The 72,089-nt window shown below is 36.7% G+C and overlaps 1 protein-coding gene across 1 annotated transcript; it reads right to left on the bottom strand.

The window, feature by feature from the left end:
- Positions 1 to 27,791: 27,791 nt before the first annotated feature.
- LOC149239159 (DDT domain-containing protein PTM-like) lies at positions 27,792 to 63,150 on the bottom strand. Its single transcript, XM_089369774.1, is given in 4 exon segments — positions 27,792 to 27,913; positions 57,567 to 58,682; positions 58,893 to 60,152; positions 63,069 to 63,150. Coding segments are annotated over 4 exon segments (2,580 nt in total).
- Between the last annotated feature and the right edge of the window lie 8,939 nt (positions 63,151 to 72,089).

Genomic DNA, 72,089 nt, shown 5'->3' with positions numbered 1-72,089 from the left:
TAATTTGGGTAATTTTTCTAGTTGCAAACAGGAACATACTTGTGTATTGGCAGGGTGGTTACGAGGTCCCTAAAAGTGATGAATTTGAATTTTTCTTCGTTTTATATATAGTATTAGGTTTTTTCTCATGCTTTCTGTGAATGACACGGGTTAATTTTATCCTACACCCACTAGGTTATCGATATATAATTTCGGTAATTTTGATTTCAAAAGATATTTTAAAGAAATGCAATGATTTCATTTGTGTATTCAATAAACACAAGATTTTATAAATGAGTAAAATATTTGCCATGCCTGGTGATACATTCGCTAAAAAATTATATATACATATCATATTATTAATAAACTCGCCTTCCATTTTTCCTATATACCATGGAGATTCTCCCATTTATTATACATGTAAATTTAGGGGGGGTTCTTAAAATTTTCCCTACTCAGCGGTCACTTGCAATCAAACACTTTTCCTCTCGACCACACAACAAATGAAACCATCAGCGTGGCAGTCTGCACACAAATTTACAGATCTAGTCACTTACAAACTAAACGGAATGGACCTTACCGAACCAAATGGATCCGTTCGTTACCAATTCGAAGAATTGAATGGACAAATACACTCAGTATAACACTCATGAAAAAACTTATTAATTCCATTACTTCCACTGAAAGCATATAAATATGCACCAACTTGAAGAGTTGAATAGAAAAATACGCATTCATCAATAATTTGATTCATTCCTTCGCTTCCACTAATAATATATAAAAACATACAAATAAAATAATCCAGAGCAGATTCATCTGAGACTCCATCCAGCAATTTGTTTTTTGAATTTTTAGTGAACAAATTAACAGTTGGCATTGTTTGATTCCCACAATCTAGGATCCGAGGAACATAAAATCAACTATTAATTGTCAAAATATTCCAGAATCCTACGACATAAACTATGTCAATTATTTAACCTCGTCAATTATTTAAGCTCATCCATGTTCGTCATGTGGAGGTTTTACATTACACCAAAACCCGTAGGTGTTGGTAAACATTACAAACCAGTAACTAGGATCCCCAGTGTCACACCCCTACACCTAGGGTAATATTTCAACCACTTATAGTGAGGTGCGGCACTACCAATCATTTTCTTTTCACCAATACTTACGATTGTAGACTACGCCTAACATTCCACTTATCATACTTATTATGTGTTTCACAACCAAGTATTATTAATGTGTTCCTTTATACAAGTGAAAGCCCATAACATTCACATAAACAACACTATACAAGAGAAATACACAACAGTATAAAGGGAAGCGCAACTCCTTGTAATATGAGTCTACCCGATTCAATATATATAATATTCTTTCACAAGTACAAGTTAAATCTTGGGAAACCCCAAATTTTCACTTAGCCAATTTTCAACTTCGGCAAACTCGGTTGCCCAGCTTGTTGGCACCTCTGCATGGTCGCCGAACGAATCACCAACCCTTCGTTCACCTCGTCGCACGATCGTGTTGTTTGCCCAACTTGGGCGCGCTTCATCGTACCAAGTCACCACATATGGGTGCCTCCGCACGAGTCACACCTCCGTTCACAATCTCAACACTTCACCATTTCCACCATTTCATCGTGCATGGTGTGCCCTCACCCAGTCACCCATCCCCATGATTCTTCGTTTGGGCATGCATGGAACGCTCTTGCCCGGCCGCCCATCCGCACATCCACCCATTCACCAAACCTCGTTCACCCGAGTCGCCACACGACTTCACCCTGGTCGCCACATGACTTCACCTAGGTCACCCGAACGACCCCACCCAGGTCGCCACATGACTTCACCCAAGTCGCCCAAACAACCTCACCCGGGTCGCCACACGACCTCACCCGGGTTGCCCGAACGACCTCGCCCGAGCTCTTCCCGAACGATTTTTCTTAACAACTTTTCTGAACGACTTCTCAAATGACTTTCTCGAATGACCTTTCAAATGAATTCTCGAACGACTTCCTCGAACAACTTCTTGAACGACCTTCTCAAACGAATTCTCGAATGACTTTCTCGAACGACTTCTAGAACGAATTCTTGAACGACTTTCTTGAATGACATTTTGAATGAATTCTCAAACAACTTTCTCGAACGAATTCTTGAACGACTTCCTCGAACGACTTCTCGTACGAATTCTCGAACGACTTTCTTGAATGAGTTTTACACTTGAGTTCTGCCTGTCATGCGGGCTCATCCACACACTGTATAACTCCTTGTTCAAAATTGTGTGATCGAATGATGGTTGTTTGCCTCCAAATTCCCTCCAATATATACAAGCGGGTGGCAGGTTATGTCACCCGATCGACCCACACCAAATGCCCAAGCCGACTCGTTCAACATGTGTTGTCTCAGCCAAGAGGAGGGTCAACCTGCCCAACTCGTCCAACACCTTATAAGCTCATTTGTTGGCTCATTTCATTTCATATTTTGCACGTCCTTCGCACGGTGGAGTCGCCCTGCCCATCGCATAGACCGCAGGGCCTAACATCCTCCCCCACAGGAAGTCATTGTCGTCCTCAACGATATTTCATCCCGGCAACCATCTGTCACCAAGATCACCATACCAAGGTATACACCCCATCGATATGTCATACATCGGAAATCATCTCAATCCATGACCATCGACTACCCTGTCACAATCTCCACATGCTGCTCCCCACCGCGAAAGGTTGGTCCCTCCATCTCAAACTACATGCCCACTGTAACATCTCATGTCGACCCCATCATGTGTCGTCCTCATGTGAACTCCTACCATGATGCTCCAACAAATGCTAACACATTTATGTACATGCTGGCCCCCATGTTTTAACTAGTCAGGTGATCAGTCCAACTGTCATGCCCAAACCATGAGAATGCACATCCTCATGCGACCATCAATCGTTTCTCAGAACATCCTGTCACATCATCAACTCGATCAAGAATCCATCTCCATATAAGTGTAAGCCATGCTCAGGTCCATGAAGTAGTCTCCATCTCATCTGCAACATGTTGCCCATGATGTTTGGTGTCAATGTGCTGCATGAAATCAACCGCATCTATCCCATCATACATCCATCTACAAAGCATCCATCTCCTCATGTCTTCCATAGAAACAAGTATATATGTGTCTCATATATCCATGTGTTGCCCATGATCACAGATCAATCAGCTCCCATGTGTCAAAGGTGGTTAAGTCTCAGCTCAACCCATGCCCAAGTGTTGCCACCAAGGCATCATCATCACTCCAAAGTGTCTCATATCGATCCTCCACATCAAGTCACTATTTCAAGCCATTCCCATACATGTACTTGAAAGTATGCACCCCATATTGCATCAAAGTCTCTGATCTCAGCTCCTCAATTCATCAGATCCTCCAAGTCCACCATATATGAAGTCCCTAAAAGTCACAACCTCATGTCATCATGAGCTCCATGAGTCATCTCCAACCAACACTCTAGCAAGCATACAAGTCTCAGGCCAAAGGTCCTTGTAAGATGCCTCAGCTCTCCATGTAGTAGGAATGCTCCATAGTCTGCTCACAACTCCATCCAAGTCCATGGTCTTGTTGTACATAAGTGCACAACCTCTCCATCGACTCATAAGTAATAAGTCTCCATGTCACATTAGCAAATCCACCTGCACAACATCCCTGCCTTGGCACTCCTCATTGGATGCCCATAAGTGACACCTCTACAAGTGCTCCTACATCATGTCCCTACATAAGACTGCCATTCTCCATGTCTCCAACCTGATGTCCATGACTATGTTGCCCATGTAGTCAACCAAGTAGACCCATCACAACAGCCAGTCATCCTCATCCAAGTCTGCAACCTTTGGTCTAGTGAACTTGGTCACCCAACCATATCATCATCATCAGAAGTCCCTTCCATCATAGCTCCCCCACTAAAGGTTCAATCAAGACTATCTATTGGTCTCGGCCATGATAAGTCCAACCAAGCATCATCGTACCTCAAATGTGTGCCCTCCTCAATTTGTCCATGAGTCATGCCAGGCACTTAGCCAATTCTCCATGTGGCTAAAGCATGACCCAATCCTCTGCAATGATCATCATGTTCCTCCCTTGTCATGGGCCTTTGTACCTTCTACCATAGGGTCACAACCAACCCCAACAAGTCCTGCAACAATCAACAATCCTTGCTTCTCCATACAAGGTCTCATCATAGACATCCATGGTAAGATCCTCCCTAGCATCGGCAAACTGATTTTTCCCTTCCCTGCATATGGTCCATCCAACAAATGCTAAAATGAAACACAAGTATCAATACTTACTTCATCATCATCATGAGGCTCCTCCATAGGAGTGTCCTCATCCATCCATGTCTACAAACTGCATGATCCTGGCCCAACTTGATCAATCTCAAGTTCATCATCCATCGTTGTCACTTCTGCAACATCCTCAATCATCACGGCTTCCTCTTCCTTGTTAGCACAATCTGCAACTTCGTCTTGCTTTGTTTTCCAACCGAGTTGAAGAAGTTTGTCTTCAACGTTCTTTTCCAAGACATCAAGTTCGTTTCGAATCCGGGGGTTCTCTTCTTTCATTCGCTTCAACTTGTATAAGGTAAGTAAGAGCTTCCCTTCGCATTCTTCCAAACCTGTCATGCCTTTTCGTTCAGCTTGGTCCAAGCACAAAGCTTCTCCTCTGCCAAACCTATTTCACCATTCACCTGAATCACACTGATATTCCACCTGTCTCCTGTGAAACTTGAACTTCCTACTAAGTCTTCGGTCTTCGTCGAATCAGCTCCTTGATTCAGTTCACCAGCTCTGATACCACCTGTAACAAAGTGCAGGTGTGTATCAGCTTCAACTCTTCAACACCAGCACCAGCTCCATGGGCACTAGCTCTGATACCACCTGTCACGCCCCTACACCTGCAGTAATCTTTCAATCGCTTATAGCGACGTGTGGCACTACCAATCGTTTTCTTTTCACCAATACTTATGATTGTAGACTATGCCTAACATTCTACTTATCCTACTTAGATGTGTTTCGCAACCAAGTATTATTAATGTGTTCATTTATACAAGTGAAAGCCCATAACATTCACATAAACAACATTATACAAGAGAAATGCACAACAATATAAAGGGAGGGGCAACTCCCTGCAATATGAATCTGCTCAAATCAATATATATAATCTTCTTTCACAAGTACAAGTTAAATATTGGGAAACCCCAAATTTACACTTACCCAATTTTCAACTTCGGCAAACTCGGTTGCCCAGCTCGTCCGCACCTCCGCACGGTCGCCGCACAACTCACCAACCCTTCATTCGCCTCGTCGCAGGATCGTGTTGTTTGCCCAACTTGGGTGCACTTCATCGTGACCAAGTCGCCACACACGGGTGCCTCCGCACGAGTCACACCTCCGTTCACAATCTCAACACTTCACCATTTCCACCCTTTCGTTGTGCACGGCGCGCCCTCACCCTATCGCTCATCTGCATGATTTTGCGTTTGCGCTTGCACGGCGTGCTCTCGCCCGGCTGCCTGTCCGCACGTACACCCATTCACCCAACCTCATTCACCCGAGTCGCCACATGACCTCACTCGGGTCACCGCACGACTTCACCCGGTTCGCCCGAACGGCCTCACCCGGGTTGCCACACGACTTCACCCGGGTCACCCGAATGACCTCACCCGGGTCGCCACACGACCTCGCCCAGGTCATCACACGACCTCGCCCGGGTCGCCTAAACGACCTCGCCCGAGTTCTACTCGAACGATTTTTCTAAACGACTTTCTCGAATGACCTTTCGAACAAATTCTCGAATGACTTCCTCAAACGACTTCCTCGAACGACTTCTCAACGAAGTCTCGAACGAATTTCTCAAATGACCTTTCAAACGAATTCTCGAATGAATTCCTCGAATGACTTCTCGAACGACTTTCTTGAATGACTTTCTCGAACGAATTCTCGAACAACTTCCTCGAATGACTTCTCAAACAAATTCTCAAATGACTTTCTTAAATGAGTTTTACACCCGAGTTCTGCCTGTTGTGCGGGCTCATCCATGCACTGCAAAACTCCTTGTTCGAACTCGTGAGATCGAATGATGGTCGTTTGCCTCCAAAAACCCTCTAATATATACAGGCAGGTGGCGGGCTATGTCACTTGGCTGACGCACACCAAAAGCCTAAGCCGACTCGTTCAACATGTTTTGTCTTGCCCAAGAGGAGGGTCGCCTTGCCCATCTCGTCCAACACCTTATAAATTCGTTTCTTGGCTCGTTTCATTTCATATTTCGCACGCCCTTCACACGGTGGAGTTGCCCTGCCCATCGCACGGACTGTAGGTCCTAACACCTAGGGTGGAAATTACCTATTCCATAGAGGTACGGTGATTTTTCTGACACCCCCCCCCTCAAACGCAACTTGGGGAATCGAACCTGGGTCCAAGCTCTCATACCATGTGGCTGTTCCATGTAAATCTCCTCTGATAGGTCTCCATGAAGAAAGGCATTCTTCACATCCATCTGATGTACTTCCCACCCCTGGGCAGCCACATTGGCAAGTGTAAGGTGTATGGAATCCATCTTTGCTACTGGAGCAAAGGTCTCATCATAATCAATGCCATGCACTTGTTGGAAGCCTTTAGCTACTAGCCTTGCTTTCCATCTGGTGATTTGCCCATCTGCAGTGCTTTTTGTCCTGTATACCCATTTGCATCGGATAAGTTTCCTTACTGGAGGAAGGGGGACCAGATCCCAGGTCTGGTTCTCGAGGAAGGAGTTATACTCCTCCTCCATGGTGAACTCCCAAGATGGATGCCCAGTAGCCTCAGCATAAGAGTGTGGATCAGAAGACTTAACCAAATGATAATGCCAGGATGGCAATGGTTCAGTGGCATTGAGGACAAGAGGAGGCTCAATAAACTCTAAGCTAGTCCTCTGTAGATCAAAATTATCCCCCACAAGACCATTTCTAGCAGTTGGGTGGTCTTATGCATATATCTCACGTAAACTCCTTGTTCTCTGATTCATGACAGGGGAATTTGATTCACTGCTGGAAGCTTGATCTGGGCTTGGATGTGGGTCGTCATATGCATGCACTGGATTTGTATCTGAACACTTTGTCTCTGCATCTGCATCCTCTGTATCTGCATCTGCATGCTCTACTGCGGCATCTGCATGCTCTATATCTGCATCTGAGTGTACTGAGTCATCATCTCAAACATGAGGTAGATAAAAAATGTCTGCATGTGACAATTGAGGTGCATGCGAGAGACTTTCCTCAAATTTGACACTTCGCTCAATGATGAGCTTGTCTGTAGAGGAAATTAGGAGTCAGTATCCCTTCACACCATGAGGGTATCCAACAAAGATGCTGTCAATGCTCTGTGGATAAAGAGATTTCCTCTTTTTAGAGGGGATCCTGGCCCATGCTCGAGAACTAAAAACACAAAATTGGGTGACCTATCGTTTAGTGTTGCTCCAAGCCTCAAAGTGGGTCTGATCCTTGATAGACCTATGAGGAGATCTGTTCTGGATGTAGTTAGCACAATTAAGTACTTCAGCCCATAGCTTATGAGGCAACTACTTAGCATGAAACATGCAGGAAGCCATCTCTCTAAGAGATCAGTTCTTTCTCTCAGCAACTCCGTTCTGCTACGGAGTGTATGGAACTGTGTATTGCAACTGTATGCCAGACTCACGGCAAAGGTTCTGAAGTGTTGTGTTAACATATTCCCCCCCCCCCCCAATTGTATGTATAGAGGGCTTTGATCTTCTGGCTGTGTCTCATCTAGTGCTTTGAAATCTTCAAAGTGCGCAAAAACTTCAGATTTGTTCCTGAGAAGATACTGTTGAGATTTTCTGTTTTATTAAATTTGGCAAAATTCTCATGTAGGTGACAACAATAGGATTAGTTGCTATATTAGCTCCATTATTCTTGAGTAGGAGTTAATGCATCCTATATTTGTTGTGAGAGAATTTATGATTCAGTTTTATACTCCAGCTATAAAGGAAATGTAAGCCCGTAGAGGAGATATATGTAGAAAATAGGGTGAGCTCAGAGTAGGTGTGAAGAATTAAATTGTTGTAATCTCCTGTTGAAAAATAAGATTTCTGATGCCTCTGTTTGGTGGATGTAGCCCAGATTGGTTGGGTGAACCACGTTAAATCTTTGTGTTATTTTTTTTTTTTATGTGCTGTGTATGCCTGTTAAATTTCCGCTGTGCATTGTTTGCTCCAACAATTAGTATCAGAGAATGTTGTGGAGCTAGTACGTATGACAGAGACGCCAAGTCTGCTGTGAAAGGTGGAGCTTTTTTGTTGGCGCGGTTTTGGCACAAACAATTGCGCCAATTTTGAGCTAAAGAAGTATTGGCGGGGTTTATTGAGTAACAGTCGCACCCATTGGCGCTGAAGATTCAGGAACTACGTGCTGGCACACCAGAAAGGGCTATTGGCACGGAAACAAAAGGTTTAATCGCGCCAATTTCAGGTGCGGGTATTCTGCAGTCGAGGAGCACCAGGTATTTTTCCCTCTGGTAAAAGTGCAATTTTTTTGTTTTTTGAAGTTATAATGACATGGTACGGCAGAGGCATTTTAGTATAAGGTAAAGGCATTTGTTAAATCACAACTTCTTTTATTAAAAGTTGGAATTGGAGATTTTGTTTGTTACAACATAGGAAAAACTCAAAGTGCTCGTTTTGAGATCGAGAAGTTCAATGGAAAAGACAACTTCGAAATCTGGAAAGTGAAGATGCATAATCTACTTATGCAACAAGGCATGGCGAGGGTGTTGTTGGGAAAATCCAGACAGCCTTACACCATGACAAATGATGAATGGAGCGATTTGGATGGAAGACCACTCAGCGGTATTCGACTGTGTTTGGCAGATGATGTTTTGTTTAACATCGGGTCAGAGAAAACTGCTACTAGTTTGTGGAAAAAGCTAGAGAAGTTGTACATGACAAAATCCTTAACCAATAGGATTCTTCTGAAGTGACAGTTGTACAGTTTGCGCATGAAGGAAGTTACAGCTATTACTGATCAATTGAATGTCTTTAATACTCTCCTGGTGCAATTAGAAAGTATAGAAGTAACATTTGAATCAGAAGATAAAGATATAACTTTATTATGCTCGTTGCCCGAGTCATGGGATCATTTTGTTACTTCTATAAGTCTTAGTATATGAGAAACCCTTGAGTTTGATGATGTTGTTGGAGCTTTGTTTTCCCAAGAGACAAGGAAGAGGTCAAAATCAGAAACCTCTACATCGGAAGAAATGATGGTTAGAGGTCGTTCTAAAGAAAGATGTTTCAGTAAGCACAACGAGTTGCGTTCAAAATCGAAAGGGAAGAAGAGTAAGGTAAAGTGCTGGTTTTGTGGCAAATCGGGACATTTGAAGAAGGACTGTTGGAAGAGACAACAAACATCCAAAGAAGACTCTTCAACAGAGAAGAGAGAAGCAAACAGGACAGATACAGGTTCGGCATCCAACACAGGTATGAATGATGAAGTGTTATCATTTGATTTTTGTAATCATGATCAACATTGGTTGTTAGATTCTGGTGCATCAAATCACATGTGCATTCATAGAGAATGGTTTAAAACTTATAAATCAGTTAATGATGGATTAGTTTACATGGGAAATGATGTCACATGTAACATTGTGGGAATTGGAAGCATCCATCTTAAAATGTTTGATGGGACAAATAAAATTCTAACTGATGTAAGACATGTACCTGAACTAAGGTAAAATCTCATTCCACTAGGAGTACTAGACACTAATGGATATAAAACTTTTATTCAAGGTGGAGTAATGAAAGTTTATAAAGGAATTTTACTAGTAATGAAAGCAAAGAAAGTTGGAAATATTTTTCAGTTAGAAGGAAGAACAGAGTCAGATCATGTTTCTACAGTGTCTGAAAATGATACTAATTCTATTCGTTTATGACATCAAAGGTTGGGCCATATGAGCGAAAGAGGTTTAAATATTTTATCTCATCGTAAATTACTTCCTAATTTAAAGTCTGATAAGTTAGATTTCTGCAAACAGTGTTTGTTTGGGAAACAAAGCAAGCAGAAGTTTGAAACTGGAAAGCATACTAGTAAGGGAATCCTTGATTATATCCATTCAGATGTTTGGGGTCCGTCTCCTACAACCTCATATGGAGGTTCGTCATATTTTGTATCTTTTATTAATGATTTCTCTAGAAAAGTGTGGGTCTACATGTTAAAGAATAAGTCTGATGTGTTTACAGTTTTCAAACAGTATAGAGCATTAGTTGAAAACATCACTGGAAGAACCATTAAATGTTTAAGAACTGGAAATGAAGGTGAGTTTACTTCAAAGGAATTTGATAATTATTGCAAGGATGCTGGGATCGAAATACATAAAACCATTGTATATACTCCTCAACAAAATGGAGTTGTTGAACGCATGAACAAGACTCTTTTAGAGAGAGAAAGAAGTATGCTGAGTAACGCCAATTTGCAGAAGGAATTGTGGACAAAATCGGTTTCTACAGCTTGCTATTTGATAAATTGATCACCATCAACTACAATAGGATGCAAAATTCCTCAAGAGGTATGGAAAGGTCATCCTTGTGATTATTCTAAACTGAAAGTTTTTGGTTGTGATGCATATGCTCTAGTTCCGAAACATCAGCGTTCTAAATTAGATCCTAAATCAAAAAGGTATATCTTTGTTGGATATGGTGATGGGTCTAAGGGATACAGATTGTGGGATCCTACTACTCATAAGATCATCATTAACAGAGATGTTAAATTTAATGAATCCTCACTTTAAAATCCAGATGTAGATGATAAATTGAAACAGGATAATGTATCTAAGCTTCAACACATTCAGTTTGAAACTAGTTCAAATACTGATGATAATCAAGATGAACATGGTTCAGATGTAAGTCATGAATAGGTTTCAGATGCAAACCATGAACAAGTTTCAGATGTAGATCATGAACATGTTTCAGATGCAGATCATGAAGAAGTTCCTACAAATAATAATCAGCAAATTGTGGAAGTACCAGAAACATCTTTAAGGAGGTCCACAAGAATTAAACGTCCTCCTAAAAGGTATGATGATTATGTTACTCCAGTTGCTTTACCCGCTAACGATGATGAACCTTTGTGCTATCAGGAAGCTGTAGAAGGTTCTAAAACTGAAAAGTGGAATGAAGCTATGAAGGACGAGATGATGGCATTAGACAAGAATGGCACATGCGATCTGGTAAAACTTCCTAAAGACAGAAAAACTGTGGGATGTAAATGGATTTACAAATTGAAAAGGGGTGTTGATGATACAGAGGACATGTACAAAGCAAGGCTGGTCGCAAAAGGTTTTTCTCAGAAAGCAGGCATTGATTTTCATGAGATCTTTTCACTAGTTGTAAAAATTGTTTCAATTTGAATTGTATTAGCATTAGTTGCTTTACTTGATTTAGAATTACAACAACTAGATGTTAAAACTGCATTTTTACATGGAGATTTAGATGGGGAGATTTACATGGAACAACCAGAAGGGTTTGCTCAAAACTGCAACAAGAAATTTGTCTGCAGGCTCAAGAAATCATTGTATGGTCTGAAGCAGTCACCTCGACAATGGTACAAGAAATTTGATTCTTTCATGATGAGTCAAAATTATATAAAAAGTGAATATGATCATTGTGTTTACCTTAAGAAATTAAGTAATGGCATGTTCGTTATCTTAGTGTTGTATGTTGACGATATGATTTTAGCAAGAAAAAGAATAGTAGAGATCAATAGGTTAAAGGCTCAGATGGATAGGACATTTGATATGAAAGATCTAGGAGCAGCAAGAAAAATTTTGGGCATGGAGATTTTTAGAGAGAGGAGCAATGGTAAGTTGTGGCTATCACAACATAAGTATATTGAGAAGATACTCTTGAGGTTTGGTATTAACAATTTGAAACTTGTTTCAGTCCCTTTAGCTTCTGATTTTAAACTTTCTTCTAGTTTATGTCCTAATACAAATGAAGAAAATGAATGTATGTCTCGAATTCCATATGCCAATGTAGTAGGTTGTTTGATGTATGCGATGGTTTGTACTCGACCAGATATTTCACATGCAGTTGGGGTTGTTAACAGGTATATGGCAAATCCAGGAAAAGAACACTGGTCAGCAGTGAAATGGGTGCTTCGGTATTTGAGAGGCACAAGTGATTATTGTATCACTTATAACAGGAGTAGTGAATTTGTTTGCGGATATGTTGATTCCGATTTTTCAGGTGATTTGCATCAAAGAAGGTCAACTTCAGGATATGTCTTTACTCTTGCAGGTGGAGCTATTAGCTGGATGTCAAAGCTACAGAACATTGTTTCTTTATCCACTACTGAAGCAGAATACATAGCTGCTTCACATGCTTGCAAAGAAGCGGTTTGGTTGAAAGGTTTGTTTGGTGAGTTTGGTAGGTTGTAGGACAACATCAAGTTATTTTGTGGTAGTCAAAGTGCAATTCATTTAGCTAAGAATCCGGCCTATCATAGTAAATCAAATCATATACCTATCAAGTACCATTTTGTAAGACAGGTTATCACTAAAAGGGGAGTCTCTCTTAAAAAAGTGCATACGAAGGAAAACTGTGCAGACATGTTCAGGAAACCGGTTTTGTTAGAGAAGCTATGTTGGTGTTTGGCTTCTCTTGGCTTGCAGAAAAGATAAAATAATAAATAAACAGGGTATGAGGCTAATTGTTGTCAAGGTGATGATTGTTGAGATTTTATGTTTTATTAAATTTGGCAAAAATCTCATGTAGGTGAAAACAATAGGATTAGTTGCTATATTAGCTCCATTATTCTTGAGCAGGAGTTAATGCATCATATATTTGTTGTGGGGGAATTTATGATTCAGTTTTATACTCCAGCTATAAAGGAAATGTAAACCCGTAGAGGAGATGTATGTAGAAAATAGGGTGAGCTAAGAGTAACTGTGAAGAATTAAATCGTTGTAATCTCCTGTTGAATAATAAGATTGCCGATGCCTCTGTTTGGTAGATGTAGCCAAGATTGGTTGGGTGAACCACGTTAAATCTTTGTGTTATTTTTTTTTTCTGTTTTTTATGTGCTGTGTATCCCTGTTAAATTTCTGCTGCGCATTGTTTGGTCCAACAGATACACGCAAGTATACTGTGAGAAATCATCAATAAATGTAACCACATACCTTGCTTTGTTGATATAAGGATGAGGAAAAGGCCCCATGAGCTCACTATGGATTAGATCTAGAGGAGAGGATGCTTTGTGAGTCTTGCCAGTGTCAAACTTTTCTCTAGGATGTTTTCCAAGGACACACCCTTCACAAACTCCATTGGAGAAACTGATATTTGGCAAGCCTTCCACCATCTCATGCTTGCTTAGCTGCTGCATATACCTGCAATTTAAGTGACCAAACATCTCGTGCCAAAGCTTACTACTATCATGAATATGTGTAAGCAATAAGGAGGATTCAGATTCAATAAATTCAGAAAATGTATACAGTCTCACTCCATTGTTTACCTCATCGATTCCAATTTTAGAGATGCTATGTAGGTCATATATGTTCACTGCATATGGAGTGAATTCCACTCTCTTTCCAGTTCCAAAATGAGTGATCTGATAAACTGAAAGTAGGTTTATCGAAAGTTTTGGAACATGAAGCACATCTTCAAAGCTTCTGTGTAAAATTTCCACTCTACCTTTTCTGGTGACCTCAATAGGTGAGTCATCTCCGATGAGGATGGGAGGTCCTTTGCATGCATCCAAAGAGGAATAAACTTCCTTTGCAACAGCCATATGATGTGATGCACCAGAATCTATAATCCATGCATCAGAGGAAGAATTAATTGCAACTAAAGCATGAAAATTGTTACCTTTCCCGTGTGGCGGATCCTTATTTTTCTTCCTGGCGCCCTGAGGGATGTGGTCCCCAAGGTTGTGGTTCTGAAGGATTTCTGCCATTTGGTCAATTTGTTTCTTCATGAAAGAGGATTCTCGATGGAATCCTCTTTGACAGTGGGTCATCTATTTCCTTTCTTCCCTTTCTCATTTCTCGAGCTGGAGGAGTCAATGAAGGGCTTGGTGTACCCTTCCTTCCTTGGATGGGAATGCACTTTTCCCTTGTCTTTTTGCTTCTGATTTTTCTGATTTGAATCAGATATGTGATTTTTATTATGGTTGCCATCATGCACACCAAGTGCATGTGCTTTTGGAGGTTTGATTTTCCGCATGCCAATGAGTTTATCTTGCTCAAAAGTAAGGGACTCCATGAACTCTTTGAGAGAAGGCATAGGGTAGGATTTACCTATTGCGAGCCTTAATGAATGAAATGTAGACACAAAGACGGAGTATTCCAGTTTGAGCTTTGACATAATAGAGAGAATTTGGCGACTCTCCTCCTTGGATTTGTCAATTCCAACCCTTGAGTTGCAGTAATAGATCATTATATTTGGTGAAGAAGTCTTGAATTTTGTCATAGTTTTGTGGATCCAATGACAGAAGCTCCGCTTCAAGCAGATGTCCTTTCATCTCATCCTATTTCCCGTAGAGTTCTTCAATCTTTTTCCAAATCTCATTGGGAGTATTGTAGGCAGATAGATGAAATTGCAACTCTGGGGAGATGCACATGCATATGGATCCGTGGGCCTCGTCCATGCGGTTGAGGTACTTGGATTTCTCTATGGCTGAAGTGGGTTCCACTTCTGCAGCCATGGTAATCCTGTACAACCCTTTTTGATGAAGGTATCTAGCCATTTGTTCATTCCATTCGTGATAGTTGTACGGTGTTAGGATCGATGCTTTGGGAAACTTCATTTTTCTATCAATCTTAGATCTCCAAGCTGTAATACCTGGAAAATAAAGTACTGGTGCGCCTTTTATCTAGCAACATGTGGGCTCTGATACCATGTGGAGGTTTTCCATTACACCAAAACCCGCAGGTGTTGGTAAACATTACAAACGAGTGACTAGGATCTCTAGTGTGGAAATTACAGATTCCATAGAGGTGTTGTGATTTTTCCAACAAGTTAGAAATCCCAATAGATTTAAGCTTGGGATCAGCTACTAGTTCACGGATCAACTAGTAGCACTAGAGAGAATAATTACCATTTCCCACATATACTCGTTTTTTTTCATGTTATACTATACATCGCTCTCCTTTGGCTGACAAATTCCATCTTGGGTGAGATGGAACCACCGTTTTGTGACAGCCGAAAGCTAAATGTTGTCTCTAGTTTGTCCCTCTTTAATATTATTGAAGTTATAAATTGCAAAAACGTGAGATTCAACATGGAATCTGATATGTTTTGTGTCTAGCTATCATTAATGTGATAAAGTACAAAAACGTAATAAAATAGAAAAACAAGAGATTGTACCATGGAGTCTGATTCCATATGTTAGGGATCATCTGCACCTCATCGTTTGCCCATTTTGACATGATCTAATATAGTTGTTTTGTGTCTAGCTATCATTAATGTGATAAAGTACAAAAACGTAATAAAATAGAAAAACAAGAGATTGTACCATGGAGTCTGATTCCATATGTTAGGGATCATCTGCACCTCATCGTTTGCCCATTTTGACATGATCTAATATAGTTATTGCCGCAATTAATTCATCGCTACTCGTTCAACTGTTTATTTTTCATCGCAATCTAATAAGGCACCATGAGAAAAACTCTGAAACTCTTGAAGACTCATAAAGGAAGCACAATCCACGGCATAAAGTGGATAAAACTATAATCTTCAAAAACGACCAATACATATAGATATTACTGACTTCAGATGAAAAAAAAAAAGCATATAGATATTACTGACGAGCCAGGTCGCTCTAGAGCCATGGGTCAGGGGGATTATCTTGGCCTATCCCTGGCCTATGACCGGATGATGATGGACGAAACGCCATCACTGCAATGGCCGTCTTCTTTGCTGGCGCATTTTTAGGCCGTGAAAAAATTTGAGTTCCACCGGCCTTGCTGGCTAGCGTCTCAGCCTCCTTGCTTTTTTGGGCCTCGTTATGACCAGGAAAATATTGTACTGACACTTTGAACTGGTTAGCTGCCAGTATATTCTCCGAGCTCCTTCTCACGCATGCGTCTTGAAAGAAGCTCTGTTCCTCCTTGTTGTGATGAAGGTCAGCTCGAGGTTTGTAGGTCATATGCCTAGCTTCCCCAGTGAAGGAGGACGGTAGAGCACATGATAGCATGAGAGCGGCCCATATTGACAAGAAACCAAACCTCATTGTGTCTTTTCCAAAATCCAAAATTGTAATAACGAGCAAAGGAGAAGCTCAGCTTAATAATAGACTTCCAAGGGTGTTAAGAAAAAACCCTATTATGGGATAAAGTGCAAAGAAGGTTAGCTTAATAATAGAGCTCCAAGGGTGTTAAGAAAAATCCGTAATCGATCACAAAGAGAGAGAAAGAAAACAACGAACGAATGTTTCAGCACATTGCAGTTTATTTCAACGTACATTCTTGAAATTCTTTGAGAGTGTAGAGGAATACTCTGTCACTATCAATTACGTTACCACAACTGTTTACTCAAAACCTCCACGCACACTCCCAGAGTCCTCAATTTTAGGCTGTGACACTACTATGACCCTTGAAATGTATATGAAAGCACAAATGGTTAATCAACACAAATCCTTCTCCTTTGGAGTTCACAGGATGTGAAATTCACAACAAAGCGTTGGTGTGACACGCGATTTAACAATCTGGAACGAAATAAAACCAGCCTCTGTGGTAGGAACCAGAAGAAACAGGAACACAAGTGTGAAGGTATCTGTGAGAATGGGTAGTATTTCAGCTGTAAGATTCCTCCAGCCCATGCATGGCAGTCTCTAAGGCCTCACTCCAGCTAACCATCAATTTAATATTCAATCCACGTCCGACAATGACTCCCGTCCCATCACATAGCAGATACAGTTTACATTTTTGTGTCGCCGACAAATTCACCTGCTTTTTTTCACTTAAACAAATTCACCTGCTTGCTTATCGTTCCACAGCAAGGGAGGGTGTCTGCATTAATTAATCGGAATACAGTGTCTTCAAGTACTTTCTCTAACTGGGCGCAAGAATATACCATGAATCTAAGGTATTGTCGTTTCCATTCTTTTTTGTTGACAAACAGAGTAACTTTTGCTTTATTCTTTGTTTAATTGAAAATTTCGAAGTGCTTTCCTTACGCCCTCTAGTGAGTCAATGTGAGACCAGAGATTAAATAATTACGGAGGTGGCGGACATAAGTAGAAACTCATTTGGATGTCTCACATTCTGCGAATCTAAATTTAATCTTCAAAGGGAAGTGGTAGTTGCAAGAATGATCGGCTGTCATTGGTTGTAGAAATTTCTTATGAGCAATATATCTTGTTCGTTCCTTTAAATTTCCATTTTTCTGCTCTCTTTTCTGCTAACATGACAACGAGGAAAAAATGTACGATAGAATCTCTTTCCCTGTACTTACCAACTGGATCTCTCATTGTTAATGTTTATTTTTACATATTACAATTTACGGGTCTCCATAGTCACAAGCATTTATAGCGTTCTCACAATGGCTCACTTTCTCATCCTGAACTCTCCAATGAATCTCCAATTGTTTACAGTTATTTATACATTTATGGTTTACGTGGTTGTTGTTAAGAATCTCATTCCAGAGCGTTAATCATGATGTCTCGCTTTGTAAGAGTGGACCACATGGAAGGCACTAGAAACTTTATATACTTGTCAAGGAAGAACTTTATATACATGTCAAATTCTATAAATTTCATTGTTTTGTAAAAATAACTGAATATGAATATTAATTGTTATTTTTATTAATTAAAATATTAAATAAAATTATGAAACATGAATTTTAAAACATATAAATAAAATACAATTTAAAAATTATTTATATTTTATGAATTTAAATTTTAAAAATTATTTAAATTTTTTTAAATGTAACAAAGTTTTTTCAGCAAAGGGATTTAGTAACTTAATGTAATTGATGATATATTTGAGTTTATAAATTATTAAAGTCTGATTATTTCAATTAATATTAAATAAATTTAAATTACTAGGATAAAAAAGATAATTCTGTTTCATAAATTATTATGCAAATTTTAAACCATTCATACTAGGTGCACTTTATTAAATTTTAGAAATGTGAAAAAAGCTTATTATAATTAGATTTTTTTTGCAAAAAAAATATGGAAGTCAAAAAAACTTAACTTGTAAGTATTCTCGTTACATAGTAAAAAAAACTTAACTGGTAAGTATTCTCATTACATAGTTTACAAGTATTCTCATAACATAATTTATTAATGATTATGTGAATTCAAACTATAATAAATTAAAAATATATATTTTTTATTATTAGAATTAAAATATTTGAATTTATATTTATGTTGTAAAATATTTATTTTAATAAAACATTGAAGGATTATTAGGAGATTATCATAAAATATTTTTTTCTCTTAAAAATATGTAATAATACATAATATAATTTTGTCTTATTAGCTATGTCATTCCCATGTGGCAAGGGAAAAGGTTTTTATGGCTGATTATTATTATTTATGAGGGTTGCCTCCATGTTTTATTTGGGAGACTTAAAGGCATCTTTTGATTAGGAGAAGCATTAGTGTTGGACGAAAGTGACAATGAATTTTCTTATCTTTGGTTTGGAATTTGTCATCTTATGCCCCTAGTCAATTCCTCAATTCCTTAATTTTGGCCGTAAAGTATTCTCATATCTACCGTATTTAATGTAACTCCATATAGTCCATGCTACTATGAGGGAGTAGGTCCCTCATATGATTGGAAGCTAGAGTGGAATTCTAATTTTGCTTTTTTATTTTACTAGAATGGAGTGTGTGAAGATAGTATGGTATTCTTATATGCCAAAAATTTTCACATCCGAGGGAGATAGCGATTCGAAAAACCCAAATCACTAGTGGAATACTTTGTTCAATTATTCATGTTACAAAAAATAAGTGAGCACTCCCTAGTTCATCAGGACATGGTCTAATCGCCTCTCATGGATCTATAAATATGGTGATGCATTCATTGACTTATGCATATAACTATTGGTCTAATGGTAATCATGATCCACTTAAAGTGGTGTCAAAGCATAGGTCACAAAATCAATACACACCAAGCTTATGTCAGGGGTAGATTATTACAGAAGACAAGTCAGGACTCCCTAGTATATCACAACATGCTTTAACTGCAACTTATGGGTCCTTAAATATGATGATGTGTTTGTTGACTACTCATTGTAGGTTTTTATCTACTGAAATTTTTGCTCGATGTAAAGAAGTTGTCACTATGTTCATTGATTTCAATTGCAACATCATTGATGTCAAATGAATCCTCGACCAGGTCTACAATGTTATTAATTTTGAGGAAAATGCACTAGGAAGCTCAATTGGGGCCAAACCATGATCAAGAAGAAGAGAATAACAATAGAGGGTATAGTAGGCAGATGGAATAGATTTGTGGCATGAATTAAGATTTTCCCTCTCCATCACATGCTCGCATAAATGAAATTTGGTGTTTTCTACATGCATGAAAGATGAGGTCTAGTATAAACCCCGAGGAAGTGGTCTAATATGAGCTAAAGGTGTCATGCTGATGTAATTGTCCACATGGTGTGGAAAATATAAAAGCTTGGTGAAACACTTTTAACACAAATCAACCATTTTTATGGGAAATTGTTGAGCCTTAATCAAGGCCACTAATCCATCAATGGTGACAATAATTAAACCATGTTGAAGTAGCTACCAAACATAATTAGTATTCCTTAAATATATGAGGGTATACAATCACTAAGCACTCAATGTAACATATAAAATCATTAGGTAGCATGGTGTGGCAGTAGTATGACATGCCACTTCTAATAGATGATAAGTGGCATCTCCACTTATGTGGAAAAAATAACGAGTGAAACATGGCAAGAAGAAATGGTGTTTTGGTCACGAATTTGACTATTGGCAGGTGAGACATGGAAGGTAAATGCCAACACTGAAAAATATGGTAGGCTTTGGTTCGTCAAAGCATCTAACATGGAAAATTACTTTGTAGGTGATGTAGCAGTGGTGGGTCTTATAGTAGGGTATCGAGGTTCCATTCATGAAAGTGCAACATTTTTGTAAAAAATCAATACCATTGTTGGATATGACGTGGTAGGTATGATCAGGTAGAGATGACATGGAAAAGGTACCATGTGGCACTCTATGATTAGCCCACCATGAGTTGACTAGGTAGACCTACAGTTCTTGGGAATTATCACTGACCATGTTTGGTGATATTTTCTTTTATATTTTATTTTAGCTAAAATGTTGAAAAAACAAGTGTGCTAAAACTAGCACATCTAAAGGTTCTTCCCTTTTGGTGCCCATATTGGTGTACGGCTAGAATGGATACATGTTAGAGTAGTCTGTTATGGCGTAGGTAAGTGTGGCTAGAAACTACCAACATTTGTAGCCAAGGGAGAAAAGGTCCATCACTTATGGATTTTTCTACTAGCTTCAGGGATCATACTAGAGAAATATGTTAGGAGGAGGTCATAACCAATGGTCTTGGGAGATAATTGGGCTAGAACTTGGAGCTGATGTTTCTATAGGGTCTTCAGTATCTCGTATGTAAGCACTAATTCAAAGCACTAGGCCACAATGTGCTAAAATCAAGCACCCAATGGTTGTGAGTGTAGATAAACATATGGTATAGTGGAATCTATTATGTAAAGGAAATTGTTCCAACTCACCAAGGATCTACCAAAGGAATTTGGCCATGCAAGTTATGGTAGTTTAGCATTAAAAGGTTAAAGTTCTTGTGGTGTAACTAGTTGGATGAAAGGGATCTAAAAAGTAAATAAACACTATAGAGGTAATAAAAAACATGCAACTCTAAATGGTGCTATGGAAGAAGAAACGTGGATTAAAGGAAGGCACCCTAGTTAGAACATGATATGCACCGCTAAATTTGACCTAGGTGAAATTGATGTTAAGAGGAAATGAACCATGCCTAAATTTTAATAGGATCCACAGTACCATGTTTCAATAGCATGGATCGACACCCATGGTAAAGAAAGCCCCTAAAATATAAAAACAATTAAAATAAATTGAAACAAAGGTTGAGTCTATGCATATGTGAAGTGAAAATTACTCAAGGAAAATATCAAAAACCTATAAAAGACCAAGTGAAGAAGGGTAAGTGAAATTAAGTGTAGGAATGTTGAGTAGATTGTATTGTAGAATGAAGCATGATGATAATGCTGAGTTTGTTTAAACAAAGAAAGAAATATATTAGAATGTAGATCTATGGTGCATTTGAATATCAAGTTAAGCTAAGAGATGAAGAGAGCAAGAGCGGGGCATGAGAAGTAAAAGATCTAAGCTAGCAAAAAGAATAATCGAGATTAATGAATCTGAATTTATAAAATTGAATGTGATTCCTTTGGATGTCATTTAAAAATGTGAGGAAAAAATGATTTCATAGGAAAATCAAATTGGTGTCTATAAATAAGAAGATATAGGTGTCTACTTCATGTTAGTGTTTGTAAATCAAAGGTGGTATGTGTCACGTTCAGGTTGGTGCTTGTAACTTCGACGAGATAAAATTCTCCTTCAGGTTGCTTCATGTATATTAGAGGAGATAAGTGTGTTATTTAGGTTGGTTCCTACAAATTAGAGGGCGTTGATCACTCCCATAGGTTGGTTTTTATAAATTAGAGTGGATTGATATCTCCCTTAGCTTCATGCATTTAAATCATAAGGGTTGAGTGTTGCATTTTGGTTGGTGCTAGTAAATTAATGTAAAGGTAGGTTGGTTCCTTAACTAATTTTTAGAAAAATCAGTTTTGTGCTTTTTTCCCACCAATGGTTCCATGAACATTTTTTCTTGTTATATGATTGATATGTTCAATGGCTTGAGTTTTCTTACATTATTAAAATAGTAAAATCGATGATTATACTAATTCAACCCCGCTGCCCCACCCTCACAGTATAATCATAATTCCAATAAATGGTATTAGAGTAGGTTCCTTTAGGAGTAGTCTCACCACTCGATGGAAGATCTCAAAGGAAACATGGTTAATCAAGATGGATTTCAAAAAGATAAAATATCATTATTTAATTGATCAAATTATGCAATATAGAAGGTAAGAATTAAGTATTATCTAATGGGTGTTGATTTAGATGTATTAGTGTGACCATTGGATGGAAGACCTCAAAGGAACCATGGTTAATCAACATAGATTTCAAAAATATAAAGTATCATTATTTAATGGATCAAATTATGCAATACGGAAAGTAAGAATTAAGTATTATCTAATGGATGCTCACTTAGATGTATGTAAATATTTAATAGATGGGAATATATATATATATAATACAAAATCCTTGAATTCCATATTTAATGGGCTATGAAAATTAAATTCTAGTAAAATGATTTATTGTGAAACCATAAATGAAATGTGAGATAAGCTATAATGGTCTATAAGAAAGATGGTATGCAAGCTTCAAAATGAGAGGAGATTACAATGCGCAATTGTTAATTCCTTTCAAGTATATCATCTCCAAATCATGTGCATTTTTTTTCCTTTTCTAAGATTAAAAGCGAAGAGTAAGAATAACACTGTTACAATAAGATTGAAATCCCTCTTTCTCTTATACAATATTTTATTTCCTAGCTATTATCCCGTATGGTACTTCGGCACTTCCAGATTTTTGGTATTAGGTTAGTTCTTTTCCTCCTAAGTGAAGCTACGGAGCTAGTTTTAATTTTTGGGAAAAAAACAACAAACTAGATTCACTCATTTTATGCCTATTAGTGATAAAGATAGGCTCTAGCTTAAACTTGTATATTCCCATTGTATGAATATTGTTAATTTTCTTCAAATAATTTTATACATACCTTCACTTATATCTAAATTTTGTTTTGATTTTGCATATGTCTAATCAAGTTTTTCTCACAAATACATAATACTCTTAAAATGACCATCTATCTACTTACAAAGTCAAGCATCATCATTACATATCCATAAGCAACACATGTCGAGTGAAATCAGTTTCATATGAAGAACCATTTAGCCTAATTTATCACTAGTACATCTAAGTATTAATTCATGCAACCAAACTTCTATCATTTATAATGAAAAAAGGTTTTTAATATTAAACGACAATATGATATAAAAATAATATAATTCCTATGCTCCACATGTTTCTGGTACCGGGGTACTTCAAATACCCGGGACAAGTATCCCGCATGACTAGAAGTTTTTCCCGAATTTACAGGAAACACCAAGTTGGGATTAAAAATAAAAATAAAATAATTTAATTATTTCCATCCAAAACTTGCCAATGAAATTCCATCTTGCAAAGAAATATGTAAAAGATTGAGCTTTGAAACATTGCCAAAAAAATCAAAATATTAATATATCAACAATTTTCCAATCAAATTCCTTTCGAGCAAAGAAACATGAAAATATATATTTTATACTTAAATCAATATGAAAATTGAATTAAAAAATGGCTTTTTAATAATATTTATATTTCATAATTTCAACTGTAGTTTTCCATCTTTTGTCGAGTCTGTTTAAATGTTTTTATATCCATCCACCATCAGTGTATATGAGGAGAATGAATAGTTTTGCAATGACAAAGACCAGAATAGGTCGGACACCTCATCTTCATTTGGATAGAATGGCATTCCATAAATGGGTTGTTTCTCTTAGTTCGAGACCCATATCCAGATCTAAACCAACAACATACCCTTCCCTTCGCAATTTGCATAGTGCCATGAGTTGCAACCTCAAATACTCCTAAGTTTGCAGTTATTCATTGCATTGAAGCTCTCAAAATGTCAAAAAATTGTTGCAGTGAAGCTCCCGAAAAGCTCCAAAGTACCTGTTGAAGCTCCCGACGGTTTTGGAGCGTTTCCGATCAGCTCCCAAGCTCCCAAAAGTGAGAGAGCTTAGGGTATGTGCTATCCAATCCCTCGAGCATTAATTCTTTCTTGGAAAATTTCTAAAATTTCTAACTAGCTCACCAATTTAATCTTCTAGTTGCCCCAAACTAAGATAGACTTGCCACTAGAATCAACAATCTTTTTGCATCTTCGTGCCTTTTAGTTTGGAGGCCCAAATGCATTTTTCTCCCACACTACTTTATTTAACCTCAAACTTAATATCTTTCTCCATCTAAGATGTTTATTATAGTATTTCTCTCCCATCATAATATATATTTTATTTTCCATTTTTTATCCTCTTAATTTTGATTTTTTAGGGAAAGTGCATCTTGGATTTTTCCACTCATAGTTGTTTCCAAGTGGTAAGAAATATTTTGACTCTCGTGCTATTTCTTTGAGTAATTTCCAACATTTGACTTATTAATAATAATAGATTAAGTACATCACACTAATTTAGATTGGTCACGTTGGTTCACAAATCTAAGGTGCTGGTTTCTTTGAGTAATTTTCAACATTTAACTTATTAATAATAATCGATTAAGTACATCACACTAATTTCTATTAATCATATTAATTCACAAATCTAACAATATTTTGACTCTCCAGCTTTTCCTTTAAATAATTTCCAAATTTTACTTATTAATAAAAATCTACTAAGTAAATCACACTAATTTTTATTGATCACATTGCTTCACGAATATAACAGCAAATAGGGCATATCTTGTCTGGGCAAAACTACTGAAATAATACCTTTATTACCATGCCTTCCAGCTACTTTATCACCCACTTGTATCTTACGTTTTTGTGATATATATACGTGTACTGTTTCTGCATCACCTTCCTGACCTTCAACTCTCACTGTCTCATGCTGGGGAACTGGTCCTATCTCATTAACACGAAACAACCGGACAAAGGGGAACGGGTCAATGGTTTTCCTATCAATCCATTTCTACACATAGTAAATCATTAACATAGATAGATAAGTGAAGGGTATTAAAATCGAATTGAAATAGAAAATTTAAGATCAAAGTAGTTTTCTCTCAAAATCACTTGACTAAATAGTCTATTGGCATGTTCGAAATAATGAACTCCATCCAAAATGATATGTGGTACAGGCCCAAGCTGTGGCCTCCATATTCTTTCCATAGATAGTACCATCGGCAGCAACACGACTTGGAAACAAAACCCCAATTTTAAAAATCAGCTACCAAATTTAGGGCTACATATCACATTTGGTTCAGGTCATTAAGCTCCGCCTGATTGTTGCTTCAAATTCTACATGTCAATACAGAAATAAACACAAGAGTAAATGGTTACACAATTCACCTATCATTGAGAAATTGAAATAATTGCTCAGTATATTAATAAAATGTATTTTTAATCTATTAATTCCACGCTCTGCGCATACTGTTGGTGATTGAGTACGTGGACGAGCCATCCAGCCCAACAAAGATGTTGCAGAAACTCAATAAAACCATTTTTTTTCTTTTCATTGTTGTTTGCATAAACAAATACATGTATTAATCATAAAATATGCAGCTCATTAAAAAAAATTACAAATTCAGCCATACACATGACAAATATTCACAAGATAAATCAAATCTGAAAATGAAAATAATGAAAGATTTAAGGCAACAATGAATATAGATGGTCACACTTAGTCTGATGGCCACGGTATATATCTTCGCAATATGTAATTATATTCATTGGAAGACGAGTGTGCCACGGTATATATCTTCGCAATATGTAATTATATTCATTGGAAGACGAGTGTGCCACGGTATATATCTTCGCAATATGTAATTATATTCATTGGAAGACGAGTGTGTTTGATTGACTTTTTTACATGAAAGAAGAAAACAAAATTTGAAATAAAATGTTTTCTATCCTGCAACGTCAATGAGTGTAAAGTGAGAAACTTAATTGCTCCTTCTTTAGCAGAACAATGTGAACAGATTAACAATGTCGAATAGGCGCGGGCCTAAACATTAATCTCAGATTAATCTTGGACATCCGTAGTTACAGCATGCAGGATTAATATTTACAACATAACTTTGGATCTCAAAGAGCCAAATAATGCAGCCATGAATACACAATTACAACATAAAATGAGACTCCCTAATTACCTGTAGGCTTGTATTTGACGCCATGAAGGGTCTGGTGGATGGCGCCTTCATGACCTTGAAATAACAGAGCACATGCTTTTGCCTTCCATTCCATGCATTTCTTAGCATACCATTTGTGGTTGACTATGTGGGCGGGCTATCCACAATGTTAGAAAGATCTAGTGCAGCCATGAATAGTGATGGTTAAATAATTTTAATGCAGTCATTTTAGAATGTGAACAGTCTTATGTATTTAAGAATGTCTAAAACCTAAAAACTAACATTATTAATCTATTGTTAAAATAAAAAATGCAATAAATGAAAATGCCTTAATTCTTTTCACAGTTGTGTTCATTTGGTTTTGTGTAGAATATGAACTGTCAATGGTTTCAATATAAAACATTATGGAATAAAACGTTATGAACAACGTACAATATGAACGTTTTTTTCGTGTTATACTATACATCGCTCACTCTTGGCTGACAAATTCTATCTTCCGTGAGATTGAACAACCGTTTTACGACACCCAAAAGCTAAATATTGTCGCTCGGCTGTCCCTCTTTACTATGATTAAAGTTAAAAATTAGAAAAACGTGAGATTCAACATGGAATCTGATATCATTAATGTGATAAAGTAGAAAAACGTAATAAAATAGAAAACTAGAGATTGTACTATGTATTCTGATTCCATATATTAGGGATCGATCTACACCTCATCGTTCGTCCATTTTGATATTAGTCAATATAGTTATTGCCTCAATTAATTCATGGCTACTCTTTCAACGGTTTCTTTTCCATCGCAATCTAATAAGGCACAACTCATGAGCAAAACTCTGAGACTCTTGAAGACTCATAATGGAGGTACAATCCACGTCATAGCGTGCATAAAACTATAATCTTGAAAAACGACCAATACATATAGATTTTACTGACTTCACATGAAAAACGACGAGATCGCTCCCCGGGCTATGGCCAGATGATGATGGACGAAACGCCATCACTGCAATGCCCTTCTTCATTGCTGGCGCATTTTTATGCCGTGGAAAAATTTGACTTCCACCGCCTTTGCTGGCTAGCGTCTTAGCCCCCTTGATTTTGTGAGCGTCGTTATGGGCAGGGCTGTTATATTGTACTGACACTTTGAATTGGGTGGCTGCCAGTTTATTCTCCGAGCTCCTTCTCACGTATGCATCTTGAAGGAATCTCTGTTCCTCCTGGTTGTGATGAAGGTCAGGTTGATGTTTTAAGGCCATATGCCGAGCTTTCACAGTGTAGGAGGACGGTAGAGCACATGATAGCATGAGAGCGGCCCATATTGACAAGAAACCAAACCTCATTGTGTCTTCTACAAAATCCAAAATTGTTATGATGAGCAAAGAAGAAGCTCAGCTTAATAATAGATCTCCAAGGGTGTTAAGAAAAAAACCTAATATGGATAAAGTGCAAAGAAGAAGCTTAGCTTAATAATAGAGCTGGAAGGGTGTTATGAAAACCCCTAATGGATAACAAATATAGAGAAAGAAAACAACGAACGAATGTTTCAGCAGAGTGAAGTTTATTTCAACGTAGATCGTTGAAATACTGAGAGTGTAGAGGAATACTCTGGGTCACTAGTTAGGTTACCACAATTGTTTACTCAAAACCTCCACGCACAGACCTAGAGCCCACAAATTTAGGCCGTGACACTACTATGACCGTTGAAATGTATACGAAAGCACAAATGGTTAATCAACACATAATCCTTCTCCCTTGGAGTTCACAGGATGTGAAATTCGCAACGAAGCGTTGGTGTGACAAGCGATTTAACAATCTGGAACGAAATAAAAACAGCCTCTGTGGTAGGAACCAGAAGAGACTGGAGTACAGGTGTGAAGGTATCTGTGAAAATGGGTCGTATTTAAGTTATAAGATTCCTCCTGCCAATGCATGGCCGTCTCTAAGGCCTCATTCCAGCTAACCATCAATTTAATATGCAATGGACGTCCGACAATGTTTCCCGTCCCATCATATGGCAGACACAGTTTACATTTATGTCTCGCCCACAGATTCACCTGCTTTCTCTCGCTATTTTAGTACAACTTGTGTTTCGTTCCACTGCAAGTGAGGTTGTCTACATTAATTAGTCGGAATACAGTGTCTTCAAGTACTTTCTCTAAATGGGCGCAAGAATATACCATGAATCTAAGTTATTGTCGTTTCGATTTTTTTTGTTGACAAACAGAGTAACTTTTGTTTTATTCTTTGTTTAATTCAAAAGTTAAAAGTGCATTCATGATTCCTCAGGCCCTGTCATTAGTCAATGTGAGACCAGAGATTAAATAATTACATAGGTCGCGGACATAGGTAGAAACTCATTTGCATGTCTCAGACATTGTGCAAATCTAATTTTAATCTTCAAAGGGAAGTCGTAGTTGCAAGAATGATCAGCTGTCATTGGTTGTAGAAATTTCTTATGAGCAATATATCTTGTGTGTTTCTTTAAATTTCCATTTTTCTGCTCTCTTTTCTGTTAACATGACGACGAGGAAAAAATGTACGATAGAATCTCTTCCCCTTGTTAAAATAATAATTTCAACTTCAGGTTTATTTGCGATGCGATCCATGGCAGATCGCTGCCCCCTCCACTTCTTGTCCCATGCGCTGCGATGACGATGATGATGCTATGCGATCCGATCGCATATCGCAGTTTGCTCTATATGTTTGTGATTCAATTTGTTGTGTTCAGACAAATGCGATTTCGCGATGCGATTTGATCGCAAATCGCAAATCGCACCAACATAATGTTCCATTTTTTGATGCGATCTAAATGAAGTCGATGGTTGAAGTACAACAAAATAAATTTGAAGTGATGTAAAAGTTTCTTTAAAGCGAGTAAATGTGATTAAAAAGTAAATGCAATTTACTTTGGTTGGTAAGTTTTGGTGAAAATTTTAATTTTATTTCAGCGGGAGTATGGGCTCAAGGAATAGTTGGTAAAATCATTTAATTTTTATTATTTCTTTTACGGAAGCATGGGAAGTGAAAACATGAAGTTCTTATTGTTGATATATATATCTAATGTGCTTTTTGTTGTGTTGATGAGAGTGAAGAAGGAATTGTAATGCACAGCAGTGCGAAGTAAGAAGAGTGAAGAGGGAAGAACGCATCAGTGCGTATATATACACAGCAGTGTAAATTGTATTGTAATGCACAGCAGTGCGAAGAAGTAAAAATATAGAACGCAACAGTGCGTGAATGAAAAAGAAAGGCAGCAGCAACAAAATAGAATATACAGCAGACACAGCAGTCTGAGTCTTTTGTTTTTGTAAATCCCTCTGTGAGAGAGGAATATCATATTTTTGTAACAACAGTTTCTTTCCTTTATTAATGAATAAAAATTTGTTGGTGTGTGAGAAGTCTGTGAGCTGCAAATAATTTTTTTTAAGTTTCTGCTGTGTTAAGATCCTGTGTGTGAAAAACAAAGCATTGTTCCCTGGTCTTTTGAGTTTGAAATCATCTGAAATTTCCAACAGTGGTATCAGAGCTAATCCAGGCTCTTTGAAGGGTTTAAAGAAGCTGAAGGAAGGATTCTTATTGCAGCAACTTCTCCAGCAGTGTGAAGACTCACGCAAAAGAATCCAAGGTATTTCTGAAGTTTTTTTTATGTGTTGTTGTCGAAGACAGTCTCTTATTTTAAATACACAGTGAAGTATTTGAACCATAGTTAAGAGTGCAAAAATGGCTGGCACCAGCACCAACAATAGCATGGGTATGCAGCTCCCATTATTTGATGGTAAAAACTATGACTATTGGACAATAACAATGAAAGCCTTGTTTGCTTCCCAAGACTTATGGGAAATAGTTGAGGACGGTTTTGAACAACCAGCAGATGAAAATGAGTTTAATGCATTAACTGAGGGAGAGAAGGATCTGTTGAAGAGCTATAAGAAGAAGGATTCAAAAGCCCTTTTCTTCTTGTATCAAGCAGTGCATGGAAGCGTGTTTCCAAGGTTAGCAGTAGCTAAGACATCCAAAGATGCATGGAAAACTCTCAAGACAGCCTATCAAGGCATGGAGAAAGTGAAGACAACAAAACTACAGTTGCTGAGGAAAGATTTTGAGACCCTGTGAATGAAGGAGTCAGACAATATTGACTCATTCTTCACTCAAGTAATTGGCCTGGTTACGCAAATAAGATCTCATGGAGAGATACTTGAAGAAAGGAGGATTGTGGAGAAACTATTGAGGTGCCTACCCTCAAGGTTCCATGTCATTGTCACAACCATAGAAGAGACAAAGGATCTCTCAAAATTTTCAGTTGATGAGCTTCATGCATCACTGATCACACATGAGCAGAGGTTGAGTAGAAATGAAAACTCATCTCTAGAGCAAGCCTTCAAGACCCAAATGTCCTTTGGAAGAGTAAGAGGTCAAGGCAGAGGAAACAAGAAAGGAAGAGGCAGCAATCCAAATCAGAACCAAGGTCAAGGCAGCAGCCAACAAGGAGGACAACATCATGCTCAAGGACAAAGGTATGAAAAACCCAATGTCCAATGTTATTATGGTAAAAAATATGGGCATTATGCCAGTGAATGTAGGAAGAAGCAGCATGATGTGAATAATAGATCTAATGCAAATATTACTAGAGAAAATGTGAGCCAAGATAATGTATTGTTAGCTTGTAACATGGCTGAAACAAATAGTGAAGATATATGGTTTCTAGACTTTGGTTGCAGCAACCATATGACATGAAACATAACTTTGTTTTCTGTTTTAGATCAAAGTGTGAAGTCACAAGTCACACTTGGGACTCATAGCAAAATTTCTGTTATGGGTAAAGGAGAAGTTAAAATATTTACAAAGCAAGGAGAAAGGAAAACCACAACAAATGTCTATTATATTCCTGGAATGAGATGTAACCTCTTGAGTATTGGACAGCTTGTTCAAAAGGGTTACAATGTCTTCTTTGATAATGATGTATGCACCATCATGGATAGAGCACCGAGCAAGCGATGCATTGCTAAAGTGAAGATGACAAGGAACAGGATGTTCCCTCTCAGAATAAGAGCAGAATTGAAAAACAAAGAAGTAATTGCAGCAGTTTCCCAATTGGCTTTCCAAAGTGTGCCAAAGGATGAAAATTGGTTGTGGCACTTGAGATTTGGACATCTCAACTTTGGAGGTCTTAACTTGTTGAGTAGAAAAGGAATGGTAAGAGGATTACCATTGATAGAGAAATTGGACAACCTTTGTGAAGGTTGCATATTGGGGAAACAACACAGAGAAAGTTTTCCATCAGGGAAAAGCATAAGGGCGAAAGCACCCTTAGAGATTGTCCACTCAGATTTATGTGGACCAATGCAAAATTCATCTTTAGCTGGCAACCAATATTTTCTAACATTCATTGATGATTTTACAAGAGAGACATGGGTTTATTTCTTGAAGAACAAATTGGAAGTGTTTGAAAATTTCCGAAATTTCAAAGCACTTGTGGAAAATCAAAGTGGGCTGCGTATTAAAGTCTTGATAAGAGATAGAGGAGGTGAGTATATCTTCAAGGAATTCCTACGGTTTTGCAGAGAAAATGGAATTCATAAACAGTTTACAACTAGGTACACCCCACAGCAAAATGGAGTTACTGAAAGGAAGAACATGACCATTATGGATATGGCGAGGAGCATGTTGAAGGCAAAGCATTTGCCAAATGATTATTAGGCTGAAGCCATAAACTGTGCTGTATATATCTTGAATAGGTGTCCTACAAAAGCTGTAATGGAAAAAGTGCTGGAAGAAGCATGGAGTGGGAGAAAGCAAGGAGTCACCCACATGAAATTTTTTGGATGTGTGGCCTATGCACACATTCCTGATTAGCTAAGGAGGAAGTTGGACAGCAAAGGGGAGAAATGTATCTTCAACGGATACAGTGAGGAATCCAAGGCTTACAGGTTGTATATCCCATCCACCAAGAAATTCTTTGTGAGCAGAGATGTTCAGTTTATTGAGGAGGAAGCTTGGGATGAAAGCATAGAGAAAATAGTTAATGTTAAAAACTGTTTGTCTCATGATGAAGATGATGAGGAAATGGTAGAAATACATCCCTAAACAGCAGCGCCAACACAAGGACAACAAGGAACACCCTTGAGGAGAAATGAGAGTGCTTCTCCAAGCACACCACAAGGAGAAAATTCAAGTGCATCTTCAAGCACTTGCACACCAAGTGAAAGAGGTAAGAAATTCAGAAACTTAAGTGACATTTATAATGAAGGAATGAATTCCTTATTTGCCTTGTATTGTCATGTTGATGATCCTATTCATTTCGAAGATGCTATTAAAAATAAGAAATGGATAGAAGCTATGGATGAGGAGATGAATGCCATAGAAAGAAACAAGACATGGGATTTTGTTGAGCTACCAAAAGGTAAAGAAGTCATTGGAGTCAAATGGGTCTATAAGACCAAGTGCAATGCTGAAGGAAAAATTGAAAGACACAAGGAAAGACTGGTTGTCAAGGGATACAAGCAGCAATATGGGAGAGATTATGAGGAAACTTTCACACCGGTTGCAAGAATGGAAACCGTGAGAGCAGTGCTGTCCATAGCAGCACAAAACAAATGGAAATTTTACCAAATGGATGTGAAGTCGGCATTCCTAAATGGAGTGTTAAAGGAGGAGGTTTACATTGAACAACCACTAGGCTATGAGAAGAAAGGCCAAGAGCACAAAGTGTGCAGATTGAAGAAAGCTCTTTATGGGCTGAAGCAAGCGCCAAGAGCGTGGTATAGTAGAATAGACTCCTATCTACTGGAAAATGAATTTGAAAAATGTGAGCGAGAACCCACAGTCTACATCAGAGAAAAGGATGGCAAGATTTTAATTATTGTCTTGTATGTTGATGATGTTATTTTTACAGGTAATGATGACTACCTCATTGAAAACTTCAAATCAGTCATGAAAGAGGAATTTGAGATGACTGACATGGGCTTGATGAGGTACTTCTTAGGAATAGAAGTAGATCAAAATGAAAATGGGATTTTTATCTCTCAAGCAAGATATGTAAATGAAGTGTTTGAAAGATTCCACATGCAAGAGTGCAAGGAAGCAATCACTCCCACGGTAATGGCATTAAAACTCAGCAAAGAGGACAACAACAAGGATTTTGATCCTAGATTGTATAAGAGCATAGTTTCCAGCCTTATGTATTTAACTAAAACTAGGCCTGACATAATGTTTGCTGTTAGTTTGATTTCCAGATTCATGGAAAGGCCAAAAGAGGCACATTGGCAAGCAGCAAAAAGAATTCTGAGGTATGTCAAAGGTACAAAAAGATTTGGCATTTTCTATACTTTTTCAAAAAGTTCAGACTTAGTTGGCTACACCAATAGCGATTGGGCTGGAAGTGTGGATGATCGGAAAAGCACTTCCAGTTATGTCTTTCACATGGGTTGAGGAGAAATTTCATGGGCTTCCAAGAAACAACCAATTGTGGCGTTGTCTACAGCAGAAGCAGAGTACGTGGCAGCTACAGCAGCAGCATGTCAAGCAGTTTGGATGAGAAGAATGTTGAGGAGCTTAGGCCAAGAGCAGGCAAAAGCAACAGTTATTTTTTGTGACAATAGCTCAGCTATTGCGTTGTCCAAGAATTCTGTGTTTCACAAGCGAACGAAACACATTGATACAAGATTTCACTACATCAGAGAATTGGTGAACAATGGAGAAATTGTTTTACAATATTGTAGCACTCAAGAACAGGTTGTAGATATTCTGACAAAGCCATTGGACCAGAAAAGCTTTGAATTTTGGAGGAAATGTTTGGGTATGATTGATAACCTAGCAGTTGAAATTAAAGGGGAGTGTTAAAATAATAATTTCAACTGCAGGTTTATTTGCGATGCGATCCATCGCAGGTCGCAGATCGCTGCCCCCTCCACTTCTTGTCCCATGCGCTGCGATGACGATGATGATACGATGCGATCGGATCGCATATCATAGTTCGCTCCATATGTTTGTGCTTCAATTTGTTGTGTTCAGCCAAATGCGATTTCGCGATGCGATTCGATCGCAAATCGCACCAACATAATGTTCCATTTTTTTTCCTCCCGATAGCCTTCTACGATGCGATCTAAATGAAGTCAATGGTTGAAGTACATGCCAGCAGCAAAATAAATTTGACGTAATGTAAAAGTTTCTTTACAGCCAGTAAATTTCAGTAAAACAGTAAATGCAATTTACTGTGGGTTGGTAAGTTTTGGTGAAGATTTTAATTTTATTTCAGCGGGAGTATGGGCTCAAGTAATAGTTGGTAAAAGCATTTAATTTTTATTATTTCTTTTACGGAAGCATGGGAAGTGAAAACATGAAGTAAGTTCTTATTGTTGATATATATATGTAATGTTCTTTTTGTTGTGTTGATGAGAGTGAAGAAGGAATTGTAATGCACAGCAGTGCGAAGTAAGAAGAGTGAAGAGGGAAGAACGCAGCAGTGCGTATATATACACAACAGTGTAAATTGTATTGTAATGCACAACAGTGCGAAGAAGTAAAAATATAGAACGCAGCAGCGCGTGAATGAAAAAGAAAGGCAGCAACAGCAAAATAGAATATACAGCAGACACAGCAGTCTGAGTCTTTTGTTTTTGTAAATCCCTCTGTGAGAGAGGAAGATCATATTTTTGTAACAGCAGTTTCTTTCCTTTATTAATGAATAGAAATTTGTTGGTGTGTGAGAACTCTGTCAGCTGCAAATAATTTTTTTTAAGTTTCCGTTGTGTTAAGATCCTGTGTGTGAAAAACAGAGCATTGTTCCCTGGTATTTTGAGTTTGAAATCACCTGAAATTTCCAACACCCCTGTACTTACCAATTGGATCTCTCATTGTTTATGTTTATTTTTACATATAACAATTTACGGCTCTCCATAGTCACAAGCATTTTACAGTGTTCTCATGTTGGCTCACTTTCTCATCCTGAACTCTCTAATGAATCTCCAATTGCTTACATTTATTTATACATTTATGGTTTACATGGTCGCTGTTAAGCATCTCATTCCAGAGCGTTAATCATGATGTCTCACTTTGTAGCACTTTGTAGTAGTGGACCACATGTAAGGCACCAGAAACTTATAACCCTGTTGGGTGGAAGGAAGAGCTTTATATACTTGTCAAATTTTATAAATCTCATATTAATTGTTATATTTTATTAATTAGAATATTAAATAAAATTATAGACATTGATTTTAAAACATATAAATAAAATACAATTTAAATTTAAATTTTTATTTTATTTTATTATTGTAACAAAGCTTTTTCAGTAAAGAGATTTAGTAACATAATGTAATTGATGATATATTTGAGTTTATAAATTGTAGGAGTCTAATTATTTCAATTAATATTGAATATTGAGATAATTGGGTTTCATAAAGTATTATGCAAATTTTAAACCATACATACTGGTGCATTTTATTAATTTTGAGGGATGTGAAAAAGAGTATTATTATAATTAGAAATTTTTTGTAATAAACAAATATGGAAGTCAAGAAAATTTACATAAACATGTAAGTATTTTCATTAGCAATCATTATTTGAATTTAAATTATAATAAAATGAATATATATTTCTTGTTAGATCTAAGAGTTTTGTGATCCATGTTGTAGATATTAATTTGAAAGACTTATATCTATATATTTCTTCTTTATTATTTAGAATTATAAGATTTAAATTAATATTTCAAAATATTTATTTTAATAACTTTCTATATTTGAAAACGTATAATAATACATAATATAATTTTGTCTATGAAATTTTAGAATATTACAGTTTTGGATATCTTAGGTATATTTATCTTGCAAAATAATTTTAAAAATTGATGAATTTTATGGAACATTTAAAAGCCAAAAAAAAGAAGAGAAGTCATTCATCCAATGGTTTTACACCTGACTTAATTGTTAGCCATGTCATTCCAATGTGGCAAGGGAGAAGGCTCTTGTGGATGATGAATGTTCATTATGAGGGTTGCCTCCATATTTTCCTTTGGGAGGCTCAAATACATCCTTTGAATAGGAGAAGCACGAGCGTTGGAGGTTCAAAGTGAAATCAATTGAGGAAAAGAAGGCCAAGCTTCTTTTTGTTCCTTAGAGTCTGTGTAACTCCTTCGGATGTAATCTGATATGCTACCTCTCGGGCTAACAGTTTATCGGGTATATACAAAGGGAGGACATGAGGCTTGGCCTTGGCTGCCGAAAACTCTTACATATGTGAACTTTTCTTCTCCGAACCATCTCCCTATGGATGTCAACTCAATCTCTGCTTGGTAGGAAATATTAGGAGCAAGTTTGTCAAAAATGGCATAGTGAATGGGTAACATAAAACCATTGCAAACTTGATATAAATGGTGTTTATAGTGGGCTTTCCATAACTTCTGGTGGTATATAGGAATGGGCATGGGGTGTTGGGGAGTCCATCTCCACCCAATCACAGGAAATTCAGAATTAAAACACAGGGTGTCCAAGATGTAGGCATTATAGTAAAATGGGGGAATGAACCTTTAAGTAATGCGGGATTTGTTTCTAGATTCAAGGACTGCGGTTGCTAGCTTATCAGACAATATATTTCCCCAGTCCATTATTTCACTATTGCATGCTGCCTCCATCAAAGGCACCATCTCTATAGTGAAGTTTGCGGAATCATGTAACCCCCAAAACCTACAGATCATTACCCCAGCATAACAATAAGGAGAACACAAGGAATCGACAGAGTACTTACCCGAAGACTCATGCTTGTGTTTTGCTGGGTTTTGCCTCCAATCCCGAATGGGTTCTGATTCAATGTTGTTTTCATTCTTGAATTTCTCCAAGAATTCCTTGTTGTATTTCTTCTCTAGTGCAGGCAAATGGTACATTTCCCTCAAATCATCAAATTGAAATGAGCCAAAGACTCTCCCGTCCATGGTATAAAATGTCCTATTTGTGATTGGGATTTCTTCAATTGCCCATCTCACCACATCTGTATGTGGGATAATTTGTTCTCGGGCTGCTATCCGATGAAGGAAAGAGTCGGCTAAATCCTTTAGAGTAGCATCAGACTTTCGAGTCGTGTCTGCTATGGATTGCACCGTTGTTACCTCAGGCTCTTTGGCCTCAGTCAGATTGTAGATGCTTAGCCAAGTAGTTTTGCTGACTCCTAGACATGTAGTGTCAGATATTAGTCCATTTTTGCTTGCTCTTGGATCGGCAGTGTGTTTCCCTGTAGCTGCCGAAGCGGAAGCTGTTGCAGTTTTCTTAGATTTCTTCCCCATTTCGCTTGAATTTGCTGCTTCGGAAGAGCTATGCACAGGAGAGAAAATGAACGTAATCCAGAGAATTGGTAGCGCAAACCAAAGATGAACGAGATATATTAATCAATGAATAATGGAGGATTTAACTTAAGGTGGCCGCGGATACAATCTCTGAAGAGATTTTAGCCTTACTGTTTCATTAAATGGCCGTTTAAACCTGTCAATCCTTTAAATGCTCATCATGTCGTTTATTGGCCAAATGATTCATTTAAGCGTGGCTTTGATGTTTTGGTGGTTGAGCGTAAGTGAATTGCTATTGGGAAGAGAAAGGCCTTTAATACTAAATAACCGTAAAATATCCCGGCTTTACCAATATTTTTGAAATCTGCGCTTTAGTTTTATCGCAATTGGTGATCAGGGGAAAGCTTAAGTTGTTATATTGGTTTCTTTCAGAATCCCCGATTGCTGATAGTGATATTGCCAATTGGCATCGGGAGTTTTGAGCGAGGGCTTTAGATGCATGCATGGTACATCCCCGATCGCCGATAGCGATATCGCATCGGAGCGAAGAGGGGCCCTTCGTTATGATTGCTTGCCTTCCCGATATTCGATAGCCACTTGTGTATTGTTGCGTTGGGGAAAATCAATGGGTCTTTTAAGTCATGCATCCTTTGTCATTGCGATATGCGATCTTACGATCGCTTTATCGCAATAATAAAAGATTACTCATTCTTTATTATAAGACCGATTAAGTAATTTATCAAAAAGGTTTTATAATGTTTTATTTTATTTCGGACCTTTTGGATAATGATAAGTTGATACCAATTTAAATGAACAGGGACCCATTTCATATTATAGTTTTGAAAAACAATAATATGTATGAAATGGGGGGTTGTTGTAGAGCACAACAGTTTCCAAGTCGTGTTGCTGCCGATGGTACTATCAATGGAAAGAATATGGAGACCACAGCTTGGGCCTGCACTACATATCATTTTGGATGGAGTTCATTATTTTGAACATGCCAATAGACTATTTAGTCAAGTGATTTTGAGAGAAAAATACTTTGATCTTAAATTTTCCGTCTCAATTCGATTGTAATACCCTTCACTTATCTATGTTAATGATTTACTATTTGTAGAAATGGATTGATAGGAAAACCATTGTTATATTGGTGAACCAATGTGATCAATAGAAATTAGTGTAATGTAGTTAATAGATTATTATTAATAAGTAAAATGTTGGAAATTATTGAAGGAAAGAGCTAGAGAGTCAAAATATTGTTAGATTTGTGAACCAACATGATCAATAGAAATTAGTGTGATTACTAAGTTAAATGTTGGAAATTACTCACGTTAGATTTGTGAACCAATGTGATCAATATAAATTAGTGTGATGTACATAATATATTATTATTAATAACTCAAATGTTGGAAATTACTCAAAGAAAGAGCACCGGAGTAAAAATATTTATTTCCACTTGGAAACAACTATGAGTGCAAAAATCCAATATGCACTTTCCCTAAAAAATCTCCTAACAAAATCAAGAGGAGAAAAAATGGAAAATAAAATACATATTATGATGGGAGAGAAATATTATAATAAACATATTATATGGAGAAAGATATTAAGTTTGAAGTTAAATAAAGAAGTGTGGGAAATAAATGCAAGCTTTAATGAAAAAGAAGTCATCTTTGTCAAAAAAAAAACAAAACAAAAGGCCTAGGAATTTGGGCTTACAAAGTAAAAGGCACGAAGTTGCCAAAAATCTGCTAGGAATTAAACTTATAAAAGAAAACTACCAAAAAATCGAAGAGATGGAAAGTCTATCTTAGTTTGGGGGAACTAGAAGATTTTGTTCATGGTGGGAGAAAACTTGGTGAGTTAGTTAGAAATTTTCCAAGCAACAATCCTGGTTAGAATTCTATTATTTTTATATCATATTATATTTTAATATCAAAAAACCTATTTTTCATTCTAAATGATAGAAGTTTGGTTGCATGAATTATTACTTAGTTGTAGTAGTGATAAATTAGGCTAAAAGGTTCCTCATAGGAATATTCCACATGTGTTGCTTATGGATATGTAATGATGATGCTTGACTCAGTAAGTAGATAGATGGTCATTTTAAAAGTATAATGTATATGTGAGAAAAACATGATTAGACATATGCAAAATCACAATAAAATTTAGATATAAGTGTAGCTATGTATAAAATTACTTGAAGAATATTAACTATATTCATCAAACGGGAATATACAAGCTTAAGCTAGAGCCTATCTTTATCATTAATAGGCCTAAAATGAGTGAATCTAGTTTGATGTTTTTTTTCCTAAAATTAATACTAGCTCTGTAGCTTCTCGTAGGAGGAAAAGAACTAACATAATACCAAAAATCTGGAAGTGTCAAAGTATCATAGGGGATACATAACTAGGAAACCTTATACTATATAAGAGAAAGATGGATTTCAATCTTATTGTAGTTGTTTTATTCTTACTACTTCCTATTAATCTTAAAAGAGGAAAAAAAATTGCACAGGGTTTCGATATGATATACTTGAAAGGAATTAAAAACTGTGCATTGCAATATCCTCTCATTTTGAAGCTTGCATACCATCTTCCTTATAGACCGTTACAGGTTATATCACATTTCATTTATGGTTTCACAAAAAAAAATTATTTTACTAGGATTTGATTTTCATAGCCCATTAAATATGGAAATCAAGGATTTTGTATTATATATATATATATATATATATATATATATATGTATGTGTGTGTGTGTGTGTGTGTGTGCTAAATATTTCCATACATCTAAATCAACATCCATTAGATAATACTTGATTATTACTTTCCATATTGCATAATTTTATCCACGAAATAATGATACTTTATCTTTTCGAAATCTATTTTGATTAACCATGGTTCTATTGAGGTCTTCCATCCAATGGTCAAACTAATACATCTAAATCAACACCCATTAGATAATACTTAATTCTTACTTTCTATATTGCATAATTTGATCCATTAAATAATGATATTTTATCTTTTTGAAATCCATCTTGATCAACCATGGTTCCTTTGAGATCATCCATCGAGTGGTCAGACTACTTTTGAAGGAAGCTACTCTAATACCATTTATTGGAATTATGATTATACTGTGAGAGTGGGGACACCGGGTTGATTTAGTATAATCACAATTTTACTATTTTGATAATATAAGAAAATTCAAACCATTGAACATATAAATCACATAAGAAGAAAAAATGTTCGCAGAAACCATTAGTGGGAAAAAACCACAAAACTTATTCTTCTAAAAATTATTTTAGGAACCAACCTACCTTTACATTAATTTACTATCACCAACCAAAATGTAACACTCAACCCTTATGATTTAGATGCATGAAGCTAAGGGAGATATCGATCTAGTCCAATTTATAAAAGCAAACCTAAGGGAGTGATCAAATCCCTCTAATTTATAGGCACCAACCTAAAGAACACACTTATCTCCTCTAATGTACATGAAGCAACCTGAAGGAGAATTTTATCCCGTCGAATTTACAAGAACCAACCTGAAGGTGACACATACCACCTTTGATTTACAAAAACTAGCATGAAGGAGACACCTATATCTTCTCATTTATATACACCAATTTGATTTTCCTATGAAATCATTTTTTCCTCACATATTTAAACCACATCCAAAGGAATCACATTGAATTTTATACATTCAGAGTCATTAATCTCGATTATTCTTTTTGCTAGCTTAGATCTTGTACTTCTTATGCCTCACTCATGCTCTCTTCATATCTTAGCTTAACTTGATATTCAAATGCAACATAGATCTACATTCTAATCTATTTCTTTCTTTGTTTAAACAGACTCAGCACTATCATCATGCTTCACTCTACAATATAATCTACTCAACATTCCTACACTTAATTTCACTTACCCTTCTTCACTTGGTTTGTTATATGTTTTTTATATTTTTCTCGACTAATTTTCACTTCACATATGCATAGATTCAACCTTTGTTTCAATTTATTTAATTGTTTTTATATTTTATGTGCTTTCTTTACCATGGGTGTCGATCCATGCTATTGAAACATGGTATTGTGGATCGTATGAAAATTTAGGTATGGTTCATTTCCTCTTAACATCAATTCCACCTAGGTCAAATTTAGCGATGCATATCATGTTGTGACCAGGGTGCCTTCCTTTAATCCACTTTTCTTCCATAGCACCTTTTGGAGTTGCATGTTTTTTTATTACCTATATAGTGTTTATTTAATTTTTAGATCCCTTTCATCCAACCTTAGACCACAAGAACTTTAACCTTTTAATGCTAAACAACCATAACTTGCATGACCAAATTCCTTTGGTAGATCCTCGATGAGTTGGAACAATGTCCTTTACATAATAGACTGCACTATACCAGATGTTTATCTACACTCACAACCATTGGGTGCTTGATTTTAGCACATTGTGGCCTAGTGCTCTGAATTAGTGCTTACATAAAAGATAATGAAGACCCTTCAGAAACTTCAGCTCCAAGTGGTAGCCCAATTATCTCCCAAGACCATTCGTTATGAACTCCTCCTAACATATTTCTCTAGTATGATCCATTTGCAACCATCCAAGTACCACTATGATCTTTGAAGCTAGTAGAAAAAGCCATAAGTAATGGAACTTTTCTTCCTGGGCTACAATTGTTGGTAGTTTCTAGTCATACTTACCTATGCCATATGAGACTACTCCAACATTTATCCATCCTGGTCATATGCCAATATGGGCACCATAAGGGAAGAACCTTTAGATGTGCTAGTTTTGGCACACTTGTTTTTTTCGACATTTTAGCTAAAACAAAATATAAAAGAAAATATCACCAAACATGGTCGGGCAGAATTCCCAAGAACTCTAGGTCTACCTAGTCAATTCATGGTGGGCTAATCATAGAGTGCCACATGGTACCTTTTCCATGTCATCCCTACCCTATCATACCTACCACATCATATCCGCCAATGGTATTGAACTTTTATAAAAACGTTGCACTTTGATGCGTGGAACCTCGATACCCTACTATAAGACCCACCACTGCTACATCACCTACAAAGAAATCTTCAATGTTAGATGCTTTGACAAATCAGAGCCTGCCATATTTTTGAGTGTTAACATTTACCTTCCATGTCTTACCTGCCAATAGTCGAATTCATGACCAAAACAATTTCTTCTTGCCATCTTTCACTCATTATTTTTTCCACATAAGTGGATATGCCACTTATCATCTATTAGAAGTGGCACATCATACTACCGCCACACCGCGATACCTAATGATTTTCTATGTTCCATTGAATGCTTAGTGATTGTATACCCTGATATAATTAAGCACTACTAATTATGTTTGGTAGCTACTTCAACATGGTTTAACCATTGTCACCATTGATGGATTAGTGGCCATGATTAAGGCTCAACAATTTTTCAAAAAAATAGTTGATTTGTGTTAAAAGTGTTTCACTAAGCTTTTATATTTTCCACACCATGTGGACAATTATACCAGCATGACACCTTTAGGTCATGTTAGGCCACTTCCTCAGGGATTATACTAGACCTCCTCTTTCATGAATGTAGAAAACACCAAATTTCATTTATGCGAGCACATGATGGAGAGGGAAAATTTTAATTCTTGCCACAAATCTATTCCATCTGCCTGCTATACCCTCTATAGTTAATCTCTTCTTCTTGATCATGGTTTGGCCGCACTTGGGCTTCCTTGTGTATTTTCCTTAAAATTAATGACATTATATACCCGCTCAAGGATTAATTTGATATCAATGATGCTGTAATTGACATCAATGAACATAGTGCCAACTTCTTTAAATCGAGAAAAAATTTCAGTAGATAAAATCCTACGACGAGCAGTCAACAAACAAATCATCGTATTTAAAAACCCATCAGTTGCAGTTAAAGCATGTTGTGATATAATAGGGAGTCTCGACTTTTCTTTTGTAATAATGTACCCCCGACATAAGCTTGGTGTGTATTGAGTTTGTGACCTATGCTTTGATACCACTTTAAGCGGATCGTGATTTGCATTATACCAACAGTCATATGCATAAGTCAATGAATGCATCACCATATTTACAGATCCGTTAGAGGCTATTAGACCATGTCTTGATAAACTAGGGAGTGCTCACTTGTTTTTTGTAACATGAATAATTGAACAAAGTATTCCACTAGTGATTTGGGTTTTTCCAATCGCTACATCCCTTGGATGTAAAAATTTTTGGGATACAACAATACCATACTTTCTTCACACTCTCCATTCTATAGTAAAATAAATACCCAAAATTGTAATTCCACTCTAGCTTCCAATCATATGAGGGACATACTCTCTCATAGTAGCATGGACTATATGGAGTTACCTTACATACAGTAGATGTTAGAATGTGTTAAAACCAAAATTAAGGAATTGGGGAATTGACTAGGGGCATGAGATGAGAAATTCGAAACCAAAGATAAGAAAATTCATTCTCACTTCTGTCCAACACTAGTGGTTCTCCTATTCAAAATATGCCTTTAAGTCTCCCAAAATAAAAGATGGAGGCAACCATGATAAATAACAATAATCAGAAATAAAAACCTTTTCCCTTGCCACATGGGAATGACATAGCTAATCAGACAAAACTATATTTTGTATTATTACATATTTTTAAGAGAAAAAATTATTTTATAATAATCTTCCAATAATCCTTCAATGTTGTATTAAAATAAATATTTTACAATATAAATATAAATTTAAATATTTTAATTCTAATTATAATATATATATATATATATATATATATATATATATATATATATATATATATATATATATATATATAATTTATTATAGTTTGAATTCACATAATTATTAATAAATTATCTTATGAGAATACTTGTAAACTATGTAATGAGAATACTTACCACTTAAGTTTTTTTGACTTCCTTATTTATTTATTGAAAAAAAAATTCTAATTATAATAATACTTTTTCACATTTCTAAAACTTAATAAAATGCACCTAGTATGTATGCTTTAAGATTTGCATAATAATTTATGCAATAGAATTATCTTTTTTATTGAGCAAATTAAAATTATTTAATATTAATTGAAATAATCATACTTTAATAATTTATAAACTCAAATATATCATCAATTACATTAGGTTACTAAATATCTTTGCTGAAAAAACTTTGTTATATTCAAAAATATAAATAATTTTTAAATTGTATTTTATTTATATGTTTTAAAATTCATGCTTGATAATTTTATTTAATATTTTAATTAACAAAAATAACAATTAATATTCATATTTAGTTATTTTTACAATACTATGAAATTTATAAAATTTGACAAGTATATAAAGTTTCTAGTGCCTTCCATGTGGTCCACTCTTACAAAGTGAGACATCGCTCATCGCCAAAAAAAGCCAAAAAAATCGCTCATCGATATCCATTTCAATTGTTGTTTGTAAAAGGAAAAAGGACACTTAACTTAGAGCTTCTCGTGAGCCATTCTCGTGACTCTAGTCCTTCATGCATGTTCTCTTATAACAAATTCCTACGTAAGTAGGAATAAAGTTGCCAATACTTTAGGTCTCTTGCCGAGCAAGAGCTACTACAACAAACTACATTTTTGTAAAAAGGAAGCATGATCTTTATCAAATGTGAGACCATTCATGATTTCAGAACCAATCAAATAACCACCTCAAAAGAAAATGTGCATTTATTTGTATCTTTTAAGTGGACATTGAACATTAGAAATTTGTTTTTCTTCCCCATATTCCAATGTGGAGCTATATATCCTTAAATTCTTTCAAACAAGAATTTAATGAAAGAATTTAAAATTGGTGAAAATAGAGATGTGAACTCAACTTCACTACTACGCACCTAAAATCTTAGAAATACAACTTTTCCTTGAGCCTCGAATTTATTGGCCTCATAAGTTATATTTCTACCTACAAGGAGTACAATAATGTAAATAAGCAGAGTTGCACTATACTATTAGATTGACAAAAACAAAATTTAAGTTAATTTTTTTGTGTCTTGTGGGCATCTTTAAGGTATTAGAGCATAAATGTAAAATATGAAAATGTATCGTAGAATTTTGACTCTTCCAAGACACTTAACACTTAGACAATTAATTGCACTACCCTACAATCTAGGAAAAAATTAACTTAACATAAATGAGAGAGCAAAGTTTAATAACATGAGATTTGCCATATTATTTGGCATAGTTTATCGTTAATTTTTCTACTAACCATATTATTTTATGGAAACTACAGTCTATATAACAACCCAAAAAATAACAATGGCATTACTCATGCATCTATCTTGATAGGATAATTTGCATTAAAAGGGAAATCAGGTGGAGTGGCAAGACCAAGAGGGTGCATGACTCTTATCCCATCCTTCTTTTTCTGAGAAAAATCTATTGTAACATCCTAACAATCCATTCAGTAAACCACAAATCTCACCCCACAATCTGTAGCACCGGATACTGTCGGAGGAATGCCCTTCCGCAGAGAAGTAGTAGATCCAGTGGTGTTACAAGAAAAGAAAGAGAAATACGAGGAGAATCTGATACTCTAGGTTGACTCAGTGGTGCAGGGGTTCAAGCCAAATTGAAAGAGCTAGGAGCTTCTCACCTGCATGATGATTCCTTTATGGAGCATACATATTGGTGCTCATGTGGTGGTCATCTCCTTCGACAGAAGAAGCGTGGCACTGAAGGTGAACGCTGTGAGGGCGGCAGAGGTGAAGGCCACGAATGTAGAGTGGATGAAGGCAGTGATGATGGAGGAGATGAAGGCATGATTCATCTGTCTCTACTTGTTGTTTCATACAATATTGAGTAGTCTTCAACAGAATCGTTAATTATGTCACCATACAACAATGAAAATTTCCCTGACAATTCTTAAACTGTAGGAAACAGTCGTGGGAAAATTAGAAAAAAAATTTGTAGGAGAGAATAACAACTTATGATAGACGATCTATTAAATAAAAAGTATGTCAAGTGCCAAGCGTAGAGGGGGTGGTTAGCCTAAAAAAGTGCGCACACATGTCATTTGGAGAGAAGAAGTGTAGACAGTTGACTGATTCAAAAAGAAGGCCTATCAGCCTAATTAGACAAATGCCTATAGGCATAAGTCAATGAATGCATCACCATATTTAAGGATCGATGAATAATTTGTTGAATTGTTTTGTGTAACATGAATAAGTGTTGACTTGTTTTGGGTAACATGAATAATTGAATAGAGTATTCGATTAGTGATTTAGATTTTTCAATCACTATCTATCTCAAATATGATTTTTTTTGAGATACAACAACACAATACCTTCTACACACACTACATGAAATTTTAATTCACTCAAACTTCCAATCATATGAGGTATGTACTCCCACATAGTAGCATGGACTATGCAGTTACATTGCATAAGGAAAATGTTGGAATGTATTCAGGCCATATTCCTTCATAGGTTTTATATCATAGGTTATTTTACAAATTCTATATAACATATTACTAGATGTCAAATACAAAAAGAACAAGGGGCCATAAGCTGCTTTTGGATATTTTGCACCACTAACACAACAAAAATTTCCTTAAAATTCGACTTCCTTCAAATGGGAAAGTCGATAGAAGTCCCTCTCTATATCGATAGTTATGAAGGGCTCGCTAAGCACACTTCACTATGCCCTGAGGAGTATAGAAAGAAGCCGAGAAATATATAGTGAAGGATAACCTAGACTAGAGAAAGTAGGAGTTAGGGACAGGAAACACAACCTATGTCTTCAAAATGTTTTGGGTTTTCCATAGCTTCGTGCATAACTGGAAATAGTTTTTGAAGAAAATAGTAAGTACAAGTATTTCGAGGGTGAAAATAACTAGGAAAAGGAAAAAAATTACACTATTACCAAATAGTAACCAATTACATGTAGTCGGGTGACATTGAATATTCTCCTTCTACACATTACCATAAGATTTCCATTAGCACTGAAAGAATAAACAAGGGTACACAATTTTAAATAGACAACCTAAAATAACATCTGTTTGGGAAGAACCTATGGTAGGATAATATAAACCAAGCCATCATGGAAACTTTTCTAAGACTTAACACGAAGTCAAGGATTGATTTTTCCCAACCCCAAATAACCAATTGGGGAAAATTACAGAAAGAGAAAAACAAACCTCTAGTGGAAATTACCCAAAACTCATTAAAAAAAAAAGAATGTGAAAGAACCCTCGAAAACAAATTTACCTCGTCACTATCGAGTGAGGTCCGTGGAAAATAAAGCCTACATAACTCTACATATCGAATTATCAACATGTTAGGTAGTGATTCCAACAAAATCCAGGGAAGCCAAATACCCGAACAGAAAACTCAACATCAAAGCTAATATAACAGCCCTCTGTTGTATGTAACACTTTGTTGCTATCATACTGGACCTAAGCTAAGACTTAATTCTAATAGAAATGCTAGGTCTAAGGTGTAACAATGAAGGTAAATACTTTATTATTAAATAAATAAAGAAAATTTAATTGCTTGGAAAATGATACACCAAGAGATGATATTATTTCGAAATGAAATCCCATTGTTGAGTGGGAATGGATAATTCTTTCACAATAATACTTCTAGGTCATATTATAGATAATCTTAATGGAATGGGAGATAAATATTCATTAAGTTTCTTAGCAGGAGGAAGATGCTAAGTTTAATAAAAACACAAAAGTCTTTGCAAGAGAAAAAAGAAAGCTTTTATGGGAAAAGCCTCATGGGTGGCAAAAGTGAGATTTTATGGGAAAATCCTAGGCAAGTGGATAAAACGATCCCCAAAAAGTGGGACACTGCTAAAGGAAACCATATCATGAAAGAGGGTATTAAATACCCATTGAAGAGATCAACAAGGGGTAGTTGATCCATGGCAAGAACTCTTGGGTCAGGGGTGAACTAGAGGAAGTTAGTTCTAGGTTATGTGGAGGTGCTCGATTTTCCATGTGACATTGTTTTAAGTACTCTAGTTCGATTCAATTCCATGGATGTTCTGTATGTTGGCTCCTTACACTATGTTGTCAAATCTCTAAGCATATGAGTATAATTGCATGTGTTATCCTTGTTTATAATATGATTGAAAACTTATGCATGTGAGAACTACTGAAGATAAATTTAATCGAGGTAAAATGATAATGATTGCAACATAGAAGGTAGTTGTTAATATTTGGTCAACGAGGTATGTGATAAATGGTATCAAAGCTCTAAGTTCAAATATTGCGGCCTAAGGTCCAACCCACCTGTGTAGGATATGGAATGCTTTATAAATTGTGTTTCATAACAACCGAGGAATTCATGGTTATAGGTCAACGTAGTCTATATTACATTAGAATGCATGGGAATCTAATATTTTGACATCCAAGGCATATGCCATCAATGCATGCACCTTACTATTTACAAGGAAGAACGAACATTTCTCACACTTTTCCAACAAATTATTCCTTTACTTTCATTTAAACCTTCTCATTTTATGGAAATTGTCGAAAGGCTTATGGTTGATTTCAATGATGTAAGCAAGGTCTTGTCACTAGTGCATTTGTATTGAATTCAAATAAATAGTAATTTCAAGAATGCCTTCACAAAGATCATAGTTAATTACTTATTGTGTCCATCAAGAAGAAAAATAGAGATACTATCACTGACATAAATTTGTTATTGACTAATATGATTTTCACAAGATATTGTGGTCAAATCTTTTGACTCCTCTCATGTTGACGGTGTTGGATCCACAAACATTCAGGCGATCACCTCGGTATGAAGTCCCAACTAGACCTCACACCATTTGGTGTGGGAGTCCCATCTCATATGATGGCCTGGTTGCCATTTCCTTAAGGATTTACCTCAACTCTTACTTGTCAGCATAGTACAGTGGTTTGCTTTGTCTTCGAGAAGTGATGTTCACATGCCTGGTGATTACAAGTGTACTTGTGTCAATGTTTAATCCACTGTAGATGGAGAGGATGAGAGTGAGTCCCAAGTTGGTTGGGATGAAGTCCCAACTCAGCTAGGAGCACAGAACACAACAAGACGTGCACAACTTCTGGACAAGCATTCCACATGGATGAGGCAGTCACAATACACAAGGTAAGATAACACATACAACACTCAGTGGTTGAGTCCACATGAGTGAAACAGTTGTTACAACAAGTTTTATGTGAAATGTTTATCTAATGTCTAGGAGGGTATCCACCATGTGAAAGACCAAGTTAAAAACATATAAAACACATTTCCATTAATAGATTATGTATTACAACAAGTGAATTATTTCAAGTGTTCAACATAGGTTAAGGAAACATGCATTACAAGTGTTCAAGATTAGTCTTACAATAGTTACAAACATCTGTGAAAACATGTTAACCTGTTAGTAGGCTTCTAAATTAAGCGAAAGTTTGAAGATACATCGTTACACCACACATCACTAACCCCTAGCATGGGGCGTTGGAGCCACTACTTACTCCTCAAAGGAATGATTACACACTTTCTTGGCTATGTTGGAGGAGATGAGGTGAAAATTCCTCCCATGTATAAAAGAGGGCATATTTATAGCCAAGGGTGAAGCTGACCCTTGTGGTTATTCGACTACCCTGATGCTTATTGAATTCCATGAATTTTTGACTTTATATGACTCTTTGTATAACAAGTGAGTCTCTTGGACTTCCACATTACATTACATTGATTTGAAAACATGGCCCATAGTAGAGATGTGGGCAACATGACTCATGACATGACTCAACATGATAGTGCTAGTACATTTGTGCTACTTTTGGAGTGCATGTCGAATTGCAGTGCTATTAGGTGATGGTTGTCTTCATGGTGTACTACAATGTCACCTCCGCATGGAAAAGAGCATGGAGTCTTTGATGGTTATTAGTTTTCTTGATGTTTCTTTGGTGTATTTCTCCTTGCTTGTATGTTAGAAGGCTTGACAGGCTCATATGTTCGCGAAAGGTGCATGTTCATCCGTTCATCCATCCGTGAGCACATATTTTATGTTTTCTCATCTGTCCATCCACGAACACATCTTTTCATGATCATCCATTTGCGAGCACATGTCTTCACATGCATTTTTCATTCCTCTATTGGTGAACTTCTCCTTCTAGATGTGCTCCCTTCGTTCATCCTGTTCGTCATGGCACCATGCTTGTTAGTGTACCTATGCTTGCAGTCACTCATGACGAGATGACATCAAATAGAAAAATCTCCTAGTCTACCAAGACACATGATCATTCCAGATGCAGGTGACTAGGAGAGGTAGTAAGGTTGTGAGGCAGGATGATGGCTTCGGGCACTGCTGATGAAATCTACCCAAGAGTCACTATGTGATGAAGATGGGAAATCTAAGTTGACAATGACTATCCACAAAGTCTGGCTTGGCTAGAATGAAAAACTGTGCAAATTTTGCGAGGGACAGATTCGGCTCCATAGAGGATCAACAAGCAAGAATTGCAGAGTTTTTTGGAGGAACTTCCTGGGAGACTGGCAGCCAAAACTACACAATTCCTAGAGGAAATTGGGAGTTGGCTACTTGGTCACTAGGAACTGCACAATTCCCAAGCGGAAAACACAGTCAAATTCTCAAAGCTTGGTAGTAGGAACTACGCAATTCCTAGAGGGAACTAGTAGTTTGTTGCTAGGAGCTGGTGGTGAGGAAAACTGCACTGAGACTATGAGGCTAGCCTGCTGATCATCTCTATGCAATTTCTGTGATGAGTGAAATTTTGGGCAGCAAAAAGCCTACTCATGAAAACTGCACAATTTATTGGATGAGCAGCTGGTCGACTATCAGGAGGACTCACTGGGAAAACTGCGTAATTTTTTGACGGAGACAAATATGGACACTTTGTGTATATCTCACTTGTTTACACAATTTTCTCAGTCAGCAGAGTGAGCAAGGTCAATATCCTTTGTGGAATTTTTGAGGGGATTTACTCCCGTGGTGGATTTCGGGTCCAACTCTTTGGGTGACCAACATGAGAGTTGATTGGATCACTTGTGATCAACGTAGCTTGGAAAGTCCTACCTAGTGCTTCTACACTGTTCTACATGACAGTCGATCAAGTCGATCGCAGGGTGATGGTTCGGCTGTCAGAGGGGAGTCTGGTTGTCATAACTTCAGTAAAATGACTAAGTGTGTGTATAATCAAAATATTCATAGATGATCATGAAAACACAAACTCACATCAACTTCACGAAAATACGACTCAAGCCATGAAAACACACACTCACATCAACTTCACGAAAAGACGACTCAAGCCATCTGGACAAACATGTTCAACATGACTGATCAAAGTTGCAAGTGATAAACACGACACTCGTGATTGATTTTTGATCGACTGTGATGACGCTCGTGCGACAGTGAATGTGACTCTATGTGTGAGTGGGACAGATGCTTTCGTAGCGAACATAAAAAGTAAACACGAAGCAAATACTTTAATCATAACTAGAACATGGTTGCATGCATGACTTAGATACCAACATGAAAAAACTTGTATGAATTAAACAATCAAGGCAGATGCAAAGACTCCCAGGGGCTCACGGAGTGAACTTGAGGGTGTGTATTAATCAAGGGAAACTCTCAAGGGAGGCTCCGAAATTGAGTTTAGGCCAAAATTTTGGATCATGGTTGTAGCCGCTACAACACTTGGTGACACACTAGTAGAAATCCAACTTATCTGTTTTGGTTCACTGATAGCACCGGGCCTTAGTCTTTTGGGGAGTATTGAATCATTCTGCAGGTTACTTTGGCTTCCTCACCTACCCCATAGATATACATGGTTCACCCTTTGCAAACTCAGTCAAACACAGTCAAAATTTTAATTTAGATCTCAGTGTTTCAAATCCGTGAAAGGTAGTTTAGCTCGTGAGTTGAAGATTTTCAGAGTATATGTTTTTATCTTTGGTGTTGATCCACTACCAGCAGGCTTGGACAGTACCCCAACAGAGTCACGTAGGAACGAACACATTGCTCCACTATGAGTGAGCCTGTCAATACCATAGTGGAGTTGCATGCTTCACCTCTCTACGCAGGAAACCTTTCTCTTCTTTTGCCTTTGTATTTTTTAAGAGGACTGTGCATAGACACTTATTTATTTTTGGGGCAGAAGAGGTATCCCAACTTATTGAGAGTAGAAGAGGTTGTTCCTTCAGAGAAGAATGTAAGACCTCTGACATAGGTTTTCCCATTTGGATTCTCCCCTTTTCCGTTTCTACTAGTTGGATGAGCTTGAACACATAGAGTAGAAGGCTAAGTACAGGCATTAGGTTTCCCAATGTGGACAAAGGTTCATCATTGGACCAAAAATTACCTTGCAGGTGGTTCGTATTTTCAATCAAGACTTCATCGGTTGAAGGTTATATCCAAGCACATGGAAGACGAATAGAAGACTGGCCAAGTGCTGTGGTGTCACAAGTGTCTTCAAATTTCACCCACATACTCTATTCAAAAGCCAAAATGTAGTAGTTGGCAGCACTTATTTCTAGAAACAAAAATAGTAATATACCAAGAAAAAAAAAAGTAAAAAAACTGTAAGTAGAACAAATAAAGTAAAAACCAAGAAAATAAGCAAATCAAACAGGATGAAAACAACAAGTAGCAAGTAGACTATGTACATGGCATGGGTGCAGCCCGACCTACTAAAGCTAATGCTTGAGATCTTGGTAGTTGATAGGAAGTTTGTCAATCCTCCCGTCAAGTTATTGCAAATGGTACGTGTGTTGCCCAAGCTTCTCGTCGACTAGTGTAAGTCCATCAGGCTCTGCTACTAGAACTTAGTGGCATTCGAAAAGACCTTTAAGTGAAGAAAACAACACTTCTTCAAGTACTCCATGAAACATAGGCTTGGATGATGGCACAGAGTAGTTTTTTTATTCTGGGAATAGTTCAAGTTTCTCAAATCAATACATAAGAGGATTTTATGGGATTTCTTACATGCAGAATTTAAATTAAAAAACCAAATATGATCACAATCTTTGAAAGTAATCCAATCATCCAAAATGTTAGTCAATTTTTTCTGTGTAAGGAGGTCAAACAACATATGTGTTTTAACTAGTATGTTCTGCAATGGCTTGTCTCCACCTTTATATGGAATCCCGTGTTGAATTGCTCACATGTAGTGTGTACTCAAGTCATCATTTCCTCATGTAGACCCATACCAGTACTATTTGGTCAAGCATTTAAAGATTTGCCATTGCTGTGGTGTGTAGCTTGGACTGAAATTGGCTATCACTACAAGAAAAAAGGACATTGGTGAGGGGAAAAAATGTCACCATAAGCTCATTGGTGACAGTAAAAAAAGCCTCGTCACCAAAAACTGAACATCACCAAAGGTGGCGTTGCCAAAAATATAGGTGTCGTGGTGACATTCAATGTTCGTCACCAATAATGAGTCATAATGATGGATAGAGTTTGTCACCATTTCATATGAGCAATGGTGACAGACCATAGCCTCTGTCACCAAAAACTGAACGTCACCAAAGGTGTCGTCGCCAAAAGTATAAGTGTTGTAGTGACATTCAAAGTCTATCACCAATAATGATTTATAATCACAGATAACAACTGTCACCATTTCATATGAGCAATGGTGAGAGAACATAGCCTCAGTCACCAAAAACTGAATGTCACCAAAAGTGGCGTCGCTAAAAGTATAGGTGTTATAGTGACATTCAAGGTCCATCACGAATATGGATTATAATGAAGGATAATGACCGTCACTATTTCATATGAACAACAACGATTTATTGTGATGGATATTTCATGGCCGTCACTGTTGGTGCATATATATGGTGACGTTCGTTGATCGTCAGCAAAAGTCGCATTGCCAGAAGTATAGGTGTTGTGGTGACATTCAAGGTCCGTCACGAATAATGACTATAATGACGAACAACGACCATCACCATTTCATATCAAAAAACAATGATTTATGGTTATAGACCTTTGAGGGTCATCACTATTGATGCGTATATATGGTGACGTTTGTTGAACATCACCATTTCATATTTTGGTGAGGGTCGAAAAATTTCACCAATACTCATTGGTGATGGTCAAAATAGTGTCCATCACCAAGAATTGATCATTGTCATTCTATATGGATTTTAGGGCATGATGGAATCGAACCACCAACCTGCTGCTTGTAAAGTAGGTGTTCTTCCATTGAGCTAGCACTCTTTAAAGAATTAGACTTTGAAACTTCACAAATTGTAAATTCTACAAATTTCGATAAATTAATGTCTCAGAAATATTTTATTAAACAAGCAAAGCAACATCAAAGCTACAGGTCCCTACCTAATGGTTATCGAAGTTATTAAAAGTGGGTGAAGGGGAAAATAGTTATGTATAAGTGAATAAATATGTTTAGTTGAATACTCAATTAAAAGTGGAACTCTGAAGACATTTATAACCTATAAATGACCTTTAAATAACAAATGCATCAAATATTGCAAACGAAATGTCATAAGTGGATAGCATATGGAAGAAGAGAATTGATGAAGACAGGTGCAATATGTTATAGGTTGAGTGAAATAAAAATCTCAATGTTGTTGTTTGGTGTTTAGATATCAAAATGATATCTAAAATTCTATGCAAACGTAACACGGATCTTCGGAAAACATGAACGACATGTAATAAAAAAAAATTATATATATTTCCCCTTCACATAAACCAACATGCAATTTGGAATTTCATAAGTCTACACTCAAAACATGAAAACAACTAACAAATAAAAAAATTGACTTGGACAAAAAGTAATAGCTTCACCTTCATTCTTAAGCTGCTTTTGTTTATTTGAATTTGACTTGTGACATTGTTTATCTGACAAGGAATCAAAATCATTACTAGTATTAAATTCATCCAACACAAACTTTGGAGACCCTACTGACATCTGCTTTTTTGTTGCCATGCCTAAAAACCATGGAGATTCATGTTGATAGTATAATAAGATGTGTGTCTGCTACTCAAGAACACATTCCTTATTAACCATTGTTACCTGACAAAAACCAAAGAGACAACAAAATATCAGAGTACACAAAATCCCCTAGCGAAATATAATCATAACTTAGCTAAGAAGTCTAAAAGATGTTCTTAATTAATAAACTTTGTATTTGGGAATCACTTCTATCTATTTATCTAGGCAATTATATCATAGCATATGTCACACAGTAGCAATCTACAGTACCTAAAGTAAAAAGACAAATTTTCTCAAGAAAATAAATTTAGAAAAGAGCTTTGAAAACTATATGTTTGTCATCAAAGCTTTAATTAGTTTAACAACAAACTAGAAACAAACAAGACAATGGCCAAAGTCACTATTCATACAAATAAAGCTAGAGTCATTATTTCCATTACAGATAACTGAAATTTGGGCAGTGGTTTAACAATTAAAGCTTATTTGCAGGGAAGAATTGTTAATACCGTCATTTTTTTCCCTTTGAAACGGGAACTGATACTGTTACCCGTTTTGTAGAGATAGCAAAAAAGTGACCCGATTTTGAAAAGGGGTGATGCAGAACACACATGTTTTTTTTAGAGCATAGTTTTTGGCACTTTAATTTTTTTAAATTCTTGTTATGTACATTGCATTTTAGAATGGTAGTGATTTTCATGCCGATTTAAAAAAGTGGTTATTCTGCATCAGACCCTTTTTTTAAAAAGCCTGTTTTCTTGACTTTAACTTTTCTAATGTATGAAATGTAAATAATTATTTTGTAAATTTAATAATTTTGGAAGTGGTCTTCCTCTTCATAGTTTTTTGTTTTTATTTTTATTTTTATTTTTTTTGTAGTGAGGTTTTTATTGATTTTCATATTTAAGGAAGAAGGTCGATATTTTTCATTTTCGATATTTTACATATTTATACATCGTTAATTAAATTTTCAATCAAAATGAAATAATTCTCTCTAAAAAACAAATAAAAAATTATATATAAAAAAATACAAAAATAAAAAATAAAAAATGTTAAAAAAAATATCTTATAAACCATAAAACAATTTGGAAATAAAAAACAAAATTAATATAGATATATATAAGTCAGTAAAAATTGAGGGAAAAAAAAACATGAGCAAAAACTAGGGAAAAAAAATTAAAAACAAACTAATTAAAAAAAAAAAAAAATTAATGAATTTTTTTTTTAAAAATAGTAAAATTAACATTTAAAAAATAATGTTAAAAAAATCATCTCACAAACCATAAAAGGATTTGGAAAACAAAAAAAACACAAAATTAATATATATATATATATATATATATATATATATATATATATATATAGTAAGTAAAAGTAGATAAATAAATAAAATAAAAAACATTAGAAAAAACTGGGGAAAAAAAAATTAAAAACAAACTAGTTTAAAAAAAAATAGAAATTAATGAAAAAATTTAAAAACTAATAAAATCAATATTAAAAAACAAAAAAAAATTCAAATTATAAAAAAAAAACAACAAAAAAAATGTGTGTTTTTTATTAAAAAATAAAATAAAATGTAATTATTTTTTATTAAACATAGATATTTTGTTTAAAAAAAAAAACAAAATTTTATTTTTTTTAAACAATCTCTTTTATTATTAAAAACAAATTTTATTTCTATTTCTATTTTTTATTTAAAAATAAAACTATCCAACAGATCTTTTTTATTTAAAAAAAAAAATAAACCTATATTTTATATTTAAAAAAGAAATTTACATTAAACTTTTTTTTAAACAATGTTTAAAAAAACAAAAATGAAAATTAATTTTTTTTTAAACCATATTTTTTTTTGTTATAATTAAGAATAGTTTATTTTTTTAAAACCATTTTAATTTTTTTTTTATTTAAAATTATTAAAAAAATTTAAAATTTAAAAAATAAAGTCGTTTTTTTTTAATTAAAAATTTTAAAAATTAAAAATTTAAAAAATTTAAAATTTTAAAAATTAAATAAAATTTTAAAAATTAAAAATTTTGAAAAATTAATTTCGTTTTTTTTTTATTTTTTATTTATTTATTTTTTTTTAAATTAAAAATTTTTTAATTTTAAATTTTAAAAATTAAATGGTTTTTTTTATTAATTAAAAAAAAAAATTTGGCGCAGCCCGGCCGCCCGTGGTGGCGCTGCCGGGGGCGAAGGGGCCTGCGCGCAGGTATTCTCCTTAATCCACCTTGGCATCTAGCTTGCTTTGCTATTGCACACAGTAACTGAAATACTTGGGTGGAGAGCCTTCCATGTTTACACCAATAAAAAATCTTTGAAGCTCTGGCCTCTGGAGCAGCCATCACTATGGGGGCACTGTTTTTCTGACGTCGTTTTCCATTACCTCCCCGTTTTGCAGCTGAGACAACAGAACTTGTGCCTATATGACCAGCAGAAACTTGAGGGGACCAATCATCTACATGTTTAGTCCAACCTGCTACTAGTGCATTGAGTCGTATGTTCTTTTCAAGTTCTAATAAAGATGCCCAGATTTCTTTTGCTGTTGAAGCTTGCTCAAGGCGCTTGCGCCAATGTTTTCTGTAGTCCAGATTCTCCCATGGGCCAACCACTAAACCACGTAAGCAATCTTCAATGTATAGTATATATGCAGCAACTGCGGGAAGATGACCCTCTCGATTCTTTGTTGGACGAAGACCGCCAGGTACATTTGCAGCACTGGCCATAACATTACATGCAACCAAATTCAGTAAGCAGGCTCTGCGACAACTTGCAGTTAATTTACATGAAGCGCACCACCCACATCTTTCCTTTGGTGGTTCCATTGATTTCTTCTTATTACTTGGCCAACAAAATTGAACAGCTGCCTTTGAAAATAGTTTTACTTGTTCTGAGATTATTGCTGAAAGAGTCTTTTTAAAAGATCCCCGCTTATTCACTAATCTGTTGTCTTCAACTGAGATGGACGCTAGATTAGCAGCTGCAGATGCAACAATATCACCTAGAACATAATAATTGATGTATGCATTTGGTTTGAAGCTTGCTTTATAAACCAACCTGTTAGTACCCAAATCCATCTTCACAGCTGCTTTGCCAATGTCATCAGTTTGCTTATGGACAACACACACGTTCAATATACTCCCATCCTCTTGAACACCTGTCCTATCACTGGTTTCCTCTTTTGCTTGTTGCTGCCTGGGTATGGGACTGCTCTTAAGAAAATCCATCTGGATAGCAGTGCTATCAGTGTCAAGATCAATCTGTTGTTCTAAAGCATTCCCACATTCTTGTGAATTCGCACCCACTGAGCTATTTGGAACAACTCCTGTAGCCTCTTGAGAAGATCTGATCTTAGTTTCTTTGAAATTACTAGGATCAATTACCAAAAATTCATTTTTTCTGTCACAATGTGTCGTGTCTGAAACATGTAAACCCTCATGATCATGAACACTACAATCCTTTTCTGGTTTTCTTTCAGAGCTCACACTTAGAAGACCTAATGCACTAACATCTTCAAATAGATGCTCAGAGATAGACAGACATGACAAGTCTATTGGGCTATTGCCAGAATTCATATATGTCCTTTGCAGGAAAACTGAATCTTGTTTGCCTTCTGCAACACCCCATTACTGTAGTATTGAGTTTTTAATGTCATCATAAAAAGGACCTGATAATTCTAATGTCTCCATGACTTTTGTCAAATCCCTTTTGTTGTAATACCTGTATGTGGCAGTTGGATTTGATGCAGAGTCAGACACCAGTAGGTAGCCACAAGTGCCAAAGAAGGCACGCCCATATGGATCAATACCAAATATCTCAGCTCCATTCAATGACTTCGATGCTCTAGATCCCAGGGCATCAATTTTCTCTACAGCACACTCTAGACAATACCATTCCCCTTCAGGTAAATGAGCTTTGGAAAGTCCAACACATCGAAAATGATATGCTGAAGGGCAACCATCACAACAAATCAAATTCCCATCCATTCCACATAGGCAGCATTCATCACTATTGAAATCCTCTACATCATCCATCCCAGGACTCATAAACTCAGTCTGTCCATTCTTAGAGCAACTGTGCTTGTTCTCTGAGATTGAACCATCTGAATGAAAATTTGTCTTCTCGAGTGTCACTTGTCTTAAATTGGACCTCCTCTGCCCATCTACTTTGGTACAAGAAACCCTCTTTCTTTTCGAATAGCATGGATTTCTTGCAATCAACCCAGTTGCACCAGAAGAAAAGTTCATTTTTGTATCTCCATCTGTATCTTGTTCAAAGTTTACTCGCATGTTGATCTCTGTTCGAACTTCCTCAGCCTCCATGATATCATCACAAAGAAACTGCAAAATTTTTAGCTTTGTGGAAGGCAATATGGTATAATACTCGCAATTCAAAAGTTTCAGATCCAAAATGTTCTGTCCCAACTGACTACTGAAACCCTAAGCTGAAAGATATTCTACCAAATAAACTGGCCATGTTACTGCCTCTAGGAAATTCCAATCAAGTTGCCTAAAACATTTTGATGCCTTCTCATTGCCCTCAGCTGAAAGTGTTTCTAGGTGACGCCTCATAGCCTTTAGAAGACAAATGTTCACACTGTCCAGAAGTGTATTTGCAGACCTATAGTTTAAAGCTCCCACGAAATCATCAAGACTGAAGGGACTTAAAAATAACAAATTGCTGAACCTTCTGAGACAGCTATACACAGAAAACAGGTCAGGAATTGAACTCTCTGGTACAGGGAGATCTCCTGAAGATTGAGGCAAAGGTTTCATTGGAGGCAGAGGAAAATCATTTGATTTTGATAATAGCAATATTTGGCCTGAATCTTCGGTATCAGAAGCATCACTGCTAGAATATGCATCTTCGTTAGTGAGATGGAAGCTCTCTTCTTACAGTTCTGGCAGAATCCAACCCAACATAAATCATTGGCAAAACTCTGAAAATTATGAGTGAAATCATTTTCTATGGCACAAATTCAAGCTTCCATCTAAAAGGCATTGTATCTGGAGGGACAATACATTATTATACTGCAGATGACGACACAGGAATTTCACCATTCTCCAGCCATGCCAAAACTCATGGAAAGTACTGAAGCTGAGGGTCAAGAAAACAGTCACATGCCATATTATATTGAGGCACCTACTTGAAAGGAGAGCTGCAAGATAAGGGATAAAATCTGCACTTCCAATCCAAAAGAGGATAATGCTACTGGACCTAAAAATTACCGGTAATTTCCCAAACATAGAAACAACTTGATTACAGTGCAGCTTTTATAAGCAATAGCCTTTCTCTTGGATCAAACCACCCTAGCAACTATCACATGTCCACCCTAATGAAGTCAATGCCCCCAGGGGCTGCCATTCATAACAATGGTGATGAATGATCATCCCACAACCTTTGCACTGATAGTCAGAAGGCAATACTGTGAGTCTGCAGGCTTTACATAGTTTACCTATTTCCTCTGGGACTAGTCCATTGGCTGTGCCATGCGTTTGAAATTCATCTAAGCTTACAGTGTTACCTGTGGTATCATATTTATTTTCCTCTGAGATTACATTATTGGCTGTTCCATGCAATTGAAAACCCATAAGATTTTCTTGCGAAAATTCATTTGGTAGCTCAGAGACCATGTTATCTACAGTGTTTGATGGAATGATGCAGGCCCCTCCGCCATTGGCAGCGCCACCACAGGCGGCCGGGGGGCGCTAAATTTTTTTTTTTTAATTAATAAAAAAAACCATTTAATTTTTAAAATTTTAAAATTTTTAATTTTTAATTTAAAAAATTAAAAAAAAAACCAAATTAATTTTTTAAAATTTTTAATTTTTAAAATTTTTAATTAAAAAAAAAAAAAAAAACCGACTTCATTTTTAAAACTTTTAATTTTTTTTTTAATAATTTTTAAAATTTTAAATAAAAAAAAATTAAAATGGTTTTAAAAAAAAAACTATTCTTAATTATAACAAAAAAAATGGTTTAAAAAAAATAATTGTTAAAAAAAAAAAAAAAAATTTCATTTTTTTTTAAAACATTGTTTAAAAAAAAAGTTTATGTAATTTTTTTTTTTAAATATAAAATATAGGTTTATTTTTTTTTTTAAATATAAAAGATCTATTGGATAATTTTATTTTTAAATAAAAAATAGAAATAAAAGTAAAATTTGTTTTTAATAATAAAAAACGTTTAAAAAAAAAATTGTTTTTTTTTAAACAAAATATCTATGTTTAATAAAAATTAATTAATTTTTTTTTTTAATAAAAAATACACATTTTTTTGTTTTTTTTTTTTATAATTTGAATTTTTTTTTGTTTTTTTTTTAATATTAATTTGATTAGTTTTTAAATTTTTTTCATTAATTTCTACTTTTTTTTTTAAACTAGCTTGTTTTTAATTTTATTTTTTTTTCCATTTTTTCTAATGTTTTTTTTTTTAATTTCTCTATTTTTATTTACTTTATATATATATATATATATATATATTGTTTTTTGGTCTTCCAAATTCTTTTATGGTCTGTGAGATAATTTTTTTAGCATTTTTTGTTTTTTAATTTTTATCTTCTATATATATTTTTATATTTGTTTTTTAAGTAATCAACATTTTAATCTTAATTTTAGTATCTTTTAATTTTTTATTTTTTATTTTGTATTTTTTTTTTAAATTTAGTTTGTTTTTAGTTTTAATTTTTTTTTTTTTTTTTCACCCACTTAATTTTTTGTTTCTTTTAAATGTTTTTTTTTTTTTTCCATATATATTTTATTTTGCCAATTTTTTTTGGTTTACAAGATTACTCATTTTTTTCCCCATTTTTAAAATTTTTTTTTTTTTACTATTTAATTGTTTATAATTTTTTTTTTAGTTTTTTAGTTCTTATCATTAATTTCGTTCTTTTTACATTTTATGATTGATTTTTTTTTTTCATTTTTTATTTTTGTTTTATATTTTTATTTTAATAGATATTTTAATCTATGTTTTGTTTTTTTGTTTTGTTTTTTTTATTTTTTTGTGTTTTTTCATTGTTTTAATTTTTTAATTTTTTTTTTTAATTTTATGTTTTTATTATTTTTTTAAATTTAATGTTTTTTCGGGGTCATGATAAAATATTTCATGCCATTATTTCGAGATGTTGAAATTTAGCTTTTGAAAAAAAAAGTCTTCTTCCAGAATAAACCCTTTTCATTTTGAGGGTGTTTTTTGGATAATTTTTGCACAAAAAATTGGTTTTCACCGCCATTTTTAAAACATGTTGAAAATTTACCCAAGAAAAGAAAAGGTGTTATTCCAACATCAACACTTTTCACTTTTAGCACTGTTTTTGATGTTTTTCGTGGTTTTTTGGCCAGAGTTCCCGTTTTGAGTTTATAGTTCCTGTTTCAAAGTTTACATTGTTCACGGTCCGTTGTGTCTCTAGATCCATATTAGATAGATTATTATTCTCAAGTTCTACCTTTCAAATACTGATTTCTGGCTCACCCTTTAAAACACAAGTCTACGACTCCATTTGATTTTGTTTTGTCAAGAGAATTTGTCACGATCCAAATCTAACTTATACCAACCTAAATTTTTTTTTTAATGTTACCAACCCCTTACAGGTCATCATGGTACTTTGCTATAATATAAGTGCAGATATTATGTTTCAAACATTATAATATATGGTTTATGTTTTACCCCTCGCACGTTAATAGTCATGCGTTGATAATACATTCCACCAACCCACGCTAACATTATGCACAGTCTTAATTGAGTTGGGTACTGGTTCATTAAACACGGTGCCACATGGTGAGCGGGTGTTAATCCAACTCACCCGTTTCGTGGCCAGGTGGCTGAGAACCATGTGCGGCCATGTGATTACGCAGAGGGTTGTACTTTAGGGTTTGCGTGCCCATGCTCCCGCTCAAACGAATGATGCTGATCGCTCCTCCAAATCGGATGGTTCAGATTGTTTTGAGGGTTTGGTTGACATTATATTATCTGCCGGGTTCTTCGGTCTCGATCCATTTGCATCACGGGCAAACCTCAGCTCATCCGACATCTCCCTCCACCATACCAGATCCGCCATTCGCACAGGTATGAGAGCATTTCGCCCATGGCAATTTAAAAAGGTTTACAGTCTTGCGCTTGGCAGAGTATTAATTAGTTCTTTGATTCTTCGATTTACCACCGATACAGTTGATAATGGTGACTGTTCTGTGCAGGAGGGTTTGAACTCCACGGCTTCCACTGTCAGGAAGGAGGTTCTGCAAATCTGCGTTTTATCCAGGTGAGTCCTCGATGCTGTTATGCATTGCCCTCTAGGATAACTATTATGGAAGGAATGGAAGTCTTCCATGGCCAGAACGAGACTCATGTATGGTTATTCATGTGTCTCAGGGGCGGCCTTCTCATACCGAGCCTGTATACATGAAGCTCTGAGGGTTAGATAGTTTCTTGTTTACGGCTACAGGCCATTGAGGGTTTAATGTTTGTTTATACTATTACCCGTCAGCTATGTAAACAAGCTCCGTTATCAATATTACAGTTCAATGTTATGTTTCCATTCACATGCAGATACATTCTACAGGGTTTACCCAACATGACTGTTACTACTATTTAACATTGTTATCCTTAAAGAATTATACCCTACGGGGCTTACTACAGTAATGAATACATTTTGATCTGTTTGACATGTTTGTCGACTCCTGTATATTGCGTGGTTTCTCCAGTCTTTATGGAACTATAGTTAAATTATTTCAATATTCGCAAATATTACACAGTTTATGTTATGCTGGTGCGGTCTCAGGGTTTACGACTTGCTTTCGAAATAATGAAGGCAAGTCAAACCCTCCTCGCATACACAGATATTGGTTTGCATGTTAATATTGTTTGAGTCTGTTAGATGGTAAATATGTCTTGTTCAGTTTGCTCAAGATCTAATAGTGTTAATCTCTGGTTATTGGCTTGCGAGTGGCGTTAACGCTCCATTTGCACAGCCATATGATGCTCTTATCTTTACACGGCCATGAGACGTGTCTTTACATTCGCGCGGCCATATGATGTTCTTTACGGTTTACATGATAGTGTGAGGTTTAACTATGAGCAAATCCTTCACTGCTAGATATGGTCTCTTTTACTCCAGCTTACACGGCATCTTTGTTTATTACAGAGCCTCGGTTCTTCAATAATATTTTCTTTATAAATCTTTTCGCTTTATTCGTTAATGTCTCGGCTCTGAGCACGACATCATAACTGTATGTTAATAAGATTTGAGCTTAGTGAAACTGGTTATTTTCTTCGTATGTGTTCGTAACCTATGGTTCTGTATACGCTCTGCTGCATATCTACTTCTTGTTGTATTCTACGATTTAATAATCACTTCAGATCTAAGTCTGTTCTGGCATTTCCTTACTAAGCACTTGAGTCTGTACATAGTGAATTTAATCACTGACCTGCAGACGAGGTTTTGTGTTTAATTCTTGATTACAGTTACGGTTACTCCCCGTTTTCTGCCTAATGAATGACTTCATTTATATCTGTATTTCTCATTAACTCCATAAAAGATTCACAGCCGAATATATTTATATAAAACTGTAGTTTTATTCACTCATTAAAGAAACATACAGGCAACCGTATATACAACTGTATTTCATTATCTCATTAAAGGAAAATACAGGCAACTGCAAATATATATACATATCTATATTCTCTTAGTTTAATAAAGAAACACAGACCACTGCATATGTATATATATATAACTGTATTCCCTTAGTTTAATAAAGAAACACAGACCACTGCATATGTATATATAACTGTATGCCATCATTACCTGTGCGTCAATTTAAACTATCTAAGGATACATACCTGGTAGTCTGCTACTGTCGCTCCTATTCCAAGAGTTCACCTGCAACGATTTTGCTCTTAACCTCCCAACCTTGAGATCCACTTGCACTGGATTCTCCCCCCGAGCCGTCTTGCAGGCCTGCAGCCCTCAACAAGACTCATGCACCACTGTGCTGGGTTATCTGATCACAACCAGACTTAACCCACTTTTTCCACTCTGCTCTCTCTCTCTGGAATCTTTCCTCTGCCTGTTCATCAATAGCCCAGAGTTTTTCCTCCCAGGACTTTTCCTTGGGTGAGAGGCAGTTGTTTTTTCAGTTTCATAACTGATTTATTTTCTTTTAATAGAAAATCCTCCTTTTGGAGGCTGCCAGCATTTCATCAATACACATGTGCAAAATAGTCTATTATATTCACTTTCAAAATTAACAATGTCTTTTAATAATAACAAGTTACCACTCATATTGTTTTCACCACAGTAATTATCTAGAATTACAAGTTACCAGGGTCATTACATCTTCCCCCCCTGGGATTGGACATCGTCCCGATGTCCATTCTCGTTAAATAAATTCGGGTAAGCCTTTCTGAAAGGTTCCTCGTCTTCCGACGTAGCCTCCTCAGGGCCATAGTGCTGCCACAGCACCTTAATTTGGGTAATAACCCGTTTCCGCAGCCGCACTTCTCTCCGGTCGAGAATGCTCTGTGGTTCGACCAGGACCTCGCCTTCCGGTTCGACCCGCAGACAACCAGTACTTAATCAATTTCCTATTGAATATAGCTGCATAATCAAAACAACCGGATCAATTCTTACCCGCACATCTTGCCATTGAATAACATGTTTAGGGTCATACACATATTTCTTTAGGACAGAAACATGGAACACATTGTGAATCTTAATATGACTGGGCAAAGCAAGTTGGTAGGCCACAGGCCCCACTCTAGCTAAAATCTGAAATGGTCCAAAGTATCGAGGAGCCAGCTTGGCGCACCCACTCCACTGCAGTGTGCTCCTTCTGGTTTGAATCCTTACAAACACATGGTCACCAACATTGTACTCTGTGAATCTTCTTTTCCTGTCTGCGAAACTTTTTTGTCTGTCTTGTGCAGCCTTTAAATTTGCTCGCACTCTCTTCACCATATCTTCCATGTCTTTTAACATTTCCGGACCCAAACTCAGCTTATCCTCCAGTCCACCCCAACTTGAGGGTGTGCGGCACTTTCGCCCATACAGGACCTCAAAGGGACTTAGCTGGGTTGAGGTATGATACCCATTATTGTAGGCAAATTCGACCAGATGCAAATACTCTTCCCATTGACTAGGTTTTAGCATCACATTCGCCCTCAACATGTCTTCCAATACCTGATTGACTCGCTCAGTTTGACCATCGGTCTGTGGGTGATAAGCCGTGCTAAAATTCAACCGAGTGCCCAACTCGGCAAACAATGTTCTCCAAAAGGTGGAAGTGAATTTCACATCACGGTCTGATATGATTACCTTTGGCAATCCATGCAAACGGAACACATTTTGCATAAAGAGATGCGCGATTTGTACCGCCTTGTAAGTGGACTGCACAGGTATGAAGTGCGCTGCTTTACTCAATTTATCAACCACGACCATAATAGAATCATTGCCCTTCTTTGTTCGTGGTAATCCGGTTATAAAATCCATGGAAATGATTTCCCATTTCCATTCCGGAATAGGCAAAGGCTGCAACAGTCCCGCTGGGTGTTGATGTTCAGCCTTAATTTGCTGGCATTCCAAACACCTTGCCAAGTATTCCACTACCTGCTTCTTCATTCCTGGCCAGTAATACTCTTTCTTGAGTGCCGTGACCATCTTTTGGTACCCTGGGTGGCCAGTGTAGTGGCTGATGTGGAACTCATCTAGAATCAGCTTCTTAAGGTCATTTGAGTCAGGTACATACATTTTCTTATTAAAACACAGCAATCCAGCATTATCTAATGTGTACCCTTGCTGTAACTTTCCATTATCAGACTGCTGTACCTGCTGTTTTAAATGCTGATATTCAGTGTCGTCACTGGCTGCTGCTTTTATTTGTTCAACCAGCGAACTCCGCCACCTGCTGGCTGAAAGTTCACATAAACAATGAACCTTTCGACTTAAGGCATCTGCCACCCGATTTTCTTTGCCCTTTAAATGCTTTATTTCAAAGTCAAACCCACTTAGAAAATCTGCCCAACGGCCTTGCCTCGCATTCAAGGTAGGTTGGCTGAAATAATGCGTCAAACTGTGATGATCTGTTAACAACAGAAATTTCTTCCCAAGAAGGTAATGTCGCCACATCTTTAGTGCGTGAATCACAGCAGTTAACTCTAAATCGTAAGCAGAGTATCTCTGCTCATGCTCTTTTAGTTTCCTTGATTCATATGCTATTACTTTTCCTTCCTGCATTAGTACTCCTCCCACGCCCTCCTTGCTTGCATCGGTGCACACCACGTAATCCTTATTAGGATCAGCGATCCTCAGGATGGGTGCAGTGGTGAGGAGGTGCTTCAAGCGGTCAAAACTCTGTTGACACTCTGCTGTCCATCTAAATATCTTTCCTTTCTTTTGCAATGAGGTGATAGGATAGGCTATCCTAGAAAAGCCTTCCACAAACCTCCGGTAATAGCCAGCTAACCCGATAAAGGATCTGATATCAGCAACGTCTTTGGGTATAGGCCATTCCATAATAGATTTTATCTTCTCGGGGTCAACTGCAATTCCCTCTTTCGTAATCACGTGGCCCAAATACTGAATTTCCTCTTTGAAGAAATCGCATTTGCTAAACTTAGCATATAGCTGATGCTCCCGAAGAGTTTGTAACACCAATCTAAGGTGCTCCTCATGTTCTTGTTGGGAACGAGAATATATCAATATATCGTCAATGAATATCAGTACAAACTTGTCCAAAAACCTGTGAAACACGCTATTCATCATGCACATAAAAGTAGCAGGTGCATTGGTCAAACCAAAAGGTAGCACTACAAATTCGTAGTGCCCATAGCGTGTCCGAAAAGCAGTTTTGGCAATGTCCTCATCCTTAATCCTGATCTGATGATAACCAGATCGCAGATCAATTTTGGAAAACACTTTTGCTCCTTTCACTTGATCAAAGAGTTCATCTATTCTGGGTAAAGGGTACTTGTTTTTGACCGTGAGCTTATTCAGCTGCCGGTAATCTGTGCACATGCGAAGGGTCCCATCCTTCTTCTTCACGAACAATACTGGAGCTCCCCAGGGTGACACACTGGGTCGAATGTACTGTTTCTCCAACAGCTCTTGGAGCTGCATTTTCAACTCCATTAACTCTGGTATGCTCATCCGGTACGGTGCCCGCGATACTGGTGCTGCCCCCGGTATTAACTCTATAGTGAAGTCTATGTCCCTTCTTGGAGGCAAACCCGGTACCTCTTCAGGAAAGACATCTGTAAATTCCTGTACCACTGGAATATCGTCTAATGCAGACATCTTATCTTTCTGGTTCGCATAGCCAACTTGTATGGCATAGATCTGACATTTCTTTCTAATACATTTAGCTAACTGAGTTGCAGTGATAGGTCGAATCTGAACAGGATGTTTAATTCCCTGCAATTCCTGCTGCTGCCCCAAATCATCTTTGTAGTATATGGTCTTGGTTTTGCAATTCACCAACGACCAGTGCTTTTCCAGCCAATCCATACCAATAAGAATGTCATAGGAGCCTAACGGAAGTACATTCAGGTCTGCCGTTACGGGCTGTCCAGCTATACTGAAAGAAAAGTTATTAACTTTAGCTAAAACCCGCCTTTTGGCTCCCGTAGCTAACTGGACCAACCATGGGTTTTTGAATTTTTCTGGTGGTAGCTTACAGTGTTCCACTACTTTTGGACTAACATAACTTAAAGTAGCTCCTGGATCAATAAGTACAGCTACAGAAAGGTTTGAAATCTTACCTTCGAATTCCACCATGGAAGGTTGGTATTCCGCCTGCCGGTCCTCTAATGCTGCATTGATCCTTGGTACGCTGCGCGCCACATCCCCAACAGTTGAGGCTTCATGGACTTGAGATATTTGATCAGTTCTTTTACGCTGTGGACAATTTCTAGCGTAGTGCGGTCCTTCACACACCCAGCACTGAACTGGAGGTCTGGTTCCCTCAACCTCCGATCTAGCAGGTGGTTCGCTGATCCTGCTCTCGCTTGGCTTAGCCCGGAAGGTGCCCTTATTTGTGCTTCTGTTAAACTGCCCCTTTCCAGCTCCTTTACTACCATTTCCACGGCTGCCTTTGTTGTTTCCAGCAACTCTGCTGCCTTTTCTTTCATTCCATTTCTTGTTTGGAACTTCTCCTTTTTGTTTGTTCTGCTGGTAACAAATTCTAGCCTTCCGAATTGCCTCATCCATAGTTCGGGGATTGTCAAACTCAATTCGTTCCCTTATATAAGCTGGTAGGCTACTCACGAACCTTTGCACCTTGGCCTTCTCCTCTTTTATGTATGGCACATAATGAAGCAGAGAAGTGAAGCGATTTATGAATTCGTCCATGGACTGCTGTCCTAGCCGTAAGTCATGGAATTCTCGCGCCTTCTCATCATAAAAGCGCTCAGTTAAATACCTCTCCTTGAAGTATTTCTGAAATTTTTCCCAGGTTATACTTTGCTCACTTACCCCCTTCACAATTTTAATCTCTTCCCACCACAAGGTGGCTTTGCCCTGCAACTGGAAAATAGCCAGCCGCGCCTTCAGATTTTGGTCATATTCATAAAGTTGAAAATATTTATTAATATTAATCAACCAGGCTTCTGCTGCTTCTTCCTGCTCTCCATCGAAAAGTGGAGGTTTGATTTTTCGAAATTCTCCCTGTAATTCCACTTTCTGTCGCTTGGAGGTTCGCTGCTCTTGCACATTATCAGAATGGTCTTCCTGTTCTTCTGAAAGATCAGGTGCGTAATCCCGTTCCTCAGTGCCCTTTGCTGTTCTGCACTAGGGCTGGCTAAGGGTGGATTTTGTTTATCTGACAAGCTTTTCAGTATTCTTTCTTGTTCCATTGTTAATCGCGCATTGTCCTCTCGTAAACGTGCCATTTCACCTTTCAGCTCCTGAACAGTTTGCAGTATCGCCAGATTGGTACTGGGTGTCTCAGCACCAAGCTGTACCCACAGTTCAGCATTTTCTTGAGGGATGCCGCCAGCTCCCGGCATTTCCTCCATCTTACTATTAGCTGCTAGCAGGTAGCTGTCTCTGTATGGTTCTCCTGGTAGTACACAAGAAAGGAAATTAGTTGCATTGTTTATATATATACATTATAAAATGATCTTGTTGTTCCAGAGGCCACAGTTTTGAAACCTCTGCTCGGATACCACATTGTCACGATCCAAATCTAACTTATACCAACCTAATTTTTTTTTTTAATGTTACCAACCCCTTACAGGTCATCATGGTACTTTGATATAATATAAGTGCAGTTATTATGTTTCAAACATTATAATATATGGTTTATGTTTTACCCCTCGCACGTTAATAGTCATGCGTTGATAATACATTCCACCAACCCACGCTAACATTATGCACAGTCTTAATTGAGTTGGGTACTGGTTCATTAAACACGGTGCCACATGGTGAGCGGGTGTTAATCCAACTCACCCGTTCCATGGCCAGGTGGCTGAGAACCATGTGCGGCCATGTGATTACGCAGAGGGTTGTACTTTAGGGTTTGCGTGCCCATGCTCCCGCTCAAACGAACGATGTTGATCGCTCCTCCAAATCGGATGGCTCAGATTGTTTTGAGGGTTTGGTTGACATTATATTATCTGCCGGGTTCTTCGGTCTCAATCCATTTGCATCACGGGCAAACCTCGGCTCATCCGACATCTCCCTCCACCATACCAGATCCGCCATTCGCACAGGTGTGAGAGCATTTCGCCCATGGCAATTTAAAAAGTTTTACAGTCTTGCGCTTGGCAGAGTATTAATTAGTTCTTTGATTCTTCGATTTACCACCGATACAGTTGATAATGGTGACTGTTCTGTGCAGGAGGGTTTGAACTCCACGGCTTCCACTGTCAGGAAGGAGGTTCTGCAAATCTGCGTTTTATCCAGGTGAGTCCTCGATGCTGTTATGCATTGCCCTCTAGGATAACTATTATGGAAGGAATGGAAGTCTTCCATGGCGAGAACGAGACTCATGTATGGTTATTCATGTGTCTCAGGGGTGGCCTTCTCATACCGAGCCTGTATACATGAAGCTCTGAGGGTTAGATAGTTTCTTGTTTACGGCTACAGGCCATTGAGGGTTTAATGTTTGTTTATACTATTACCCGTCGGCTATGTAAACAAGCTCCGTTATCAATATTACAGTTCAATGTTCTGTTTCCATTCACATGCAGATACATTCTACAGGGTTTACCCAACATGACTGTTACTACTGTTTAACATTGTTATCCTTAAAGAATTATACCCTACGGGGCTTACTACAGTAATGAATACATTTTGATCTGTTTGACATGTTTGTCGACTCCTGTATATTGCGTGGTTTCTCCAGTCTTTATGGAACTATAGTTAAATTATTTCAATATTCGCAAATATTACACAGTTTATGTTATGCTGGTGCGGTCTCAGGGTTTACGTCTTGCTTTCGAAATAATGAAGGCAAGTCAAACCCTCCTCGCATACACAGATATTGGTTTGCATGTTAATATTGTTTGAGTCTGTTAGATGGTAAATATGTCTTGTTCAGTTTGCTCAAGATCTAATAGTGTTAATCTCTGGTTATTGGCTTGCGAGTGGCGTTAACGCTCCATTCGCACAGCCATATGATGCTCTTATCTTTACACGGCCATGAGACGTGTCTTTACATTCGCGCGGCCATATGATGTTCTTTACGGTTTACATGATAGTGTGAGGTTTAACTATGAGAAAATCCTTCACTGCTAGATATGGTCTCTTTTACTCCAGCTTACACGGCATCTTTGTTTATTACAGAGCCTCGGTTCTTCAATAATATTTTCCTTATAAATCTTTTCGCTTTAT

Source organism: Pinus tabuliformis, chromosome 8 (assembly GCF_031772625.1).
Source record: "Pinus tabuliformis cultivar Carrire ecotype Pingquan chromosome 8, CPIR1, whole genome shotgun sequence".
In the NCBI taxonomy this organism is placed as follows: domain Eukaryota; kingdom Viridiplantae; phylum Streptophyta; class Pinopsida; order Pinales; family Pinaceae; genus Pinus; species Pinus tabuliformis.
This window is presented reverse-complemented; position numbering and strand designations above follow the sequence as displayed.